Source organism: Tachyglossus aculeatus, chromosome X2, assembly GCF_015852505.1.
Source record: "Tachyglossus aculeatus isolate mTacAcu1 chromosome X2, mTacAcu1.pri, whole genome shotgun sequence".
Classification (NCBI taxonomy): Eukaryota; Metazoa; Chordata; class Mammalia; order Monotremata; family Tachyglossidae; genus Tachyglossus; species Tachyglossus aculeatus.
The window spans coordinates 25,544,046-25,595,568 of NC_052100.1; the positions used below are offsets into that span (position 1 = coordinate 25,544,046).

The 51,523-nt window shown below is 42.5% G+C and overlaps 1 protein-coding gene across 1 annotated transcript; it reads left to right on the forward strand.

The window, feature by feature from the left end:
* The first annotated feature begins 1,962 nt into the window (after window positions 1-1,962).
* On the forward strand, window positions 1,963-49,137 carry SYCP2L (synaptonemal complex protein 2 like). The gene is made up of 36 exons (XM_038771480.1): window positions 1,963-1,971; window positions 3,479-3,553; window positions 4,373-4,510; window positions 4,605-4,724; window positions 6,774-6,878; window positions 8,437-8,461; window positions 9,222-9,307; window positions 9,410-9,498; window positions 10,235-10,269; window positions 10,799-10,941; window positions 13,397-13,449; window positions 15,060-15,105; window positions 15,527-15,619; window positions 15,704-15,764; window positions 16,975-17,123; window positions 19,828-19,894; window positions 21,959-22,074; window positions 23,671-23,743; window positions 23,844-23,898; window positions 24,272-24,329; window positions 26,425-26,486; window positions 27,202-27,253; window positions 27,868-27,923; window positions 28,548-28,581; window positions 29,453-29,603; window positions 30,005-30,054; window positions 31,545-31,668; window positions 33,581-33,675; window positions 35,805-35,871; window positions 39,511-39,636; window positions 41,010-41,128; window positions 43,480-43,571; window positions 44,534-44,633; window positions 44,718-44,776; window positions 46,878-46,938; window positions 49,036-49,137. Exons 1-36 carry the CDS (start codon window positions 1,963-1,965, stop codon window positions 49,102-49,104), a joined length of 2,913 nt encoding a protein of 970 aa, XP_038627408.1. The 3' UTR covers window positions 49,105-49,137.
* Window positions 49,138-51,523: the final 2,386 nt, after the last annotated feature.

Here is a 51,523-nt window from a genome sequence, read left to right on the forward strand (position 1 = left end):
TTATTTGTCAGCTGTGTGACCTTGGGTAAGTCACTTCACTTCTCTGGGCCTCAGTGACCTCACCTGTAAAATGGGGATTGAGACTGCGAGCCCCACGTGGGAGAGGGGCTACGTCCAACCCGATTTGCTCGTGGCCACTCCAGCGTTTATTACAGTGCCTGGCACGTAGTAAGCCTTTAACAATATCATTATTATTATTAATTATTATTAGGCCTCACCCCGTCGCCCTCCGGCCGGTCCCAAGACAGACACGACCTGCAGTTGGGAGAGTCCAGGGGCGAAGCCACTAACTTCTCTGTGCCTCAGTTACCTCATCTGTCAAATGGGGATTAAGACTGTGAGCCCCTAGTGGGACAACCTGATTACCTTGTGTCTACCCCAGCGCTTAGAACAGTGCCTGGCACATAGTAAGTGCTTAACAAATACCATTATTATTATTATTAGCGCCGCTCGGACCACCTGATCCAAGGTGGGGCGACCTGGATCCCCGTGTCTCATTAGCAGCAGGGCATAAAGAGCCCCGGTTTGGGAGTCAGAGGACGTGGGTTCTAATCCCGCATCTGCCGCCGTTTGTCTGCTGTGTGACCTTGGGCAAGCCACTTAATGATGGTATTTGTTAAGCGCTTAATATATGCCAAGTACTGTTTTCTGTGCTTAGAGAAGCAGCGTGGCTTAGTGGCAAGAGCCCAGGCTGGGGAGTCAGAGGACATGGGTTCTAATCCAGCCTGCGCCACTGGTCTGCGGTGTGACCTTGGGCAAGCCAATTAACTTCTCTGGGCCTCATCTGTAAAGTGGGGATTAAGATTGTGAGCCCCACGTGGGACCCCCTGATGACCTCGTATCTACCCCAGCGCTTAGAACAGTGCTTGGGACGTAGTAAACGCTTAATCAATCAATCAATCGTATTTATTGAGCGCTTACTGTGTGCAGAGTACTGTACTAAGCGCTTGGGAAGTACAAATCGGCAACATATAGAGACGGTCCCCACCCAACAACGGGCTCACAGTCTTGTTATTATTCAGTTCCCGCAGATGTAAAATGGGGATTAAGACTGTGAGTTTCAGGTGGGACAACCTGATTTCCTTGTATCCACCCCAGCGCTTGGCACCATAGTAAGTGCTTAACAAATACGTGGCTCAGTGGAAAGAGCACGGGCTTAGGAGTCAGAGGTCATGGGTTCAAATCCCGGCTCCGCCACTTGTCAGCTGTGTGACTTTGGGCAAGTCACTTCACTTCTCTGGGCCTCAGTTACCTCATCTGTAAAATGGGGATTAAGACTGGGAGCCCCACGCGGGACAACCGGACCAGCTTGTATCCTCCCCAGCGCTTAGAACAGTGCTTTGCACATAGTAAGCACTTAACAAATGCTATCGTTATTATTATTATTAATAAATACGATCATTATTATTAATATTAGCGCCGCTCGGCCCAGCTGGAGCATCATCATCATCATCAATCGTATTTATTGAGCACTTACTATGTGCAGAGCACTGTACTAAGCGCTTGGGAAGTACAAATTGGCAACACATAGAGACAGTCCCTACGCAACAGTGGGCTCACAGTCTAAAAGGGGGAGACAGAGAACAAAACCAAACATACTAACAAAATAAAATAAATAGAATAGATATGTACAAATAAAATAAATAGAGTAAAAAATATGTACAAACATATATACAGGTGCTGTGGGGAAGGGAAGGAGGTAAGACGGGGGGATGGAGAGAGGGACGAGGGGGAGAGGAAAGAGGGGGCTCAGTCTGGGAGCAGGGAGGGGCATCCTGATCCTCGTGCTTCGTTAGCGCGGTTCACACCACGTGGGCCGAGGAGGAGCGTCCTGAACACCGTGCTTCGTTAGCGCGACTCGGCCCAGCTGGAGTAGGGAGGAGCATTCGGATCCTCGTGCTTCGTTAGCGCGCTTCAGACCACCTGGACCAGGGAGGAACAGCTTGGGCCGGGAGCCGCAAGATGCAGGCGGTGAGTAGGCTTGGGGCCTCCAAGCTGTCCTCCTGGCCGGCCCTCGGCCGGACCAAGGCGGAGGGGCAGGAGGATGGAGGGCTGGACCATCCCGGGGGGCTCTGGGCCTGAGGGCTGAGAGTCCGGGGGTCCGAGGGAGCAGAGCAGCGCAGGGCTCAGCCGGCCCGGCCTGCCTGTGGTCGCCCGGCCTGTGGCTCCACGGTTGGCTTTGGGCTCCCGACTTCTGGCCAGTCTCTGGCCGAGGAGGTGGGACGTGAGTGAGGAGGACACGTTAGGTATTGGACTGGGGTCACAAGGGGAGCGCTCTTCCTCTCCCTGGAAGTAAGGGCCGTTTTCTCCAGCCCTCTAGAGTCTGTCTCCCCCATTCTCCAGCCCCCGCAGGACTCTTCTCCCCCATTCTCCGACCCCCGTAGGGCTCTTCTCCCCCATTCTCCACCTCCCGCAGGGCCCTTCTCCCCCATTCTCCAGCCCCCCCAGGGCCCTTCTCCCCCATTCTCCAGCCCCCCCAGGGCCCTTCTCCCCCATTCTCCAGCCCCCCCAGGGCCCTTCTCCCCCATTCTCCAGCCCCCCCAGGGCCCTTCTCCCCCATTCTCCAGTCCCGTCCCCCCCAGGGCCCTTCTCCCCCATTCTCCAGTCCCCCCACCCCAGGGCCCTTCTGCCCCATTCTCCAGCCCCCCCCCAGGCCCTTCTCCCCCATTCTCCAGCCCCCCCAGGGCCCTTCTCCCCCATTCTCCAGCCCCCCCAGGGCCCTTCTCCCCCATTCTCCAGTCCCCCCAGGGCCCTTCTCCCCTATTCTGCAGCCCCCCCAGGGCCCTTCTCCCCTATTCTGCAGCCCCCCCAGGGCCCTTCTCCCCCATTCTCCAGCCTCTGCAAAGTCCTTCTCCCCCATCCTTCTTTCTCCGCAGAGCCCTTCCCCCCCATTCTCCATCCCCCACAGAACCCTTCTCCCCCATTCTCCAGCCCCTGTCTCCCCCCTTTCAAGACCTGACCCACTCCCCCCAGCTCCTCTAGGGACCATCTCTAGACTGTAAGCTCGTTGTGGTCAGGGAATGCGTCTGCTTATTCCCTGGAGAGTCGTATTGGACTCTCCCAAGCGCTTAGTATAGTGCTCTGTACACACTAAGCGCTGAACAAATACAGTTGAACGGGCCCCTCCCAAACATCCAGGGCCCCCATGCTCAAAAAGGCTGTGTCCTCTCAAATACCTGCAGACCCCAGGTTAGTCCAGCACTCGTTTCTTGAAAATGATTCTTTTCTAAATTGGGATAAAACCTGGCTGAGTCTTTGTACCATTTTTGAGTGTTGCTTGGAGTTTCTGGTAAAGAACAATGAACAGACCGATTGCGATCAATCAGTGATATTTTGAGTGCTTACTATTTGCAGAGCAACTCAACGTTCATCATTAATTTCATATCTTAGCATGTCTTCAAAAGGCGTTGTATTTTATTTGTCTCCCTGGAATGTTTCTCTCTAATACAAATGAAAAGCAATTTCTCACTGTGTCCAGATAAAGGAAAAAGAAACCACTTCACCAAACGCCAAAGGAGATAAGGACACTAAGACAGCACCAGACGAATTCTATGTAAATATCCACTTCATCTTTTGTTTTCCTTGCTTCTTTGATTAACACTGTTTCTGATTTGCCTTTCATGTGAACACAGTCAAATCCCTGATATTTATCCCATAAACAGTAATGAACAAAAGAACGATGAGTTCTTTGTCAAAATGTGCTTGGAAAAACCTTTTAAAGTCAATTGTAGGAACTTAAACTGCGTTACCACGTGTGTAGTTTCAAAAATGAAGGTGACTGGAGTACCTATTTGAGACAAGAGTAAGTCTTTACAGCTTTAATCTTGGCTAAAAAGAAATTGAATTGTGAGATTTGGCCGGGAAAATCAATCCTATTGAATTCTAAAATAGTAGAACTTATTATTTAGGATGGAAAACGTTATTTCCATAAAAAGAATGCTACATTTCTGTATCTGCGTTTCACAAATTATTCTTTATATTATGTGCTATGGGTGAACAATAAGGATAAAACAATACTTTTTCCCTCACAAGGTCGTTCTCTCTATAGTATTGATTTACTAGAAAAAAAATCCCTGATTTTTTTTTTTCTGTTTGTGTCATGGTTGCAGGAATTTTGAAATACTATGTTTTTTTCTGACTATTTTAATACCTGTCTCTCCCCCGCCCCCCACCCCGCCTTCTCTCCCTCCTCCTTGTTTTCCTCTCTACACCCAAGTAACAACTAGATTAAGTACCGTATGTTACACTTCATCTCTCCTTTATTAGGAACATCCCTTGTTCAACTCCCTAGTCTAAATCACATTTATTGTTTTGAATAGTAATGGAAGGCTCTTAAAAGTATGTACCTTACAACCTGTATTTTTATTTCCAGTTTCAATCACTTATAACTGATGTATTTCATGGCAAAGGATTTCAGAAAATAAATGAACTATTTCCTCTAAAAGTGACCTATGTTCCTCAAAAATGTGACAAAGTACTATTGAATCATCTTGACAGGCTGATAAATAAGGCAAGTAATTTAACTTTTGATTTTGTATTTAAAAACTATACCAGACAGTACCCATTTTCTTCAACGTTAACACTGGGCATCAAATATTTTATAGGAATTGGATAAGAATGAATTCCACAATGTCTCACTGTTGCTGAAATGCATTAAACAGTTCTTCAAAGGTGATCTTAAAGAAGATGAACATCTGTTAATCCGTTATGGACTTATTTCAAAGATAAGTATCCTATTTGCATGTTTATTAGCCTTCCTTAATTGAAATGAGGTGACTATTAGATATGGGAACACAGGCTTCATGAGATTGGGGCTGTCTTGCCATGACATTGAACAAGAATGAAAATGTCTGCTCCAAACATCAATAGTATTTTTTGAACGCTTACTATGTGCAGAGCACTGTGCTAAGCACTTGGGAGAGTACAACTAAAAGAGTTGGCAAACATGTTCCCTCCCCACAAGGAGCTTTTCACGGTACCCCACCAGAAGAGGGGAAAAAAGAGGCTATCCAGGCTCTGTTTGCTAGCTCTAAAAAGCACCAGTAGTACAGTGCCTGGCACATAGTAAGTGCTTAACAAATACTATTAAAAAAATGAACAGTGCTTCAAAATTTCCTCTGTGGCAGCATAAGTTGGGTTTGTTCTGGCAAGAGAGGGAATTGGATGTAGTAGTAGTGGTAGCAGTAAGTGCTTTTATTGAGCACCTATTTAGTGTGGGACAGTGTACTAAGCATTTGGGAGGTTTAATTGTGTAAGTGCTCTGCTCAACAAAGTGTACAATCTGGGGGAGACAGACAGAAATATTGGCAATGTTAATGTGTGTACAAGAGTGGTTCGACATAGTGCTCATTTTTGACATTCATTTTCTAAATTATTTTGTGAATATATATTATGTATATACACACTTCAAATTTTATTTGTGTGCAGAGCACTGTACTGATCACTTAGGAGAGTACAATACAGCAGAGTTGGTAGACTTGTTTCCTGTCCACAAGCTTGCAGTTATTTTTCCTCCTGTTCTCTGTGCTGTAAATCTGCCTGTCTCCTCCAGATATCATGTCGTCTATTGTACTCTTCCAAATGCCTCAGTGCTCTGCATTAAGGAGCTCAGTATTCACGACTTAATGAATAAATGTAAGTCGTAGATTTGGGGGCAGAAAGCTCTTAGGGTGGTGATGCCTCCACTCAGAGCTTGGTATACTGAAATTTCCCCCAACCCCAGATTTTCATGAGGGCAGATAACATTTTCTGGGGGTGGGGGTAGAAAAAAAGGAAGGAAGCAGAGGGAAAAGTGGCAAGCGATGGGTGGATATAGTGACTTGTCATGATGTAAATTAAAGATAGGAATTTTTTGTTCTTGTTAAGGGCCTTGAGGTATGAGGGAGGCTCCCAATTCTTATGGGATTCCTGCTTCTTCAGTGGAATCTTCGTTGGTGCTATCAATCTTTTATCCTCACATAGGGCTATTCTGAAAGTGCTATTAGTCTTCATTCGGGGCATTTTATTTGGGTAGGGGTTAGAAAATATATTTGTGCCTGAGGATTTTTTTTTAAAGTTTCTCCACATCCTCTCATCCCTTCATGAAGCTCTCTGCCACCAAAAACATGGCATTCCTTGCATTGACAATACCAGACTGTCCTAAAGAATGGAGATTTAATGGGACACAGAGGGTGGGAAGTGAGGGCTGCAATGTCCTTTGGATTTTGTAGTTTGGTTTGTGGAGATGGAGTTGGCTATATAACTGTTATATTTTTGAAGGCTTCCCAATTTCATGACCATTTACAAAATTGATAACTGGCTGCTAGACCAGATCCTATTCTTTCAATATGTTTTTTTCTCACCCCAAAAGGGAAGAATACTGTAGATTTCCACTTGAGGAGGTCTGTGCAGAATTTTATCTGGCCCTAACAGTCGATTCTGTAGTGTGCCATTCACACACAAGATTAAGGGTCTGATGAGGCCAAGTCAAAGTTTATTTATTTATCTCCCCAAAATGGGAATGTGTCTTTCCTCCCAAGAAGATATCGGACTGATTCTTAGAGGGGATCAGCAACAAGACAAGGAGTAGGTTGGGGAGGGGGAAAGTGCTTTTGAGTAGTTGAGGGCCCTAGACCCTTGAGCAAGTGCCCGTGGATAAAGCGCTTAGTACACTGCTCTGCACACAGTAAGTGTTCAATAAATATGATTGAATGAATAAAGCAGCCCTGAGAAGTAATAGCAGTAATCTGAGCACCCACTGGGATGTGTGACCTTGTATTTCTTTCTATTTGTACATGGTTTCCTGGTTTGAAAGAACAATAGGATTTCTGACCATTAAAGAGCTGGCCTTAACTCCGTCCTTAATTAATGTGACAGAGGATTTTTTTGACATTGCATTGGTAAGTATATTAATTTATGGGAATGGGGTGGTTTGTGTTGTCAGAAACCTGTTTATCAACTCTTCCCTGCAGGAATCTTGAGAGCATCTGTGAAACTTTGGATTTTTATGAGAAGTTGAGCAGTGTTGAAGATCATCTTAATTTAAATTTGAAGGCTCCATTTGATGTGGGAATCATCATAATTCACGGCCATCCAATTTGAGGGGTAGGATGGGTAAACAGTGAAGAATCTCCTCACTGTCATCATTATCAGTGCCATTTATTGAGTTTCTATTGTGTGCAGAGCACTAAGTGCTTAGGCGTCCACCAGAAGCAAAGAATCAATCGATCAGAGGTATTGAGTGCTTACTAGGTGCAGAGCACAATACTAAGTGCTTGGGAGAGTACTATACAATAGGGTTGCTAGACCCAATCCATTCTGTCAAAAAGCTTACCATCTAGTAGGGAGCAGCTTACAAACTAATGGTTCCTTCCCCTTAGGATCTTTCAGTCTAATGGGGTTTACTTAATACATTATTTACAAGGACAAAGAATGAAGATTTAGCAGAAAGTAGCACTATCCTCTATTTTCCCATTAATGGATGATTACCCACCAAGCCATGTCAAAGAGGCCGTTCAGTACAGGAGCCGTGATAGGTGTCAGAACTGGATGGGTAAGTGACCCGGTGGAGGACAAATATGTTAATAGGGACCAGGTATATATTTTGTCCTTGGTGTTTAGTACAGTACTCTGCACACAGTAAGTGATCAATAAATATCATTGATATGATGGAGGTAACTGCTTCTGGCCCAGATTAGGTGTTGGCAAGGAAACGGGCAGGCTGATGGGAGCAGGTCTGCTTCAGTAATCTTTCTGTGGGAGGGAAGTGAGGCCAGCTGTAGTAATGGCTGCATGTGACCCAGGCCAGGATGTCCATAGGCAACTGAAGATGGTGCTTATTTATCCAAGAGGGGGAGAAATCTCTCCTGCCCCTTGGACTGATGGACACCCTCTACCTAGCAGTTGGGTATCTGTTTCTTCTCCATTCACCCACCTGATGGATAGGTAAAGGATGTAATATACAGAATTTAAGGATTATTCTAAAAGACCATCTGTCACACTTTAGCTAATTGACATTTTGTTGTATTTTAAGGAGGAAAAAAAGCTATTATGGAACTCCAACAATTGATGTTTCTGAGTTAAACAACTCACATTTTTAAGTCAGTTGGCCTTTTTGTTTTCTAGTTACTTCTGGGTTTCTCTTTATATGACTTATTTCTCTTTATCTGCTCCTTGGACTGATGGACACCCTCTACCTAGCAGTTGGGGGTCTGTGTCTTCTCCACTCACTCACCTGATGGATAGATAGGTAAAGGACATAATTTGCAGAATTTAAGGATTTTTCTAAAAGACCATCTCAGCCTCACTTTAGCTAATTGACATTTTGTTGTATTTTAAGGAGGAAAAAAGCTGTTATGGAAGTCCAACATAATTGATGTTTCTGAGTTAAGCAATTCACATTTTTAAGTCTGTTGACCTTTTTGTTTTCTCGTTAATTCTGGGTTTCTCTTTGACTAGGTCATTTTGAAATGCAGTAGTGAAGGTGAGTAAATTACTAGCTACTTGTAAGCTAAAAGTGCCTTAGAGAGGCAGCACCTCCCTGCCAGTGATGTGGCTTAGGAGGACAGGTATAATTAATCAATGGTATTTATTGTAGTAAGCACTTGGGATAAGTACTATTTAAAACATCCTGGATGATTGCTGGCATGTCGCATGGAACTTCTACCTTAAAATGGGGCTGTGTTGCTGTTAGGGTGAATGAGAGGACAGTCTGGCATTGGAGAGGGGTGAGTCACTCTTCTATTCTACCTGAAGGTGTATCACAATCTGCTCCGAGCCTTTTCCAGCCATTGCACAAGGCCAGAGAGGGTACTCTTTGTGAGCTGTCCTATTTGTGTTTGTCCCAGAGCATAGGGGAAAATGGAATCAGTATTTGTTCCATTCAGAGCAGGATTTAAAAAGTTCAGGCAGAGACGGAGTGATTTGTTCACCGTATGACTTGATGTTTGTTGCACTTTCCCTCTTCTGATGTTGCTTGGTGTGTCCCTTTCAAAAGCTGGCTTGATTTGCTGAAATGTAATGGCATTGGGGGGTGGGGCCGGGGGGAGAAAGAGAGGTGGGAGAAAGAGAGATGGAAGTGGGATTTGGGAGCTGGGATGAAATGGTACAAACCTGAGGAAGAGTGTGGGAGTGATGCCTGCCTTAAGCAGACACAGCCCTGAGGAAGTCTACCTTTAATGCTCAGAATTGGGTTGACTTATTTAGAATTCTTCAGCTGAAACTTGACTTGTTTATGCTTTCAGGAAAAATCCAGCTGTTGGATTCATTCTTACTCAGCATAGGACTTGCAGTAACAGAGAAGAAAATCAATTTTATCATTCGACAAGAGGTGTGTGCAAACAATGAGCTAAGTGTCTAAGAAAATGATGAAAATTAAAGTGGATTTCTGGGCAGTAGTTCCTCATTTTTTGAGATATACTCTGTTTAAAAGGCCTTGAGGACCCTAAACTCCATTCTGGACACACTACCCCGTGAAGAAAGAAAGAAATTATCTTTGTCAGAAGATATACATGTGCTTACGTGAGTGGACTCTGAACCCATTGCGAGAGAAGACATTAGTGATATGTATTAGGCTTTATTGTCTCTAAAGTATCTCCTTAGTAGTGTGGCTTTAACAAGAACCTTTAACTTTTTCAGGCCACTGGGGCATCATTTAATCAATGCGCTCCAACAATGTAATGCAGGCACATAGGAACTTGAATTTTGGATCAAGTGAATCAAAAAATCCAGTAATTTCTCTAAATTTAATATTCTCTAAATATAAATTTAATTTAAAATAGATGGATTAGAGACAATTACTCTAAATCTGTCTCCCTTTTTTAAAGCTGATACTGAGATTACACTGCAGCTTTGATCTGGGTCCTAAAAACTCTGTATTCTGCGCTGAGAACTGACTCAGTTTTATCTTGATCATAGGCTTGATGATTCCATTGAATAGTCAGGTGATTTGGGATTTCTGTTAACTTCATTTATCTATGTATAAAAAATCTGGTCTGCGTAGTGTTTTTCAACTCAGTTTGAAATCTCCATGAAAGGACATAATCTTGGCTAGGATCGCACAGCAGTTAAAACTTGGTTTAGGAATAAGATTGTTCAGTACTTTAATGAGCAGCATAAATTAAAGTTATTAAAGTTTAACCTGATTTAGAAATGGAGGTAATTGACCCAACACATCACGTTGTTTATTGGGTATATTGTTATATGTCCTTAAAATTGATCTAATCACATTCTTGGAAAATTGTCATTTTTTTTTCAGTCAAGATCTTGCAAGGACAATTCTGGAAATAGGGGGTAAGATATTTTGGAGTATTATTGAACTTTTATTGTGAAAGCTGTGCACACATGCTAAATATTCTGTTTCGACGCTTGCACATTTCAGAGGGAAGTTTATCTTAAAAAATCCAGGAACCAAAAGTAATCATCAGCTTTTGCTTTCTAATCACTCCTTTTAAATGGATTTTAAATACCCTGAGCTCGTATAATACAGTGCCTCTGTCCATCTTATTTATTCAAGAGCTTCCTTCATATGTTTCATAACCTAAGATGGTGTCTTAAATTTTCATATTATTTTCTGATATTTTCTTTTCCCCCTAGTGCTTGAAGCTATCGTGTTCATGATTAAACCATTCCAAGCCATTCCCATCATTCAAAAGTGTCATTCGTTAGTACGCGTACTTACTGCATGGAAGTAGTGCCATGGAATGTTGCCCAAGGTTAAATATTCAGTTCCTGCTTTGTGTTGATTTGAGAAGACATTGGTTTTCCTTGTGCTGAAGCCTTTTTGTAAGCCTGTATTCATGTCTAGCCCTTGTTGCCGTAGACTATGACCTCCAGGCTGCCATTTCTGAAGCTCTGTGCAGGTTGATGGCCAAGAAATCCAGGAACAACCTTGCTCATAAATGGTTTGAAGATAGCTTTATTGCGCTAGCTTTCAAAGAGATAAAGGACAGAGACTTTGAGACGGTGAGAGTGCTTTCAGAAAATCAAGTTTTATCGTTTGATTTTCAATTGAAATGCAATCTGAGAACTTGAAATCCTTTGGAAAGATTCCAGTTCTTATCAGTGATGCCACTATTCTCTCTCTGTGCCTAGTAATAATAGTGTTTATTGAGCACCTACTATGTGTAGGGCACTGTGCTATGGCGGGGAAAATATAAGTGTGAGAATTAGATATAGTACCTGACCCTCTAGGGACTCTCAATCTTACAGTAAAGCAGGGACAGGTATAATAGAAAAGATGAGATAATATGAATATAAAATCATCATAAGATAAAACTCAGAGTTCAAATCTGGTGGTAAAGGGATGCTGTTGAGGTCTCATTCATTCAATCATTTAATTCATTCAGTCATTCTATTGTATTTATCAAGCCCTTACTGTGTGCAGAGCACTGTACTAAGTGCTTGGGAGAGTACAATGCATCAGTAAACACATTCCCTGCCCACAGTGAGCTTATAGTCTGGGGAGGGAGATGGACATTAATAGAAATAAATAATTACAGATATGTACAGTGCTCTTCACACAGTAAGCGCTCAATAAATAAGAATGAATAAATATGTACATAAGTGCTGCGGGGCTGGGAGATGCGAAGAACAAAAGGAGCAAGTCAGGGTGATGCAGAACCCCACGTGGGTTTCTGTCAATCCCAATTTTACAGATGAGGAAACTGAGGCATAGAGAAGTGTAATGGCTTGCCTAAGGTCACACAGCAGACAAGTGGTGGGACTGGGATTAGAACCCAGGTCCTTCCGACTCCCAGGCCAGTGCTCTATCCACTAAAACACAATGCTTCTCACCCACTTAGTCTGTGAGCATCATGCGGGACAGAGACTGTGTCTGATCTGATTGTATTGCATCTACCCTAATGCTTAGCACAGTGAATGGCATCTAAGTGCTTAACAAACACGACTTATTATTGTCTTGAACAAAATTACCCTGATCAAGACAACAGTCTTTTCATTATTTAAATATCTGAAGCTAGAAGAAACCAGGGTATTCCCTTTCTCAGATACAAGTGCCCTTCTTGGAATAGTTACTCTTAATACTTCAGAGCTCTGAGCCATCATATTCCCCACACAATGGGGGCTCGAAGCAGGATAATGAGGCTACTGGGAAAATGAAAACTCTAAAACTCTAAAACCAATGATCAGGTGACTAAAGATGATAATGAAATCAATTAATGGAAGTAGGGAAAAATTTTGAACCCTATTTAATATATTTACTGCATACTAATTAAATTGAACATTGTTCCACAAAAAATAAAGACCTTTTAGAAGTACTTGAGAAGTAGCATGGCCTAGTGGATAGAGCATAAGCCTGGGAATCAGTCAGTAGGACCTGGGTTCTAATTCCGGCTCCACCACTTGTTGCCATATGATCTTGGGCAAATCACTTAGGTGCCTTGGGCAAGGCACTTCTGTGCCTCAATTACCTCATCTATAAAATGGGGATTAAGACTGTGAGCAATTTATCTGAGCTTGACTTAAATTTTAGTCAATCGATTAAAATGAGCTGAAAACTGGGAAATATTTTTGGGTTTTTTTAGTCTTCCTATTTGTCCCTTTCAGTCCCCCACCTGATATTTACCCCTGTCTATCTCATGCCTCCCTCTTATTCCTCTCATCCCTCATCACCCTCTCGCTTTAATGCTCTCCTGTGTCTCTCATTTCTTTCTCCTTTGTCCCATTCTCCAACTTCCTCCTATTTTTATGCCTCTCCCTCTCCTCCTTCCATTTCTTGCTCCCATTCAAACTGGCCTCTGGTGCTCAGAGCACTTGATGGCTTCAATTCAAGTGTCACGATTGGAAGCTATTCTTTGGCTCAGTCAGGCCTTGGCCCAGTCCACTGTGAAGGCTAGATGAATGCCACATGGTCTGTCCCCAGAGAATTGCCCATGTATGCACAATCCATACAGGGATGTCTAGGCAATTACTGATTTAGTGATCCAAGCGGAACAGGCATGTTTAAATTGAAGTGTTTCTTTCCTCTATTGAACACATAGAAATAAAACACCCATGTAATACTGTAAGTGTATACTTTGCTAAAAGAAGCGTTTTACAGTCGTTACATTTGATATGGCTATTTTGAATTTTTTGGACCTTCTAATGCAATATGGTGTCCATGTTTACCTGAGCTAAGGCCCCTTTGGAAAAAGGAAATGTATTGCACAAAGTTGCCCTATAACACTGGGATTGTGTTCTTGCAAAACCCCGTGGTAAGGAAAACTAGTAGTGTTGTACTGGGTCATTCCTCACGTGCCCCCCACAATCCAACGTGTTCATCGCATACATCGTCTAGCAGATCTGTGTAATTTTGTCTGTTTTAAACTAAACCATTGTAATATTTAAGTCAATAAGAATTTGGTTTAAGATTTTTTGAATCTTGGAAACCAGTACCAAATGAACATTCTTTGTCTTTAAGGACAGCAGAAAGTTTCTTAATCTTCTAAATAACAGACTTGGTGATGAAAGAGGGTAAGTAACCCCACTGTATTTGCAATGTTTGTTGTCTCTAAGCCCACACTATTCCCAAGATCAAACCAGGCAGGAGTATTAATTTTTGCACAGGGTATCTCTTTCATTCATTCAATCGTATTTATTGAGCACTTACTGTTTTCAGAACACTATACTAAGCTCTTGGAAAGTACAATTCAGCAGTAGAGACAATCCCTGCCCACACCAGGCTTACAGTCTAGAAGGGAGAGACAGACATCAAAACAAGTAAACAGGCATCAATATAAATAAATAGAATTATAGATATATGCACATCAACAAGTAAATGGATTAATATAAATAGAATTATAGATATGTACATATATAGACAAGTGCAGTGGGGTGTGGGGGTAGAGCAAAGGGAGTGAGTTGGGGTGATGGTTAAAGGAGGGGGTTCAGCATGGGGAGAGAAGGAAAAATTGGACTATTAGCTGGGAGCGGAGAGGAATTTACTGTCTTTTACACAATCTATTCTCAGCCAGTACCTGTTAAATCCCTGTCTAATCCCTGGTGCCGTGGACTGGGATAGATATCCTTATCCTATAATCAGACCTTAGCCCTCTATTCCTTTTTTGATTTAATTCCCAACACCCTGAATCACTTTTTTTGTTTTTTATGATATCTGTTAAGCACTTACTGTGTGTCAGGCACTGTACTAAGCACTGGAGTAGATACAAGTTAGGTTGGACACAGTCCATGTCCCTTATGGAGTTCACAGTCTTCATCCCCACTTTGCAGGTGAGGTATCTGAGGCACAGAGATGTGAAGTGACTTGTCCAAGGTCACACAGCAGACAAGTGGCGAAGCCAGGATTAGAACACTGGTCCTTCTGACTCCCAGAGCCACTCTCTATCCACTAAACCACGTTGCTTCAACCCAACAGCTAGCATTTTTGTATACCATCCTCAGCACTTGTGTATAAGTGTATACTTACTGAGTTATGCATTCATTTATGTATTTGGATTACATTATCATTATGTCTGCTCCCCCATTAGAAGAAAAGCTCCTTGTGGGCAGGGAACATGTTTTATGCTTTTGTTGTCTCTTCCAAGTGCTTTGTGGTATTTGTCTAGTCTAACCATCCCTAGAAATAGCAAAAAATTTAAATGTATCCTTACTGAAGGCCATTGCCAAAAAAGGCTGCAGAAATGAAGCATCAGCATCATTTATCTTCTCTTTTAAGAAGGGTCTCCCATCACTTAGATTTATCCTGTGGGATCATGGGGATTGAGGCCCTGGGATCATAAGAGAGTTGAGAAGTAGCTAATACAGAAGTAGGTCTGTAGTTCCAGGAGTCTTGGGGAGATGGATTCATTCAATTGTATTTGAGTGCTTACTGTATGCAGAGCACCATACTGCACACTTGGGAAAGTATAATATGAAAATAAACAGACACATTCCCTGCCCACAACGAGCTTACAGTCTAGAGATGAGTTGGTTCTTACAGCCAACACTGGCAGAAGGGATGCATTCCTTGGATCCTCTAGACTTGAGAGTAAATTTGTCTCTGGTTACAATTTATCCATGCTTTCTTTTACATTTGCAACACATTTTAATGCTTGGAAATGTTAATTTGTGTTTGTATTTTTCAGAGTATATTCCTTTCCTTGCATCGCTGCCTTTGCTGACAAGAATGAGGTATCCTGCACCCTGTGTGTGTGTGTGTGTGTGTGTGTGTGTGTGTGAGGGGGGGGGTTAATGATGCCTTCTATCCCCTTAGGTGTCTATGGGGGCCTACTACGGCTCTATATTGTCAGAATGTTATCAGAAGGAAAAGTCTGACAAATGAACACTTTTGAGGGACAATTAGTTCCTTGAATACAAATGTTGGGTTTTGCAGGAGCAAATCTAAAGATAGAGTCCCCCTTCCCCTTCCTCCAGAAAGCACTTACTTCCTTCTGGCTCTGTCAAGAGTTCTGAATGGTCGGTGCTTTGCACATAGTAAGTGCTTAATAAATGCCATCATTAAAAGATCAGTGCCTTCTTGAGCTATGACACATTTATCAGACTTGGGGGGAAGCTGGGGAGGATGTTTGGGTAATTGGAGTGTGTCTTTCAGGTGAGGAAACCAACTGATGAAAAGCTGGAGAAGTTTTGGATTGATTTTAATATTGGAAGCCAGAGTATTACTTTTTACATCGATAATGCGGAGGTAAGAATCTTCTTGGCCATTTGCTTATGCAAAAAACCTTACAGAATATTTATGTGCAAGTGGATGTCTGTGTTCTTTTGAAAGGGACTTCTGTGGGATTCAGTAAGACTTGAAAAGAAAGCAGTGAGAAGTTACGGTGTAAAAGGTAAGAACAAGGCATAAATGTGTGCTTTCTAACCTATCTGTGGATAGTTTGGGGTGAACAAGGAGACAGGGAAACAGAGCTAGGAGGTAAGGGAGCTATAGTCAACCTATTTTCAAATGATCAGTACTTTTAGTAGTAATGTAAGCTGTGGTTTAGAAATATAATAATTGTGGTATGTAAGTGCTTACTATGTGTCAAGCACTGTTTTAAACACTGAGGTAGATACATAACAAAGTGTTGGCTATTTCAAGTACAATTAGGAAACAACTGAATTTTGCTTTTGCATTAAAATCTAAAAACATGGAAACAACTGTCGTAAACATTTCCTTGAGCGGAACATAAAGTTTCTGTTTCTTTGAATTTAACAAACATCATCATAAATGCAATGTTTTTATTTTCATTTCAGTAAACAATTATAGGCACATCCAGGGCTTTGCTTTAAAGTTTCCAAGAACATTTGCCCAAATCATGAAACACATTTAAGGCCAAACTTCCCCAGAGGCACTAATAATGGTAGTCACTGGTTTTTGGGGGCTAAGCAGGGAGGGGAGTTGCATTGGCCATCGGAAGTAGGTATTTGCCTACACTGAAGAAAAGATTTCCAGTCAACGCATGCTTCCTGAAGGGTATCCAGCTGACTTTAAGGCAGACAGGCAACTAAATTTTGGATAACTTGACTATACTCAAAACTCCTTCTGGTTGGGTTTTCCTGGAAATTATTGTAGGGGAAACTCTTGAGTAGGTCTGTGGGCTTCGTGAAGTTGGTAGAAGGGTTAGGTAGACTTCAAGGGAAAAATAATCAATCAATTCCATGGTAAATATTGGGAGGACCATAGCGAGTTTTGGATGCTGATTTTATTTTTAATCCCTTGGGCAAATCACTTCACTTCTCTGTGCCTTAGTTACCTCATCTGTAAAATGGGGATGAGTGTGAGGCCATTGTAGGACAAGAACTGTGTCCAACCCGATTAACTTGTGTCTACCCCAGCGCTTAGAACAGTGGTTAGCACGTAGTAAGCACTTAACAAGGACCATAATTATTATTATTAATGTTTATGAGGGTAAGGGGAAGACAGGGAAGTACAGAGGGAAGGAGTTGTGTTCAAGTTCTTGTTCTAGAAAACTCCAGACAAGTAGCAGTGGCATTATCTAAAACTACAAAATTTCATCTTCATTGTATCAGTTATTTCTGCTATTTTTCCCCCCATAGAATCCCAAGGGAAAATAGTGTTTCATGTGAATCTGAAGAATCTTCTCACAGTTGGCAAAAAGGAAGTAAAGAAAATAGAAATACACTTTGATTCTCAATTCAGTATCTTAAATTCTAGCATTAAAGTTCTAGGAGAAGATAAATTGCTGGTAAGTTTATTATTATTTATTTTTTGCTTAATGTTTTGGTACCAGTTTAGCATGGTTTTAGCTCAATTGCAAAATGGAAATAGACACTCAAGGTGAAAAAATTTAGTGTTTGTTTTTTGAATGCTACTTACTTGGATCAGGGAGCTGGATTCAAATCCCACTTCAAAATCTAGTACTATCTGGGTCATTTTAGTTAAATCCAGGGGCTGGTAAAAGAAAAGTCCCTAGAAAGGCTGTTCTGTCCTGAAAACTATTTGCTGCTGTAGTGGTGCTAGAAGCAGTTTTGGTTGAATGGGGGTAATAATAGCAATTGTGGTATTTGTTAAGCACTTTCTATGTGTCAGGCACTGTTCAGAGGAGTGGGCTAGATACAAGATGATCGGGTTGGACATAGTTCCTGTCTCACAATCATAATCCCCATTTTACAGATGAGGGAACTGAGGCCCAGAGAAGTGAGGTGACTTCCCAATGTCTCACACAGAAGACAAGTGGCAGAACTGGGACTAGAACCCAGGTCCCTCTGACTCCCAGGTTTATGCTGTATTCACTAGGCCATGCTGCTTCCCCTTGCCCACGTAGGGCAGGACAGAGACTCCGCAACATTGCCCTCCGCAACATTGCCAAGATCCGCCCTTTCCTCTCCATCCAAACCGCTACCCTGCTAATTCAAGCTCTCATCCTATCCCGTCTGGACTACTGCACTAGCCTTCTCTCTGATCTCCCATCCTCGTGTCTCTCTCCACTTCAATCCATACTTCATGCTGCTGCCCGGATTATCTTTGTCCAGAAACGCTCTGGACATATTACTCCCCTCCTCAAAAACCTCCAATGGCTACCGATCAATCTGCGCATCAGGCAGAAACTCCTCACCCTGGGCTTCAAGGCTGTCCATCACCTCGCCCCCTCCTACCTCACCTCCCTTCTCTCCTTCTACTGCCCAGCCCGCACCCTCCGCTCCTCCACCACTAATCTCCTCACTGTACCTCGCTCTCGCCTGTCCCGCCATCGACCCCCGGCCCACGTCATCCCCCGGGCCTGGAATGCCCTCCCTCTGCCCATCCGCCAAGCTAGCTCTCTTCCTCCCTTCAAGGCCCTGCTGAGAGCTCACCTCCTCCAGGAGGCCTTCCCAGATTGAGCCCCTTCTTTCCTCTCCCCCTCGTCCCCCGCTCCATCCCCCCGCCTTACCGCCTTCCCCTCCCCACAGCACCTGTATATATGTATATATGGTTGTACATATTTATTACTCTGTTTATTTATTTATTTATTTATTTTACTTGTACATTTCTATCCTACTTATTTTATTTTGTTGGTATGTTTGGTTCTGTTCTCTGTCTCCCCCTTTTAGACTGTGAGCCCACTATCGGGTAGGGACTGTCTCTATGTGATGCCAATTTGTACTTCCCAAGCGCTTAGTACAGTGCTCTGCACATAGTAAGCGCTCAATAAATACGATTGATTGATTGATTGATTGGTGTGAAGGCCCATGAGGTCCTTCCTTTGGTGAAGGACTGACTCCATGCCAGCTCCTCCTTCCCCCTCCACTGATGCCCTGGATGTGTCAGCTCACCAGGGCTACTGCCATGTGGGGTCTCTGGAAGCCAAGGGGATGGGGCAGGGACCTCTAGATCCATACTTCATGCTGCTGCCCGGATTATCTTTGTTCAGAAATGCTCTGGGCATATTACTCCCCTCCTCAAAAATCTCCAGTGGCTACCAATCAATCTGCGCATCAGGCAGAAACTCCTCACCCTGGGCTTCAAGGCTGTCCATCACCTCGCCCCCTCCTACCTCACCTCCCTTCTCTCCTTCTACAGCCCAGTCCGCAACCTCCGCTCCTCCACCGCTAATCTCCTCACCGTACCTCGTTCTCGCCTGTCCCGCCGTCGACCCCCGGCCCACGTCATCCCCCGGGCCTGGAATGCCCTCCCTCTGCCCATCCGCCAAGCTAGCTCTCTTCCTCCCTTCAAGGCCCTACTGAGAGCTCACCTCCTCCAGGAGGCCTTCCCAGACTGAGCCCCTTCCTTCCTCTCCCCCTCGTCCCCCTCTCCATCCCCCCAATCTTACCTCCTTCCCTTCCCCACAGCACATGTATATATGTTTGTACATATTTATTACTCTATTTATTTATTTTACTTGTACATATCTATTCTATTTATTTTATTTTGTTAGTATGTTTGGTTTGGTTCCCTGTCTCCCCCCTTTTAGACTGTGAGCCCACTGTTGGGTAGGGACTGTCTCTATATGTTGCCAATTTGTACTTCCCAAGTGCTTAGTACAGTGCTCTGCACATAGTAAGCGCTCAATAAATACGATTGATGATGATGATAGATGACTCCCACTCTAAGAACACCAGCACCCCTCTTCCTCCTCCACCTAGCATCAGAAGGCCGAACAGCTTTTAGACAAGCCTGAACAGGGTCAGGAAGAGGGTAATATCAGCGTCCACCTGGAGGCCCCTCTTACATGGGGCTGTATCACTTTGTGCCATTCCTGGCCTCTTCCAGACTTCTTCAGAGGCCTTGGACATTTCACTACTCTCCCTTCCCTACTTGTTTGGAGGAAGATTTGGGGATTGTCACCCGCTCCCTGAACTACTGGAAAGGAATAACAGGATTAATATGATTGCTTTTCCTACCCTTGGAGAGGAAATTTAGATCCTTGGTTAAAAGTAGTTGCTTTAAAAATTCATTTTTTGTTTGTTTAGAGCACCTCCACCAAGGGAAAGCAAGAGTCATCGCCAGTCGTTTCCAATAACTTTGAGAACCAAACAGGTACAACTGGTAAATTCTTCAGTATTACTGGGGATTTTCCTAAGAACTGTAGTATCAAAGTTAAGTTGCAAGAAACTGCTCTAGATGTGAGGAAGTTTAAGGTAAAAGACAAACATGCAAGGGGCTAGCAGGGTCATAATAATAATAATAACTATGGTCCTTGTTAGGCACTTACTATGTGCCAAGTCCTGTTCTAAGCACTGGGTTAGATCCAAGTTAATTAGGTTGAACCCAGTCCCACATAATAATAGCATTTATTGAGCACTTACTATGTGCAAAGCACTGTTCTAAGCACTGGGGAGGGTACAAGGTGATCAGGTTGTCCCATGGGGGGCTCACAGTTTTAATCCCCATTTTACAGATGAGGTAACTGAGTCCCGGAGAAGTTAAGTGACTTGCCCAAAGTCACCTAGCTGACAATTGGCAGAGCTGGGATTTGAACCCATGACCTCTGACTCCAAAGCCTGGGCTCTTTCCACTGAGCCACGCTGCTTCTCATGGGGCTCATACTTTGAATCTCCATTTTCCAGATGAGGTAACTGAGGCCCAGAGAAGTGAAGTGACCTGCTCCAGGTCACACAGCAGACATGTGGCAGAGCCGGGATTAGAACCAGGTCCTTTTGATTCCCAGGCCTGTGCTCTATCCACTAAGCCACACTGCTGCTTAATGACCATCCCACAGTATGAATCCTGCACCATTAGCTTACTTCACCATAAATAAGCCCCTGCTAAAATGCTATGTCCAATCACTGCAGGATACTCCTGGCCCCTCCATATCCCACTCCTTCCTCTACCATGATGTGAAATAAGTTTTCCCTCCTATCTCCTCACCTCCCTTCCCTCACTACAGGATCAACTTAGTGAAATGAACAGCTGCTGCAGGTTAAGCATAGCCACTACCTCCCTTTCCACCTCACCTCCGTGTCCCAGCCAAAGCTGGGTTGGGGGAGAAGGACAACAGTGTACCATCCCAAACTGCTGCCACTACCTTTCACTCTTTCTGTCCCTGTGGCTTTAGCCTGGGCAGGGAGATGGGGCTACAGGCAGGAAGATAGAGCCCGGAACTGGGAGTCAGAAGGACCTGGGTTCTAATCCCAACTCCACCAATTGTCTGCTGTGAGTCCTCAGGCAAGTGGCTTTACTTCTCTGTGCCTGTTACCTCACTTGTAAAAGAGGGATTAAGACTGTGAGCCCCATGTGGGACATGGACTGGATCCAACCTGATTACCTTGTATCTACCTCAGCCAGCGCTTAGAACAATGTCTGGCACATAGTCAGTGCTTAACAAATACCATTTAAAAAAAAAAAAAAGGAACCTGTGCTTGCAACATTAACTTTGTCATTATGGCTAGTTGAAAACAAACACACACAAAAACAATATACTAGCACCTGGTCGGGCTGGGGAGATGGGGCAGAGTTTTAGGTTCAGCTTTATTCAAGTCTGAGTTTAGCAAATTAGTTTCAACAAGTTCAGCTGTGTGCTGGGCCTGACCCTCTAGAAATTCAAGATTCTAGCGGAAACATACAAACTTAACCTTTCAGGTTGCCCACCCAAAAAACAGGGGCATCCTAAATCATGATCCCTCAAAATCCAACAGCTCATTTAAAATTTCAGTTTCCCAGACCTGGCTGGATTGTAATCTGGCCTATAAAGATTGTGCCACCCAAGATTTGACATATGTGAATATTTAGTCCGACCCAATTTTTCGTATAAATGGTACAAATGAAAGATTTTCTAAGGATTTCGCCCTCCCCATCACTTTACCTGACTCCCAAGCATTCATTCACTTGTTCATACTAATGCTCCCAGAAAACTGGCTGTACTTAACTGAGAATTTCATGTTAATGAAAGAAATCTAGTCTCTCGGTCACTGGGGCAGGACATTTTAGGTTTGAGGTGGAAATGGAAGCAAAGATAACAATTCAAATGATGAAGTCTCTAAGATTCTTAATATAAGGCAAGGGAAGAGAGTTATTTTAGTTATTAAACTAGTTATCTTTTCTTGTGAGGGGGGTGGGTGGGAGGGGAGGAAAAATGTTACCTTTTCCTTGACTATTTTACAGTTGAGATGTCCGATTCCACATTGCTGCAGTTGGAGGAAGAGCCTTCACAGAATGAAAAAACGAGCTCGGTGTCGGACCTGTCGGCCTCGGATATTCGTGATCCATCTGAAACAGCAGTGAGTGTTCTGGAGGTAGGGGTCGGTGCCCTCTAGCCTAGGCAGAGCAGTCGAGCTGAGCTGCGCCATAGAGGAATGCTGCTCATGGAGTGGTCCAGGAAGGGGAGAAGGATCATACAGATATTTTGAGCTATGTCGCAGGGGTAGAGATTGGGGAAGCAACGTGCTTCAGGAGAAAGAACACAAATCTGGGAGTCAGAAGACTTGGGTTCTAACCCTTGTTCTACCTCTTACTTGCTGTGTGACTTCGGACAAGTCACTTAACTTTTCTGTGCCTCAGTTTCCCCATCTGTAAAATGGGGATTCAATACTGGTTCTCCCTCATACTTAGACTGTGATCCCCATGTGAAAAAGATGGCATCTAATCTGTGGGTAGGGAACGTGTCTACCAACTCTGTTGCATTGTACTCTCCCAAGCATTTAGTACGGTCCTCTGCACACAGTAAGCACTCAATAAATACCATTGATTCTACTCTATCTGCCCCAGTGCTTAGTACAGTGCTTGGCTTATAGTATGTGTTTAGCAAATATCACTTATTTTTGATGATAATAATAAAAGTGGTATTTTTTTCATGTTTTTGGGGAATTTTATCGGGGCCAGTGGAAGGGTGAGTAGGGTGAACTGCTCCATTGTCCTTCACCCCGAGGAGCAGGATGCCAAGCAGAGGCAGTGGTGGGGTGGGCCATGCTGTTTCAGTACTCTGGGAAGCAGGGTTCTGGCCAGGTCACAGCCAAATTGGTGGACATGGGTAAGCGGGGAAGGAAAGGCAGAGTAAGGTGACCAGACTTCCCAATTTAGCTGGCACATTTCAAAATCTGTCCTGTCTACTGCTTGAGGTTCTTTATATGGAAAGCCTGATCATCTGTTCTGGGTCAGTGGGTCTAGGGATTCAGGGGTAAGCTAGCCCAGGATGCGTCAGTTCTAGACTGTAACCTCCCCCCTCTAGACTGTCAGCTCACTGTGGGCTGAAAATGTGCCTGTTTATTGTTATAGTATAATAATAATGGTATTTAAGTGCTTACTTTGTGCCAGGCACTAAGCACTGGGGTGGATACCCGCAAAATCAGGTTGACGCGGTCTCTGTCCCACATGGGGCTCCTAGTCTTAGTCCCCACTTTACAGATGAGGTAGCTGAGGCACAGAGGAGGGAAGTGACTTGCCCAAGGCCACACTATAGACAAGTGGAAGAACTGGGATTAGAACCCACGACCTTCTAACTCCCAGGCCTGGGCTCTATCCGGCACATCATGCTGGTTCCCTGCTTCGCTACTCTCTCAAGCGCTTAATTCAGTGCTCTGCACACAGTAAGCCCTCAATAAATATGATTGAATGAATTCACCTGAGGCCAGCACTGTGTGAGCCAAAGGAGAAGAGGTAGGAGTGGTCCAGGAGGAACTGGTCATCCCAGACTCGCTGGGAGACGGCTATGGGCCTGGCTCTTTCACTACCTCTCTTCCCCTTGCCAATTCTCTCTGACTATGCAGTTGCTCTTTTCCACCTAGCGTTCCTAAACTCAGAATTTTGGGGTGAGTCATATCTATATTCTTGGGTGGTTTATTTAAACTTTGTAATGATTTCAACTACCTGCCCCACAGAAAATGAACAGCACTGGTCCTTCAGCTGAAATGCATCAAATGTCTAAAGTTGAAGATACCGGAATTGATCAAGGTCAGCAGAAATAGCTTTTGAACTACAAAAAATGGTATTTTTAAAAAAATGCGTACCTTGTAGATGCTTAAGAATTTTGTGTTTAAAATTCCTCCTTTAGAAGTTTCCCCCAAACAGAACAACTCGGACTCCTCACGGTTTAATGGCCAACCCAGGTAAGTGATTTCTGAAATAGGAATTTGACGTTTGTCACTATGGGTTTGATGGTCGAGTAAAGAGAAAGGGTGTGTGCTTCAGTTCCTTCAATAAATCTTCCAAGATAATTTCTGCACCAGCGAGCCTTAACATGGGATTTCTGGTTTTCCATATGTGATGGGACATTAATCCGTTTGAAATGAGATTACAAGGGCTCCTCCAAATTTCTTTCTCAGGTATGATCACCTGACCCCAGAAAAACTACTAGCCTTATCCATGCATTTCATATCTGAAACAGGTCTATTTTGCATTAGGTTCATCTACCTTGGTGACTAGGTGAGAGCAACTTCAGTATTCTGAATGTTTTTGTTTTTCTTTTTATACTGGTCATAGTAAAACACCTGAGATGAAGTCACTGGAGGTCTTGGTTGTAGAGGTTCATTCCTCAGAGGTATGTGTTACTGGCCCATTGGACATCTTCTCAAGCTACACATATCTGTACAGACATTCTTTCCTTAAATTCATCTTCAAAAATTAGGAACCCATACTCAGCTGAGAAAATACTTTTTCAGTGGATAAAAATGTTTTGATTGTGAAAGTCTCTGCATTCATGCCTAAGCAAGGAAACTGTTCATAATGCTATTTTCAGACATTTTTAATGAACAGAGCCCTTCCTGTGTTTTTGACTTGGGGAAAAAACATTGCAAAGTTGACAATAATAATAATAATAATAATAATAATTGTGGAATTTAAGGGCTTTACTATGATCCAAACACTGAACTAAGCACTAGGTTAGATATAATTCATTCATTCAATCATATTTATTGAGCGCTTACTGTGTGCAGAGCACTGTACTAAGCACTTGGGAAGTACAAGTTGGCAACATATAGAGATGGTCCCTACCCAACAACGGGCTCACAGTCTAGAGGGGGGAGACAGACAACAAAACATGTAGACGGGTGTCAAGTCGTCAGAATAAATAGAATTAAAGCTAAATGCACATCATTAACAAAATAAATAGAATAGTAAATATGTACAAGTAAAATAGTGATAAATCTGTACAAACATATATACAGATGCTATGGGGAGGGGAAGGAGGTAGGGTGAGGGGCATGGGGAGGAGGAGAGGAAAAAGGGGGCTCAGTCTGGGAGCTCCCTCCCAGATATATAATAATAATAGCATTATTATTATATAATAATAATTGTGGTATTGAAGTGCTTATGGTGTGCCAGGCACTGTGCCAGGCACTGGGATGGGTACAAGTAAATAGGTTTGGAGAAAGTCCCTGTCCCACATCAGGCTCACAGTCTCAATCCCCATTTTCCAGATGAGGTAAATGAGGCACAGAGAAATGAAATGTCTTGCCCAAGGAGACACAGCAGATGTGGCAGAGCTGGGATATATTGCAATCAGATTAGACACAGTCCCTGTCCCATATAGAGCTCACAGTCTCTGAGGGAGGGAGAACAGGCATTTTGTTCTGATTTTACAATTATGGTAACTGAGGCACAGAGAAGTTGTGACTTTGGTCACCAAACAGGTGAGTGACAGAGTCTGGAATGGAAGCCAGGCCCATGATTTTTCCACTGGGCCACGGTGTTTCTCAAAAGTTCTGTTTTACTTTTGTTTTGGCATTGTTCTCTCTGCACATCACTGAGGAGGTTTGAAGTGTGGGGGAGAAGAATGAGGGAACCTGAGCTTTCTACGATACCAGATTCATTAGAATTCTACATTTAAGGCCTGCTAATGGCGTCATTTCCTCTAGGTATTTCTAGGTTTTCCTTCAAGGCTTGAATTATCCAGGATTTCTTAGGACTTGTTCACGATAGATGCAGGGAGCAGGGGTAGGAAATGGGTCCTTAGCTATTAAGGAGCAGGAAAAAAAGGGTGGCATAGTGAAAAGCAGCATAGTCTAGTGGAATAGGCCTGGGAATCGGGGAGACCTGGGATCTAATCCTGGCTCTGCCACCTGTCTGCTGTGTGACCTTGGGCAAGTCACTTCACTTTCCTCTGCCTCAGTTACCTCATCTGTAAAATGGGGACTAACACTGTGAGCCCCATGTGGAACATATACTGTGTCTAACCTGTTGTGTCTACCCCAGCACTTAGTAGTACAGTGCTTGGCACATAGTTGACACTTAAATACCATTGAAAAAAAGCCCCCCAAACCTTGAGATCTTGAATGGTATATGTGATCCCGTTGTTGGGTAGGGACTGTCTCTATATGTTGCCAACTTGTACTTCCCAAGAGCTTAGTACAGTGCTCTGCACACAGTAAACACTCAATAAATACGATTGAATGAATGAATGACAAGATGCATCTTTGGCTTCTTAGGGCAGAAAATGATCCCTGGGACAGCCTAATGGGTTTCTATTGAGAATAAATTAGGCCCGCAATATTATATTCTTCATCTTTCCTCATTTTATTGTGTCGACTCTTGTAGGGTCCTGCTTACCACTGGAGTGTAATTGGTGAATGTCTCTACAATTTAGCCTCAATCTATTTGCTCTTCATCTTAACACTTTGCCCTTTGACTTCTTTCAGGAAGACGTTTCAGAGAAGAAGAGTCAAGCAACAAATCCAAACAAGACAATTTCTGAAACAAAGTACAGTATAAAAGTCTTAGAGCCTTCTTTTAATGGTTAGATTTTTTCACTGAGAGTAGCTGTGGTGAAAAGGTACATTTTGGAATGATCACATTTGCATCCATGGAGAAAGTCCTGTATGAATGCAACTGGAGGCCACTGGGTGAGGATCGAGGGGGTGGAGAGGCAGAGTGGCAGATAGGAAACCGGGAGGCGGAGGAACACAGGGAGGTGCAGAGGTGGAGACAGAACCCCTGTGAATTCATAGTTGGATAATCTCCCTGGGAGAGGCCGAGTTCCTCCCCAGTGATCCAATGGGAGCACTGCTGCAAGGTTGGTTGATGGCAAAGGTTTGGTACTGGACCTGTGAGGAAAATGCTGGAAAAGCCACGGAGGCGGGAGGTTGGACCACCACTAACTCCTACGTCTGTCCCAGTAACCCTGTCGAATGTTAACCAAGAGCTCAGACTCTCCCAATTACCTCAACTGGAATAGGTAGTTTTAAAACAGGCTAGGTTGTTTGTCAATCTTTCTTGTCTTTACAGTTTGAAATGTCCTGTGGCCACTTTACGTGGGTGGGAGGATTAGTTGGTTTACTTTTTCTTCAGTTCCTGTCTCTGAATCACACTAGACAGCAGTGTTTACTGGGCTGTTTGCATACGGGGGAGAAAGTATAAATTTTTTCTTGTGTCATAAGACTTTGGCCTACTAAAATCAATTTCCCTTTCCTTCTCAGAGAGGATATTTATGACTTTGGACATTCTTCTGATTCTTTGTCTCATCAGTTGGTAAGTTAATGTTGAAAGTCACCTTCTTGACCTCTCTGATAGTACAGTGTTGAAAAGCCTAGGTAAGGCTCTACAGTGAGGGTTTAATAAGTAGTTTGGTGCTCTTTGCTTGTATCCAACCCAGCACTCAGTACAGTGCCTGGAACATAGTAAGCACTCAACGAATACCATAATTATTATTATTATTGCAGTTCTCTGCACATACTAAGCACTCAATAAATATCATTGATTTATTGGGAGAACAAGCTGAATTTCCATCAACATTTGAAACTTCACCCCCACTTTTCTCCTGTTGAAAGTGCTAAAAGAAACTCTATACTAGTTTTGAACATTCCAAAATCTCAGATAATGGGATTACTGTTCAATCTTATTACTTTAGAAATATTTCATTTTTTTTGTACATAATCCTGATGACTGGTATCCAGCCACACATGTGAAATTTAAGGTTCTGCTATTCGAATAGTTATTTTCTTGTGTCTGGATTTTAAATCTTAAACTTTTTAAGAAGAGTGCTGTGAAACTTGAGCTTTGCTACCTGAGAAGTACTAAAATACTCACTGTATCAGCCTTAAGAGTGGGTTACCAAGATTGATTTGCCTTGATATCATTTGTAGGTCACTTCTGCAAAGCAAAAATATTTAAGCAAAAACAGCCTCCCAGTGAAAACAAGGTATGTCCTGTATAAGCTTGGTTCTTTAATGCAACTTTTAAAGAAACTGTAACTTAGCCTTAGAATAGGATGAATGTTGCTACTTTTATGTAAGAGTTCAAAGAAAGGTGCAAGAGCGCTTTCTATTATTGTATACAATTCTGTTTATATGATCTTGGATAAAGCATACTTCTTAAAGTAGGAATCATTGACTTTCATTCACATTTTGGAAGACCAAGTCTGAGAATTGCCCTCTAAGGAAACATGTCTAAGAAAGGAAGTAGCTGATGTTTTGAGAGAAGACAGGAGCTGATCATTTGAAAAATGGCAGGAGAAAGAAATAGCATTTACTCCCTTAGCTACACTTAAAAATATTACAACTCTAAATTCTTGATTTTTTTTTTTTATTCCTGAAATCCTTACACTGCTGCCCCCCTCCCACCTCCCCCCCATTTTTTTAATGAATTGAAGTGTCAGGATGATCCAATGTTTGTGGCCTCAGGAATCAACTAACATAGCAGACTTTAAATTTTCTTTCACTGTTCCCTGAATTCCTGTATTACTCTAACTCCCAGCTATTTGAAATGCAGGGTGGAATGAAAACTCCTTTTGAAATTAAGTAAACTACATAGCTTTGTATTCCAGGGGTAATAAACAAGACACAAAATTGGAGACTTCGGTAATGTATAATTTTATTGAATGTTGTGTAGTAGTTACAAGCTTATAGTGCATGCTTTTCCTCACCTGGAAACATTTAAGTGGGGAAGGGAGGATCTTTTAAAATGGGCGCTTATAAAAGTGTATCTTGTTATTTCCTCCTCATAGTGAGTCTATGTCCGAATGAAGAGGAGAATCACCTCAAATTCTCCATCTTATTTTGTTAGTGTAGATCTAAGTTTCTACCTCTTCAAACACTTTATTGCTTTAAAACCTAGGAAGGTGTCTGCTGTTGTCCTCTGATGACTTATCAGGGCCAACATTTGTACTCTTGAAGGCTACATGTCCCAGAATAAACCAGTCATCACTTAGAGGAGCCAGGCAGAGGATACAGGCTGGGGTTCTGATGGCTTTCAGAGAATTATTTCTTCCCTTAACAAGGCTGTATTTTTAAAGCCCTGTTTTCTTCTTATGTTGTTGATTAAGAACGGACGAAACATTGGTTAGAAGGCTTAAAATCCTGATTTGAGTGGGGACCCTTATAAGCCTTGGGAAGTTGCAAAATGACAAGTTTCGACTTCTCAACGAAGCCACTGATAATACCTTAAATATCTCCAAAACTTTTATTGCCTAGATATCAAAGAACTTTGACATCTGCCAATTCTGTCTGATTTATTCCTCACAGCTTCTCTCGGCTATGGTTACCACCATTTAACAGAAAGGCAAAGCATCTAAACGTCCCAGGTAGTGACAGACTGAGAGTAAATCGAGGAAATGACTCCGATTTGGGAGATACTAGACTCTAAATCACCCCACATCTGGACTAAAAGAGGAGGGCTATTCTAGATTAGTTTAGCCAGAGTTCAACCTGACAGTGTGTCTCTGTGTGTTAGTCTGGCAGCCTTAGGAAACACCTATTCTCTGAGAGTAATTTTGAAACCAGCAATGGCACCAGTGAAATACCTTGGATTAATGAGCAGAAGGAAAAGAGTGCAAAATCATATCCTAGCAAGAAAAAACCAAGAGTCAGAAGTAAATTAAAAGGTATGGGTGAAAGGTTTCCATGTTGCAAGTGTCTCTAGGGGCAGATGGTAAATCCTCCCTCCCTTCATTAGATATTCTCCTCCACATCCTCATTTCTGCCTTCTTTTCTCTCCCCCTCCCTCTTCTCCAGAGCCCAGTTGGGGGTGACAGTAATCTTTCCTATAGCACCTGCTCCTTTGATCCTTATACTCTTTCTACTGCTTATTACAGTGCTCTGCACGCAGTAAGCACTCAGTACTTACCATTGATTTGCCCCTGCAATTTCTAGCCATCGTACAATAAATTTGGGGAAGGGAATTAGCCCACCACAGTTAGTGTGATATCATTAAAAAGACATAAGCAAATTATTTGGGAAACAGCCTACGTGATGAAACTATAAATCAAATCTCTTTTTATTGAAGTTCTGCCATTGTCATCAGCAAGTAGTGGCAGTGATCATCAAAAGACCAAAGTAAGTAGCCAGGCTTCTTATAAATCAATGTGATACATATTTATTCAAATAAGAAACAGGAAAAGTCAGGGCTATTTGCTTGAAATATTGGAGGAGACGTTTTAAGGACATTCTGAATTTCTTGTTAATTTAAAAAGAAAGCAATCTAACAGTCCATTTGCTGCAAAGTAAAAATGCTCCTTTAGTTATTTTATTTTTCTTTCATAAGAATGTTGTTGACTGTAGAAGCTGCTAGGGACTTGTAAATACTGGATTTTAATCTGATGCTGCAGTTCAACCAAAAAATTCCCACACATATAATGTTTGACTAGTGCCAAGGATATATCAGCCTTCCCTTCATTAACGTCATAGTGATGGTAGCAGTTCACCAGTAGCTGGTAGAATATTTAGTGCTGTTATAAAGTCATTTTTTTCCAAAAGTCTGAATTTCTATAGGCCATGCTTTTGTTTTTCTGGTAGGGTGGCCAGAGGTTTAGTTTTATACTGGATAGTTTGATTTTTTTTTCAGCTGGTCTGTCCCCTTTCTGGTTTGGATTTGGCATTGGATGCCTCTATGTCCATCATGGATTTCCACACCTAGACCCCCTCTACCATGGCTCCTTTTACCAGCTTCCACATCTGGAACAAGTAGGGGTCAGAATTTCCTGGAGAGTGTCTGTGTTCCAGAATCTGTCTGTAGTCCCAAATCTGTCTTCCCACTCTATGGCCTTTATAAATACTGGGTGAAGCATTTTCTCCAATGAAATGTGATTTTAACAAAGTTCAAGATAGGGTATATCTATGATTAATAGAGTTTGCTCTAAATGGAACTGACAACTATATCAGGAAATTTGTTGTGGTTTAGGATTTATCTATTATTATATTATTATTACATAGTCATATGTCTAATAATAGTTCATGTACATGTGCATGACTACGATAATGACTGTGATATTTGCTAAGTGCTTATGTTCCAAGCACTATACTAAGCATTGGGTAGATACCATGTGAACAGATCATAATCCCTGTTTTTACAAGGAGCTCACAGTCTAAGGCAGAAGGAGAATGGGTATCTATCATCAACCCTCCAGCCTGTAAGCTCCTGAGGGGCAGGAAACATGTCTCCCAACTCTGTTATAGTGTACTGTCCCACATACTTTGTATTGTGTTCTGTACAGAGTAAGTGCTCAGTACATAGCATTGGTGGATTAATTTTTATGTGAGAAAACTGAGAAACAGAAGTTCAGAACCCATTTCTCATCTTGAATAAGCAGATGGATTTTAGAAAGGTCCCTGAAAGTTTCAAGGGTATCACTTGCATTTTTTTTGGTAAAAACCTCAATCATTTACTCCCAACATTTATGGACTATCTTACGCTCTTGGTTTCTTCACAAACAGTTAAATCGAGTTACTCGATCAGCCTTTTGTAAACATTCTGTTCAGGATTCAGCATAGGTTTTAATATGATGCTTCTAATTCCATCTAACACTTTAAAAAGGAATATCTTTTAGTCTAGGTTAAGATCCAGCCAGAAGGAAGCGCCAAGAAAAAAACCTAACCCTGCATCTGCTGTAGCAACAATCGAAGGCCTGTCAGTCTTTTTAACTCCTGAAGATTCCAATCTAAAACCATCACGTATGTTTTTTTTTTTTTCCTCTTCCATTCCCTGCCAGTCTCTTGTAGCAAACGTGGAGCAAATTAGCTGAAGGTGTGAAGTATAGGGGGTCAAGGGGGAGAGGTGCCTCTTCCTTCTTATGTAGCCACACCCCCCTCCTCCCCAGCACCATGAAAATATCTCTTGGTTTCCTAAGAGGCCTCAATTGGGTTAGCTAGATGGTATGTCTGTTCAGAGCAGTGGGGCTTCCCCCCTACCCAACCTCCTACCTCACACCCACATCCCCCTCTCCTGGTCCTCGAGGAAGATGATGGCTATTGACTGGGGCCAGGATTGTTGGCTGGTGGCTCACACCCAGTACTAAGCAGCTAGAGCTCTGTGTAGGAGGCCCAGGTGTAGACTGTCTCTCCTGCACGTAGAGACTGTAGACTGCAAGCTTCCCATCTAGACTCCTTCCTCCAGGAGGTCTTCCCAGACTGAGCCCCTTCCTTCCTCTCCCCCTCATCCCCCCTCCATCCCCTCATCTTACCTCCTTCCCTTCCCCACAGCAACTGTATATATGTTTGTACATATTTATTACTCTATTTATTTATTTTACTTGTACATATCTATTCTATTTATTTTATTTTGTTAGTATGTTTGGTTTTGTTCTCTGTCTCCCCCTTTTAGACTGTGAGCCCAATGTTGGGTAGGGACTGTCTCTATATGTTGCCAATTTGTACTTCCCAAGCACTTAGTACAGTGCTCTGCACATAGTAAGCGCTCAATAAATATGATTGATGATGATGATGATGTAAGCTCATTGTGGTCAGTGAATGTGTCTGTTAGATTGTACTCTCCCAAGCACTTAGTACAGTGCTCTGTGCATGGCAAGAGTGCAGTAAATATGATCGTCTGACTGTAGCAGCGAAGCAGGAGTTAAAAGGTTCCCGGGTCCTCCTTCCTTTTGTCTCCCCTCTAGTCTGTATGCTCAGTGTGGTCTGGGCACGTTCCTACCAACTTTGTTATATTATCGTATCATACTCTCCCAAGTGCTTAGGACAGTGCTCTGTGCACAGTAAGCACTCAATAAATACAATTGATTGATTGTGAAACTGAGGTTTCACAGATGCTCTGCACAGAGTAGTATCTTAACTTACCCAGATGCTTACCCAGAAACTTACCCAGATGCTTTGCACAGAGTAAGCGCTCAATGCATGTGATTGATGGATTACCCTGTGGCAGATGAAAAGTAATCAGAATGGACACAGTCCCTGTCCCACACGGGGCTCACAATGTAATTGCTATATCACCCCTATTTTATAGATGAGGAAACAGGCCCAGAGAGGTTCAGCGACTTGCCCAGACTCACACAGCCTGCCAGTGGCAGAGCCTGGACTAGAACCCAGGTCTTCTGCCCCCTAATTCCACACTCTTTCCAATGTACCATGCTGCCTCAAAGTAATTTGAGGTAGTGGAGTTTAACAATATCAGAAGCTTCAAGATGGGGAGGGAAAGGTTAGCGATCAAGGACGGAATATCCCTAAATATGACGGAATGTGTGACCAGGACAAGAACCCCAGTATCCTCTTTCCAAATATCCTGTTAGCTTTGTTGGAGACTAAATACTGAGCTCAGTAGATCGACTGGTCTACTGGTCTTACTTACTGGTCTTGCTTATGTCTTACTGGTAGTAGTTGTGGTCCACAGAAACGTCAGGCTACGAAAAATATTCTACAGTAAGACTGAGTGTTACGCAGGGAGAAGCAAGGACATACCTGGGGGTGTCTACTCACATGGTTGAATTAGGTGTTAATGAACCACAAGTGAAAACGTACTTTATTTTGTCTAGCCAAGACTGGATTTTTTTGTTGAGGCAATGTAATGCATATTGGATTAGTGAAATATACACTGGATGTGTGCCTGATCGTGTACTCTTTGAACCCTCTAAAACAGTCCTTCCTGATGATTCCGAAGCTTCTGCTCTCTCCTCATTAGGCGTTGCATCTTACCCAGAGCTCTCTGATTATGAAGAGGAGAAATTACAGGTATGGTTCACTTTTTTTTTTTAACTAAAGCATGCTTTTTTTCATCAGTATTTCGATAATAGAAGACTATATCATCATCATCATAATAGTGGTATTTATTGAGCACTTACTACACTGTACTAAGTGCTTGGGAGATGTTCCCTGCCCACAGTGAGTTTCAGTCTATAAGGGGAGACAGACATTGATATAAATATATCATTTGCAATATATGACTTACAGATATGTAACTAAGCATTATGGGGCTGATGGTGGGGCACATATTAAATGCCCAATGGTCAAAGATCTAAATGCTTAGACCTTTCCTCTCCACCCAAACTGATACCATATTAATCCAAACACTTATTCTATCCCACCTTTATTACCATATCAGCTTTCTTGCTGACTTCCTAGCCTCCTATCTCTTCCCCACTTCAGTCCATACTTCATTCTGCTGCCCAGATCACTTTTCTATAAAAGTACCCAGGCCTCGCTTTCCCACTCCTCAAGAATCTCCAGTGGTTGTCCATCCACCTCAGCATCAAACAGAAACTCCTTACCATTGGCTTTAAAGCACTGTCACCTCGCCCCCTCCTACCTCACCTCATTACTCTCCTACTACAACCCAGCCTGCACACTTCACTCTTCAAATGTTAACCATCTCACTGTACCTTGATCTTGTCTATCTCATTGCCAGCCTCTGGCCTACAACCTACTTCTGGCCTGCAATGTCCTCCATCCTCATATCCAGCAATTACTCTACCCTGCGTCCCCTGCCCCTCCGTTCAAAGCCTTATTGTAGGCATATCTTCCCCAAGGCCTTTCATAAGTCCTCTATTCCATTTCTTCCACTCCCGTCTGCATCGCCCTGACTTGCTCGCTTTATTCATCCCCCTCCAAGCCCCACAGCACTTATGTACATATAATTTAGTTAAATTGTCTGCCTCCCCCCACCCCCGACTGTAAACTCATTATAGTCACGGAATGTGTCTGTTATATTGCTATACTGTACTCTGCCCAGAGCTGCTGACTGAGCTCTATGCTCAGTACAATTGACTGATGCAGAAGGGAGAAGAGTGGTGGAAAATGGGGCTTCCATGGGGAACATCTCTTGGAGGAGATGTGACCATAATTACAACATAATATTAACATAAGGTTTTGAGAGAGAATGGTGTATTAATCAATGGCATGTGAGTGCCTTCTGTGTACAGAACATTGTACTAAACACATCCTGTACTGAAGGAGTTTTAGACCATAAATTATTTGTGGGCAGGGAACATTTATACCAACTGTTGTATTGTATTCTGTTGTATTATTCCCTCCCAACTGTGTAGTGCAGTGCTCAGCACACAGTAAGCAATCAATAAATGCCATTGATGGTACTGATTTGCAATCTAGCAGGGGAGAAAGGTACTTAAATGCACAGCCGATAGGAAGTAATGGAGTTTACGAGATACTGAAATACACTTCTAGGTTTAGGTGGTGTGGAAGGATTGAATTATTAGTCAGGAGGGGATGTAAAATGGGGAGATTGGAGATTAAAGGTGTCCCCTTAGAAGAGAAGGGATTTTAAGGATGAGAAAACTGATGTCTATTGGATACGAAGTTGGAAGGGCGGGGGATGGTGCTTAAGAAAGGTTGGAATGAAGTACAATGAGTAGGTTAGCTGGGAAGAAACAAAGAATGTAAGTCAGGGTACAGAGGGGAAAATAGTGGATAAGCACAGCACTCAGTGTTCTCCCATCTAAAGCCAGTAGTTATGCATTTCTAATCAGTGCAGAGAAGAATAGGCAACAATTAGAGGTTTTCTGAGGAGTGGGAAGATATGCAGGATGATGGCTTTGGGAAAATTATCTGGGCAGCAGAGTGAAATGTGGACTGGAAGTGGGAGAGGCTTGAGTTGTCAATCTCAACAAACCAGAGAGGTTGAGGCTAGTGAGGTAGATTGGAAGTCGTCTGCATCAGTCTGCTAATTGAAACCATGTGAGAAGATAAGTTGTCCTAAGGGAGTGAGTGAAGAGTGAGTGCGAAGGTTTATGGGACCCCCACAGTTCATGAATGGGAGGCAGAGAGAGAAAAGGAGAAAGGGACTGAGGAGAGGCTAGAAAGGTTGAGTTTGTTTCTGGGTAGTAAATTAACTTTTTTTTTTTAAGTCTGTAGATCACAAATCAGAGAAAGAGTCCCCCTCCAAGCGGAAACTAAAGAATTTGGGATTTGTAGGTGAGAGAAATAAACCCCTTGAAATTATAAATTGCATTAATCCAATTTTCTTATTTTGATCATTTAGACTCTTTTATTGGTACTTTTTTTACTCATTGCTACTATCTCTGACTGTTCCTTGCTGTCTCACAAGCCCGAATCGTTGGCATTATCCTCATCTCTCCCATTCAACACATACATTCAATCTGTCACCAAATCCTGTTGATTCTACGTTTATAACATCACTAAAATCCACCCTTTTTCTATCCAAGCTGCTACTGCACTGATCCAAGCACTTATAATATCCCATCTTGATTACTGCATCAGCCTCCCTGTCTCCTTTTCTCCCCATTCCATTCCTTACTTCATTTTTCCATCGGATTTTTTACTGTAACAAAGAAGGGAGCAAAATTGACTGATTTTGAATTTCACCTTTGCCCCCAACCCTTCAGCCATCCTTTCCTGGCTCCAGTGGAGATGCTGATCAGCAATGAAATGGTCAAAAGGTGTTTGGGGAAGGATTAAAAGGAAATGTATCTTCACGGTCATAAAACTGGAACATCAGGTCTTGAGTGATTAAAAATCTGTGGAATTTTAAAATATACGATTCATTCAGTCCAAAGTATTGTTTGTGCCCGATGCCAAGCACTTGGAAGAGTTCAGTAGCTAGGAGATGTGATCCTTGCTTCATCTAATAGAGAAGAAAGCTGATTATCTGCATGTCTGTTCTCTGGTGGAAGGCTAAGACAGATTGAAAAACTAAAAATGGGGCTTGGATCATCCTGTGAGATCTGGATTTTCTCCACCAGATTTTAATTATTGAATCTGAATTAATTGAATCTTGGTCCAAATTCACCCAGATTCTTCTAAACGTATTTAAGTCATTGAAGTAAATTCTCTGTTCTCGCTTGAGAGTCTTTTCGGAGCCACAAGGTGGCACTCAGAGAATATTGTGATTTTTCACTTGTTATGGCCAAACTGAAGTAATAGATTTATTAAGCACCTCCTGGGTACAATGCAGTGTTTTTTGTGCATAGGAAGCCCAAAACAACCAATCAATCAATGGCATTTATTGAGCGCTTACTTTATAGAGAGCACTGTACTAAGCACTTGGGAGAGTACAATACAGCAGAGTTGGTAGTCATGTACCTTGCCCACCAGTCAATCGTAATTATTGAGCGCTTACTGTGTGCAGAGCACTGTACTAAGTGCTTGGGAGAGTATCATATATCAAATAGAAACATTCTCTGCCCACCAGCGTCTTACAGTCTAGAGCAGGTGAAGATAGCAATCACGGAGGGAAGAAAAGTGGGGGAAAGCACAAGTAGAGGCGGGTAGACTTTGAAAGCAGGCAGAATATTTCTTGTGAAATAGCCATGGAGTTGTGAAGAATATTTATTCAGCTCTTATTGGGTAAAAAGAACTGTAATGAGTTCTGGGGAAAAATGTACTGATTTGACTTATTTCCTGGCTTGCAAGGGGTTCACATCTAAGAATAAGGAGAAAAATTGGGCACACGAGATCTGTAATTGATTTTTGTCTGTCTTCCCCACTAGACTGTAAGTTCTCAGATAGCAGGGATTGTCTACCAATTGGTATTGTCCTCTCACAATGCTTAGTACAGTGCTCTGCGCAAATAGGTGCTCAATAAATCCCACTGCTTGATTGAAGCAGAAATACCAGCACAACACAAGACCAGGAAAACAGGTTCAGGAAGACTTGAGTACTGTGGCCAGAGGAGCAGAGTGTCAGACTGCTTGTGACTAAGAGTTCAACATTCACCACAGTCCCAGGTGCAGGGACAGCCACAGACTTCCCAACATCCAAAGGTTTCATTTGTGGAGGAAAGGGCTGCAGGTGTTTTGATTGAGTCTCTCCTGGCCCAGCTCATACCATGCAGGCTGGGAGTGATGGCCCAAGATAGAACTGCAGAAGTTCCCCATGGTGTTCGCCCAGGTTGCGATGAGTGGAAGGCCGTGGGCGTCTGAGTCCCTCTCACATCAGGGAGGTCAGTGGCACCCCAATCCTGCCAGCCCAAGCCAGTGATGGCTCATAATGGTCTGGTAGCCGTGGAAATGACCAAATGGATATAAGATTTATTGGTGTATGGATCCTTACCTTTACACTTCTTCCCATTTGGTTTAAGCAAAACCTAAGACCACTGGGTCTAACCTAGTGAGAGGAGGTAAACAAGTCTGCCCTGTTCCCTGCTATTTACATTTCTTCCGGTATTGATTGATTACTATTCATTCAGCCTATGGATTAGAAATGGATTTAAGACCTCATGATTGAGATAAATAGGTTGCTTGCATTTCTGGATTGCTCATTGCTTTTCTTCCAGTAAGAAATTACAGACGAATTTCCTGAAACCAGGGACTGTGTTGCAGGTTATTGAGTTTGACATCAGACTTTGTTGCTTCTGGCAATAATCTGGACCTTGTAATGCAGAGGGTTTCCAGGTTTTAATGCATCAGAATAGCTGGGTCTTGCTTTTTTTCCGGGATCCACAGATAAAATGCATTTTACTACTATGGGGTTTGCTTGCAATGGGTCAGAAGAAGGCTACATTTACAACCTTTTATGGAGGACTTGAAGCCCCCTCATTCTTTTTAATGGAGCTCTAGAAAATAAAAATCTGTGTGTATGTGTTATGTTGGGGAGGCATGCATATACACACATGTTCCCAATGTATTAAACCTCAAAATGTGTGCCTTGTAACAGTGTCTGATATGGAAAATGTGAACAGAATGCCAGTTCAAACAGAAAACACAACAGTACACAAAAGATGGTGTTTGTATGTGCAAAGTGTACTCAGGACTGTGGGTCCTACATTGACTTTTCCAGTGTCACCCCCGACCCCCACCCCCAAAAAGGTAACATCACACAGGACACTGTATACACATACACACTCTTGAAGAATTTTCACAGAAGGGCAGCCAAGGGGAGCAGGGCCATGGAGGAGGAGAGGCAGAGGATCAGGGTTCTAATCCTGGCTCTACCACGTGCCTGCTGTGTGATCTTGGGCAAGCCCGTTGTTGGGTAGGGACCGTCTCTATATGTTGCCAACTTGTACTTCCCAAGCACTTAGTACAGTGCTCAGCACACAGTAAACGCTCAATAAGTACGATTGAATGAAAATCACTTAACTTCTCTGTGCCTGTTACCTCATCTGTAAAATGGGGATGGATTCAATACATGTTCTCCCTTCCATGTAGGCTATAAGCTCCAGGATGGACAGAGGTTGGGTCCAGCCTGATTAACTTGTATCTACCCCAGCACTTAGTGCAGTGCTTGGCACATAGCAAGTACTTTACAAACGCTATCGTCGTCATCATTAGCACCGAGAAGAGTTTTGATAGTTGTCTACAAAATCATGTAGGATGTTGGTGGGGCATTATTGCTATGCACTAAACCCACAACATCAGGATGAGGGGACACATTGACGTTTTTAGGCGGGTCCATTAAAATTAAGGACAAGGAGGAGTTCTCCTGCAGGCATAAACTGGTGAAATTCTCCACCACGGGAAGTTGGGCAAATTCAAGACACATGGATAACTTCAAGGGCAAGAGACACATAAGGGTTTTCTAGAGATGAAAGTCAGGCTGGTTTAGGGTAAGATTCCTCTGAGTCCATGTTGAATGTGCTGTTTTTCTTTTTAGGTAATGATTTAATAAAGCTGAAACATTCAAAATTAGAACCTTCCAGCATAACATCCCATTTTCCTGCTACCATCCAACAGAAAGAACTTTTTCCCTTGTTAAAGGAAGAAAAAGAACCTTTTGCAGGTAATTCCTTACTGCAAAGTCAGTAGTGTTAAATGGACTTACAAATGTTTAGAAATACTAAGCCAACAGGCATTGAGAGCAATTACATGTCTTCAAGTGTGGAGGTCTGCTGCTCTGATGAGAAAATAGGGGAACAAGACTTCCCAGTGCTTTACCCAGAATGTCTGTGAACAAACCATATGCCATAAAGAGTTATGTCCTTCTTTCTCACTGTAGTGGCCTGTGAACCAGAGTCAGCACTATAGCAATCCAAACCAGGTCTTATTACAAATATGTGTTGGCCTTCTGTGTGCCTCAGTTCCCTCATCTGTAAAAGGGGGATTAAGATGTGAGCCCCATGTGGGAAGTGGACTGTCTCCAATCTGGCACATAGCTTACTATGTGCACTTAAATGCTATTAAAAAAAATGACCCACCCTAGAATCAATCTGCCTCACCTCAAATTAGTCAAATTTGCAACGCTGAAGTTCATGGAGACCCAAGAGCAGGCAACTTTTCTGGGAGGAAGGGGAGCAGAGCACTCTGGGAGGTATTCTTGGGGACAGGAATTATTATTGCCATAGCATGTTAATTGTTGAACTACCCCCTGTGATGCCATCGCCTACTTCTCGCCTGTCCCGCCATCGACCCCCGGCCCACATCATCCCCAGGGCCTGGAATGCCCTCCCTCTGCCCATCCGCCAAGCTAGCTCTCTTCCTCCCTTCAAGGCCCTGCTGAGAGCTCACCTCCTCCAGGAGGCCTTCCCAGACTGAGCCCCTTCCTTCCTCTCCCCCTCGTCCCCCTCTCCATTCCCCCCGTCTTACCTCCTTCCCTTCCCCACGGCACCTGTATATATGTATATATGTTTGTACATATTACTCTATTTTACTTGTACATATCTATTCTATTTTATTTTGTTAGTATGTTTGGTTTTGTTCTCTGTCTCCCCCTTTTAGACTGTGAGCCCACTGTTGCATAGGGACTGTCTCTATATGTTGCCAACTTGTACTTCCCAAGCGCTTAGTACAGTGCTCCGCACACAGTAAGTGCTCAATAAATGCAATTGATTGACAGGAAGGGAAACTTTATTTTTGAAGCCTGATCTTGGTGGCAGAAAGTGTTAGATGGGATTTTCATACATAGATTATTGTACATAAGTCATCAGCATTGCTGTTGGGAGTTTACTGTTCCTCAGACCATCACATTCTTCCTGAGTTCTGTTACTGTTCAAAGACTATATTGAATGACTGGGTACTCTAAAGATTTTAGGTAAGCTGTTATTAATTGCTTAAACTTTGCTCAACTTTTTCCTGGCAGTTTACAGTGAAAGAGAATTTCTTAAAATGTCAAACTAAAGTGATGGGTTCTAAATTCCAGATCTCTTTCTCTTGCAGAACAGGAAGGCGATCCGGGGGACTTGTTGGTTCCAGATGAATCCACAAAGAGTTTAGCAGAATCGCCTATTATTTCTACATTTGAAACTTTCACTAGGGAACTGAAGAAAAAGTTTTGGGTAATCAAGCAATTCATTCATTCAATCGTATTTGAGCACTTACTATGTGCGGAGCACTGTACTAAGCGCTTGGGAAGTACAAGTTGGCAACATAGAGACGGTCCCTACCCAACAGCGGGCTCACAGTCTAGAAGGGGGAGGCAATGTAAATATGTTTGGGGCAATCATGGCATGAGTATTGTACAAACACAACTTATGGCCACTAACCTGTTTTGTGTCCTTGACAAGTCACTAAACTTCACTGGACCTTAGATTCCTCATCTGTAAAATGGGGATTAAATACCTATTCTTCTTCTTTAACCTGTGAGCCTCATTGTGGAACAGGGACTGAATCCAACTTCTCGCATCTACTCTAGCACTTAGTTCAGTGGCTGGCCCATAGTAAGCACATAAAAAATGCCATAATAGTAATCGTTGTTATTACACCATACTAATAATAGTTGTTATTATTGAAAGTTATCATAAGTTATATTTTATGATCCAATGTTAAGAATCTAATATTTCTCATCGAAGAAAAAAATCCTCGATTTTTTTACATTAATCTTTTTTTATACATTTAAAAACTTGGAATCTGCTATATGTTACACTTAGTTAAAAGAAGCAGAAACCTTTTTGATAACACAATCTCAGCTATTATAAAGCATTTTCCATAATTACAGTGATTTGACTGAACCCATAATGCCATATATTTTCTCACACTCTCTGAAAGAGTGATCATTTGTCCTCTAGCAGTTCAATATTTTTTTCTCTTGATCGAACTTGCCATGACACTTAGGAGCAGGGGATAGGCTTACACTTCTGAGAGTCTTCTAAATGCTTCATATTAGACCTTCTGCACAAGGTAGCAAATGGACACAAAAGGATTGTGCACATTGATCTCTTCAGCTACATCAATACGTCCTTTCAAAACGTTTTTTCTTTATTGTTTTTTTTTTAAATTGAAGCTGCCTTCCTTTCAAAGAATCTTCAGCCCTGAAAGAGCTGAGTGTAGAACAATGTCCCAGTTTTCCCAAATGGAGCTTACATTAAAGGAAGAGACAAAGGCATGTACATATTTATCACTAGTGGCTTCAGGGTTGGTCATTTGCAGGTGTACAAAATCGTGCCGAACACTATTTCTTACTCATGTTGTATAATGACATTAAATGCTTTTTCAGAGTTGTGTTCGACTGAAAGTTCCTTGTGGGCCAGAATAGTGTCTAGCAACTGTATTGTAATCTCCTAAGTGCTTGATTCAGTGCTCTGCGCATGGTAAATGCTCAATAAATACCACTGATTGATTGGTCAAGGATTGTGCTAAGCCCTGGGGCAGATACAAGGTAACAGATAGGGACCCGGTTCCTGTTCCACAATATAAGGTAGAGCAATTATCATACCTGTTTTTACAGGTGAGGAAAGTGAGGTACATAGCTGATAAGTGCTTTGCCTAAAAGTTCCATAGTAGGTGTGTGGCAGAACTGGGAGTCGAACTCCCTAGCCAAGCTCACTGATCTTAGTCTTACAGTGATTAGTACAGTATGCTTAATACAGTAACTGATACATAGTAAGTGCTTAACACATACCATCATTATTATTATTTGCCATTATACTACTTTTTTTTTGTCTGTCTCCCCCCTTCTAGTCTGTGAGCCCATTGTTGGGTAGGGATGCTCTCTCTCTGTTGCCGAATTGTACTTTTCCAGTGCTTAGGAGAGTGCTTTGCACACAGTACCTGTCTACTTGTTCTGTTCACCTATTCTGTTTTGCTGTCTGTCTCCCCCTTCTAGACTGTGAGCCCGTTGTTGGGTAGGGACTGTCTCTGAGAAGCAGCATGGCTCAATGGAAAGAGCATGGTCTTGGGAGTCAGAGGTCATGGGTTCAAATCCTGGCTCAGCCAATTGTCGGCTCTGACTTTGGGCAAGTCACTTAACTTCTCTGTGCCTCAGTTCCCCCATTTTACAAAGACTGTGAGCTCCACGTGGGACAATCTGATCACCTTGTATCCTCCCCAGCACTTAGAACAGAGCTTTGCACATAGTAAGCGCTTAACAAATGCCATTATTATTATGTTGCCGAATTGTACTTTCCAAGCGCTTAGTACAGTGCTCTGCACACAGTAAGTGATCAATAAATACGATCGAATGAATGAATCAATGAATTCTGCCTTTACAGAAAGAGGCTGAATGTGTGGTGTGAAGAGTTCCAGGTAACATGGCTATCATTAATGTTCTGTAAACTCACTGTGTGCAGGGAGCAAGTCTACTACTTCTGTTGTAGTGTACTTTCCCAAGTGTTAGTACAATGCTCCGCACACAGGAAGAGCTCAGTAAATATGATTGATTCTGATTGAAGGAATATGTATTGCGGCTCAGTCTAGGTACAGGAAGGAGGAACTTTGTGCAAAAAATGCTACGGCAGCATCTGAAAATATAATCATGCTACTGAACCAAATACACCAATGCAGGTAAGTAATTTTCCGATGCTCAAGACCCAGAAAATGTATTTTAATGTCTGTTAAGCACATTTTGAGCAGCTCCTAGAAGATAAGTCTTCTACACTGTGAGCCCGCTGTTGGGTAGGGACCGTCTTTATATGTTGCCAACTTGTACTTCCCAAGCGCTTAGTACAGTGCTCTACACACAGTAAGCGCTCAATAAATACGATTGAATGAATGAATAAGCCCTCTATATTGTGGGTTCTTAGATGGGAAATAGAAGACTTCAATTTCTGCCCACTCCATAGTGCGAAGGAGCAAATATTCATTCATTCAATCGTATTTATTGAGTGCTTACTGTGTGCAGAGCACTGTACCAAAGTGCTTGGAAAGTACAATTCGGTAGCAAATAGAGATAATCACTACCTAATGGGCTCACAGTCTAGAAGGGGGGAGACAGACAAAACAAAGCAAGTGGACAGGTGTACATATGACCTCAAAGGAGTGAAACCCACCACCAGCTATTGCTGTTTGACTTAATTCCCTTCCCCTGCACTTTCTAGGTTGTTCTTTCCTCTTTCCACTGTCCCCTAGTCAAAGACAGCTGTCATGGGCTAATTAGCATACAGTCTTTGGAAAATCAAGGAGATATATATATATATATATATTGACTGTCTACTGTGGACAAAATGTTTGGGAGAGTACAGTAGAATTAGTAGATGTGATTACCGACCTCAAGGAGCTTACAATCTAATGGGGGAGACAAACACTGAAATAAATTCTAGGTAGGAAGAGGTTTAGTGTGTGAGATGCATATTAGTGTGATGAGAGAGTCTCAGCGTGTAAGTGATTTGGTATTCTAGATGTGCTCATGCATTGGGAAGCGATAGGGTAGAAAGCTGAGAAACTAATTGGGGAAGTTTTCCTGTAAGTCAATGAGAATTCCAAAACACTATACATGTGAATCATTTTATATTTTTGGCATGAATCAGACTGGATAAACTAGAACAGTTCCACAGGATTGTTCTTCAAGAACTGGCTAATCTTGAGAGAGATGCTCAAACACTTACAGACCTTGAGGGGGATATATTGGTAAGTCCTGTGACCTGCAGATTTTATTTTCCCTTTGTCTGTAACTGGCTATTTCATCCCTCCTCTTTTTGTACAACACTTTAGGAGTTTTGGAAGAAGCAGTCTGAGGAACTGAACTCCTTCTGTGGTCTGCAAAAGCAGAGGTATTTCTTCATCTGAAGTAATTTCCCAAGTCCTTTTTAATACACTGCTCAGGGAGGTGCTCTGACTGCGTGGCTAAAACATTGGTAATATTATTGCAGACTTCACTTGGGTAGCTAAATAATTCCATTTAAAATGATCACTGCAGTGCTGCTACATTCTAATCTTCATAGTGGTATTAAGTGTCCACTGGCATCAGTGCACTTGGGAACATGCAACAGAATGAAGATCACGCTCTGTGCCCATGTGGAACTTACTCTCCAAAGGGACAGATGTAAAAACTTCTAGAAATAGAATAATCAGTGTTAAGTAATTGAATATGCATCTATGCGCAAGTCCTGAGGATGGGAAAACATATGTTAAGAAGTGTTGGAGATGACTGGTGTTGGGAATGGAGCTAGGGAAGGCTTGTTGGAGGAAATAGGATTGGAGGAGGATTTTGAACATATGTGGTTTGGAGGGAGTTCCAGGCTGGGGCGGACAACACTAGCAAGGGAACGGAAATGTAAGAGCCAAGATGCAAATACATTGAGACAGTTTGTTTGGAAGTTACAAAGAGAGCAAGCTGAGGAGTAGAGAGTGAAGAAAGCAGAAAGGTTAGATGGAGATAGTGTGAGAACCTTGAAGCCAATTGTGCTTTGAAACTTCATTTAGAAAGGTAAACTCATTTTGTTGCCCTAAGAACTGAAACCTTAAAATAAAAATTAAACCCATTTTCCCATATTTATGGGACAGTTCAGATTCCCTTTATGTAATTTTAAACTAATTTCTTCTTTGAAAATAAAATGGCTTCAAGACTTTTTGTACCTCCAAATGGATTTTTGATTTAAAATGTCTTTATTTTTGCTATAGCTCTGGCATAAAGGATAACTCTCTTAAGGCTTAGTATGGTCTGCATATTTTAGTTATGTTACACTAAACTTTGGTTCACATTTTAAGCAGTTCACCAAATTCAACCTCAGGAAAATTGTACCCACTTGAAACTTTCATCCACCCCAGCCTCTCTCGCTGGCTTCCCATTTGATTTTTCTCTTTTGGGGGGGCTGGGGGTGGGGTGGTCGGGGGGCAGACCCATTGCGCTTAGTACAATGCTCTGCATTTAGTAAGTGCTCAATAAATACCATTAATTGATTTGGCTCAAAAGGCTAAAAAGATCTTTAAGCAATATTATCATGATATGTATTCCTTTAGACTGTAAAATCTTTATGGACAGGGAACACAATTTGTTGTCTCTCTCCCCCTTCTAGAGTGTGAGTCCACTGTTGGGTAGGGACCGTCTCTATATGTTGCCAACTTGTACTTCCCAAGCGCTTAGTACAGTGCTCTGCACACAGTGAGCGCTCAATAAATACCATTGGATGAATGACTGAATGAATTGCAGGGACACAGTAAACCAAAGGGAGGGGACCCTCACCTCCCAAGCCTGCTTAGTCCAGCTTTTCCCATGACTCGTTCTTCCCTCCCTCTCCCACTTTCTACACTTCTTTGCTTGGATATAATGTGGAAACTAAACCATGTTTGGACAACTCCTTTTATGTGTTTGCCCAGTTTCTCCTAGAAAGCAGAGTCTAAGGGTGTTGACTTGGCACTGTTCAGCAGCTAGCTCAGTACCTTGTCCATACAGGCACTAATGACTTTGAGCCAAAATGCCCCAGAATATAAGGCTGGGCTGTCACATGTCCACAGGTGAAGGAATAAGAAGGAAAGAATGAAGGCCACACTGAGCTGTTTAGCTTTCTCCAAACACAAATGAAAGAAGACTGGAAAAACACTGTCTCCGAAGGACTTTCTAATCCCTCATGCATCTTGCTTTGCTGAAGAACTCTTTTAATTAAGAGTTGGCAACCTCGATCCCACAGTGAGCCAACCCTCAGGAGAACTTCAAATCTTGAATAATGGCCAATGACTAGCTGGAATTTGACTACATAAAGGGCTATTTTGGGGTACTGTTATTGCTATTTTTTTGTCTACAGTAATGATGTTTCGAGGTTGGAATTTACTCTGCGTTGAATGTTGCTCTTCCATGTGCTCCAGAAAATGTTTTCGTTTGGGGTGAATTTATTTCAGTTACCAAAAGGAATACAATTTCCAATTTTCTTTCAGACTCCAATCCATGAGTTCTACATTAGGACCCCCAATTTCAGATTCCGTGCAGGACACACAGGTATGTCCACAAATTGCTTAGTTTGGGAATTGTCTACAAATAAGAATACCCATTATTAAAATGGGTATTTGGTAGGAAAATGATCTAGCGGTGCCCAGACCACCCAAGTCAGTGGATAACTATTAAAAATATAGTAGTCAATGGGGTTCTTGGGATGAAGATCAAAGGGCATTGTTGTTTTCTGGGTCACTTACTGGTATAATCTTAATCAATTTTAGGGCACCTTTCCTCTTGACTCTAAGTTCATTGTGGGCAGGGAATTGTCTGTTACATTGTACTCTCCCAAGCACTTAGTACAGTGCTCTGCACACAGTAAGTGCTCAATATATATGATTGATTGACTGACTGAGCTTTCCTTGCCCCTCCCCAGTTTGGGTTGAGCTACACGTACCTATTCAAGGCAGCCCACATGCTCAGGTTGTCACTGAGTGATGGTGCTGCTTCATCAGTAATCGGTCAAAACAATGCTTTGCACATAGTAAGCACTTAACAAATACCATTATTATTATTCTGAGGCATCTACTTGCACAGGACCATTCATTGTTTTAGGGGTAAAACCCCATCAGTAGAACAGGCATATGAACTGTTTTTCCAGTAGGGATGATGGTTTGCACAGAACCAAGTCACACTCTCTAGCTTTATCCCCTGTCATCCCAGGAGGCATTGTAAAATGGCTGATGTTGGTTATTGTACTTTCCCAAGCACTTGGTACAGTGCTCTCCACACACTAAGTGCTCTATAAATACTATTGAATGCTTTATTAGTATGAAAATAATAATAATGGTATCTGTCAAGTGCTTACTATGTGCCAAGAACTGTTCTAAGCACTGGGGTAGATACAAGGTTCTCAGGTTGGACACAGTCCCTGTCCAATGTAGGACTTGCAGTCTTATTCCTCATTTCACAGATGTTGTAACTGAGGCCCAGAGAAGTGAAGTGACTTGCCCAAGCTCGCAGAGCAGACGAGTGACAAGAGGCAGAGCTGGGTTTAGAACCCAGGTCCTTCTGGCTTCCAGGCCAGTGCTCCTTTCACTACACCACGCTCCTTCTCAAGCAGCTTGGCCTAGTGGGTAGAGCATGGGCCTGGCAGTTAGGGGACCTGGGGGTTCTTATCCCGACTCCATCACTTGCATGCTATGTGACTTTGGGCAAGTTTCTCCGTTTCTCACTTTCCTCATCTGTAAAATGAGAATTAAATACTTGTTCTCCCTCCCTCCTAATCTGTGAGCCCCATCTGGGACAGGGACTGTGTCCAAGTTGATTACCTAATAATAAAAATGGCATTTATTAAGTGCTTACTATGTGCAAAGCATTGTTCTAAGCACTGGGTAGGTTACAAGGTGATCAGCTTGTCCCACATGGGGCTCAGAGACTTCATCCCCATTTTACAGATGAGGGAACTGAGGCACAGAGAAGCTAAGTGTCTTGCCCAAGGTCACACAGCTGACAATTGGCAGAGCTCTGACTATGACCTCTGACTCCAAAGCCCATGCTCTTTCCACTGAGCCACGCTGCTTCCGCTTCTCATCTCTTCCTTTCACTCCCATTCACTCCCAAACCCATTCACTCCCTCGGCCTCCGCTGCCCTCTCAAACCAGATGATTCCCAAATCTACATCTCCAGCCCGGGTCTCTCTCCTCCTCTGCCCCCTCACATTTCCTGGGGAAATGGAAGCAGTGTGGCTCAGTGGAAAGAGCCCAGAGCTTTGGAGTCAGAGGTCATGGGTTCAAATCCTGACCCCGCCGCTTGTCAGCTGGGTGACTTTGGGCAAGTCACTTCACTTCTCTGGGCCTCGGTTCCCTCATTTGGAAAATGGGGATTAAGATTGTGAGCCCCTTACGGGACAACCCGATCACCTTGTATCCTCCCCAGCACTTAGAACAGTGCTTGGCACATAGTAAGCGCTTAACAAATACCAAAATTATTATTATTATTATTATCTCTATCTCTGTTTAGTATAGTACTTGGCACATAGTAAGTGCTTAACAACTAACACTAGTATTCAGGGCAAGCAAGGTTTGTTTGGATTCTTCTCGTGTAATTTCCCCTCTCTCTCTGCCCTCTCTCCCTCACCTTCCCTTCCTCTCCCCTTTCCAGGCTGAACTGCCAGAGGAAAAGATGGGCGAAGACGAGGTGGTCAAGGCAGCTGCCGGTGAAAACAAATAGTGTGTTTGCGAGAGTGTGATTCCCCACTATGGCTCTTGCCCTAGGAACGTCTTCTTTCCTGAGAATCGCTGACTTGAGCAGACCAAATGGCAGCATCAAAATGGTGGTGGATTTGTAAGTGAGCCCCAGAGTCCTCGGGAGCTGTACTTCCAGGGAAATTACCCAGCTCAAGTTCTGAAGTTAGCCAACCAAGGATAGGTGACGTGGAGTTAATTGAAAAAGTAATTGAAAGCCTTCCATTTCCACTGTTGAAAGCACACAGTGCCTTATCTGTTGTTCTGCTGTATTTGTTTAGATTGCAGCCTGTCTGGAATACATCTGCAGTGTATTTCTTTGGGAAATATGCTTCTGTTTCCTTCAGATTGCATTTTGGGGAGATACAGAGGATATTTACTTTGAGGGCAAAAATCTGCTGACATACAAGATGCTGTCCTACCAATTTAATGAATTTTCCCGAATACTAAAGCTTCCTCTAAGATAGAAAATACAGAATGCTTCAGGGAAGCATGAAAATACAAAGATGAAAGACCTGAGACTAGTCTGTGAGCTTCCTGCAATTACTATCAAAGTGACTGCAGTCATTTATCAAAAAACTCAAATTGAACAAGGAAAATGCATTAATATGTGTGCTACTTTGGGGAAGTGAGTGATTTGTGGATTAAGCCATTCACCTGTTATCCATCCATCATCAATGATTAAGAATGTACTAATAACCTGTGTTTCAAATTCAAGGCAGTAATTGTTTAAAGAAATCCTCCAGTGCTTTCCTTTATTATCATTTTAGTGCTCATGAGTTCTGATTAATCTAAATGAATTGCCCTTATAAAACACTGGAGTCACAGATCTTGAGCTTTCTGCTGAAATGCTTTGATGGTTTATTTTTCTCTGGACTAAAAAATTTTGAGATTATTGCAGTTTGTCAGAGAGTTTCTTTTATCATCTCCGTTACCAAGAGGAGCAATGCGACACCTTAGTTAATTCTAGGAAAACTGCATTGGGAAAAGACCACCACCACCCCAAATGTCATTTATTGAGCAGGGTTCTCTGTGCAGTTTGTTGCTACCTAACCCATTTTTTCCCTTTACAAAGAATGAATTATCATAGTGAATTTTGGGGGATAGATGATAACTACATTTGTAACAAGTTTTAACTTCTTGCTGGGGAGAGACATCAAATAAGAAAAAGTGTATGCTGGCTGTATTATGTTCTGCCCAAGGCTATTCTTTGCAAACAGACAACATAATAAACCTCCTAGTTGAGTAAGGGTGATGGCTGGAATTTTGATATAACCTTCTCAACTTTCATTTGTAGAACGTCAGTTTTTTGAAATTTAACGAGAGATTAAAAATGGTGCTCCGATTGTCATGGGAACTGCTAGTGGAGAGGCTGCTGCCTGGGCCAGGTGTTGATCCATGTCAGGTTTTCTTTCTAAACATGTTATGAAAGGTGTTGTTTGCAGCGGAGGGGAAGGAAAACAAGACATCCCATTGTGGGTTTGTTTCTCTCTTGTTTTTAGAGCAACAGGAGAGTGAAGGTGAAAATTTTGCCCTAGTTTGGTTCTTATGAGATGGCATATAGTAATTAAGTGCTTACTATATGCCAAGTATTGTACTAAGTGCTGGGGAAGATACATGATAATCCATGTACCATATGAAGCTCAGTGTAAGTAGGAAGGGAGAACAAGTATTAAATCCTCATTCTCTGAGGCACAGGAAAGTTAAGTGACTTGGCCAAGGTCATGCAGCTCTATATGGTGGAGCTGGGATTAGACCCCAGGCCCTCGGTTCTAATCCCAGGTCAGTGCTCTTTCCACAACGTCACACTATTTCTCTGTGAAAGTGGAAATTACAACAAAATGTTGTGTTGTGTCACCTTGATAAATAGAAAAAGAACGCACTCATGGGAATGATTGCTCAAGTAGCTATATTCTTCATGGGCCTCATCCTCCTTACAGGAGATAAGAATTCTTAAATTGAATTTGTGTGTGTGTTATAAATGAGCAAGTCTGCTGCTTTAAGAAGCTCCCTTGAGAATGAGGAGGAAAGTGGGAAAATGTTTTTAGTGACTGTTGAAGTTAGTATAAAGTAAGCCCAGGGTTTGCTACAGTGTGGTGAACTAAATTGTTCTCCAGGGTGTTCTTATGCATTGGGCCCTGAGAGGTTCCTCTCCCTACTATGATTTAGTTTATAGACCACAAGAGGATGCTAACAAACAAGCCACCTATATCAGTTGCCAGAGCTTTACAAAGTATGTGGATTTCTTCGCTTTTGTTTAACTCATTAAGAAAAAAACAAACAAAAAAACCAGTATTGCTTTGCATGCATATTACTATAGAAGTTTGACTTTTTCAGGAGAATACAGAAAAATTATGTTACTCTGAGCATTTAATGATCTCTTGTTCTAATTAATGCTGCAATTA

Bases quoted from the DNA above. Each gene is read 5' to 3' on its own strand.
- SYCP2L (XM_038771480.1), top strand. The intron at 6,879-8,436 runs GTAAGTATATTA...CTCTTTGACTAG, and splicing joins ATTTTTTTGACATTGCATTG to GTCATTTTGAAATGCAGTAG. The intron at 15,620-15,703 runs GTAAGAATCTTC...TTCTTTTGAAAG, and splicing joins TTTACATCGATAATGCGGAG to GGACTTCTGTGGGATTCAGT.